General features: G+C 42.8%; 5 protein-coding genes across 8 annotated transcripts; 1 reads left to right on the top strand and 4 right to left on the bottom strand.

Moving 5' to 3' along the window:
- Positions 1-2,412: 2,412 nt before the first annotated feature.
- micall2b (mical-like 2b) lies at positions 2,413-13,521 on the bottom strand. Of its 3 annotated transcripts, none has more exons than XM_084465765.1 (16): positions 13,110-13,521; positions 11,510-11,558; positions 11,023-11,164; positions 10,694-10,881; positions 10,233-10,366; positions 8,845-10,038; positions 8,031-8,245; positions 7,426-7,486; positions 6,468-6,550; positions 6,296-6,360; positions 5,947-6,070; positions 5,719-5,821; positions 5,339-5,412; positions 5,080-5,194; positions 4,551-4,597; positions 2,413-3,616 (listed from the first exon to the last, which is right to left on the bottom strand). In XM_084465765.1, exons 1-16 carry the CDS (start codon positions 13,250-13,252, stop codon positions 3,537-3,539), a joined length of 2,817 nt encoding a protein of 938 aa, XP_084321891.1. In that variant the 5' UTR covers positions 13,253-13,521; the 3' UTR covers positions 2,413-3,536. The 3 variants fall into 3 exon arrangements, with proteins under 3 accessions (XP_084321891.1, XP_084321890.1, XP_084321889.1); XM_084465764.1 differs by having other exon boundaries at positions 5,947-6,067; positions 10,233-10,369; positions 13,110-13,520; XM_084465763.1 differs by having other exon boundaries at positions 10,233-10,369; positions 13,110-13,519.
- A 2,027-nt stretch (positions 13,522-15,548) lies between these two features.
- gaa2 (alpha glucosidase 2) lies at positions 15,549-27,063 on the bottom strand. Of its 2 annotated transcripts, none has more exons than XM_084465761.1 (21): positions 26,985-27,063; positions 26,351-26,473; positions 25,630-26,223; positions 25,139-25,284; positions 24,864-25,029; positions 24,302-24,398; positions 23,464-23,583; positions 23,128-23,246; positions 22,862-22,993; positions 22,665-22,775; positions 22,256-22,369; positions 22,019-22,103; positions 21,788-21,905; positions 21,511-21,644; positions 21,091-21,242; positions 20,228-20,376; positions 19,657-19,798; positions 19,155-19,253; positions 18,221-18,385; positions 17,109-17,255; positions 15,549-16,711 (listed from the first exon to the last, which is right to left on the bottom strand). In XM_084465761.1, the coding sequence occupies exons 2-21, from the start codon at positions 26,441-26,443 to the stop codon at positions 16,646-16,648; spliced, it is 2,949 nt and encodes a 982-aa protein (XP_084321887.1). In that variant the 5' UTR covers positions 26,444-26,473; positions 26,985-27,063; the 3' UTR covers positions 15,549-16,645. The 2 variants fall into 2 exon arrangements, with proteins under 2 accessions (XP_084321887.1, XP_084321888.1); XM_084465762.1 differs by having other exon boundaries at positions 15,549-16,708.
- Positions 27,064-27,870: 807 nt separating this feature from the next.
- LOC311340868 (uncharacterized protein) lies at positions 27,871-36,171 on the bottom strand. The gene is made up of 6 exons (XM_084465768.1): positions 36,013-36,171; positions 34,646-34,779; positions 32,785-33,719; positions 32,464-32,635; positions 32,043-32,168; positions 27,871-29,634 (listed from the first exon to the last, which is right to left on the bottom strand). Exons 2-6 carry the CDS (start codon positions 34,758-34,760, stop codon positions 28,943-28,945), a joined length of 2,040 nt encoding a protein of 679 aa, XP_084321894.1. The 5' UTR covers positions 34,761-34,779; positions 36,013-36,171; the 3' UTR covers positions 27,871-28,942.
- A 909-nt stretch (positions 36,172-37,080) lies between these two features.
- Positions 37,081-39,998, bottom strand: LOC311341073 (uncharacterized protein; the record flags this gene model as incomplete). The annotated part of the gene is made up of 2 exons (XM_084465984.1): positions 37,081-39,238; positions 39,928-39,998. 2 exons carry the CDS (start codon positions 39,996-39,998, stop codon positions 37,081-37,083), a joined length of 2,229 nt encoding a protein of 742 aa, XP_084322110.1.
- A 7,763-nt stretch (positions 39,999-47,761) lies between these two features.
- On the top strand, positions 47,762-50,810 carry LOC311341072 (uncharacterized protein; the record flags this gene model as incomplete). Its single annotated transcript, XM_084465983.1, has 10 exons — positions 47,762-47,837; positions 48,729-48,829; positions 48,934-49,206; positions 49,316-49,409; positions 49,503-49,570; positions 49,695-49,943; positions 50,059-50,118; positions 50,239-50,385; positions 50,494-50,559; positions 50,712-50,810. Exons 3-10 carry the CDS (start codon positions 49,021-49,023, stop codon positions 50,808-50,810), a joined length of 969 nt encoding a protein of 322 aa, XP_084322109.1. The 5' UTR covers positions 47,762-47,837; positions 48,729-48,829; positions 48,934-49,020.
- Between the last annotated feature and the right edge of the window lie 12,263 nt (positions 50,811-63,073).

Raw genomic sequence — 63,073 nt, 5'->3', positions numbered from 1 at the left:
GTGTGTGTGTGGTTTCCATGGGCGACGTACAGGGGCAGCTCGAGTCCCAGGACTGTAGTGTTTTTTTCCAGTCCACATATTTACAGACAAGGGATTTAAACTAAAGGGATCCTTTGACGGATGAAAATAAAACCTCACAGAACAGTGCAAGGCAAAGTTGGGAGTCACAAATTCTCCCGTTACGAAAAAACCCTCCACAAAACCGCATTTCTAACTATTTATTACAGTGTTATCTGTGTTGTGAATAAAACATTCACGTGTGTATATGGATGCCAAGGGAATAACTTGCGCACAAAACAACAAAATCATTTCAAATGACCCACCCTATGTGGTAAGTATCCTTCACACATTAAATTGTTGACAACTCACTTCCCTGGTAACTCAACCACTGTCAGATTCACACAGTCTTCCCTTGGGTGCCACCCACTGCTGTTTTTTCCACAGTCGCCGTACATACATTCACACAACTGTGTTTTAAACCCTCCGACAGCACCCGCAGTCTTTGAGAGGTAGCGAAGGTCCTGTTTTCATTAAACGTTCAAGTTATTTACAATACATTTGATTCAAATATGTAATGTACAGAACCTCATCATTTTCTCACATAGGATGTGTAAGCCCCTTGCCGCTAACATGAATGAACAGAATGTATGTAATTAACTAAAAAAGAATTTGAACACGTTTGAATGTGCGAAAAATGACTGAGGCAACGAAATTTGAATCAATGAATGAGTGAGTGAGGAGGCGCGTGAATGAGTGAGGAAAGAAGACAGAATCGGATGAACGAGGGTATAGAAAAGTAGAGAAAGGAAGGATGTACTGTGGGTTATTCTGAGCACAGCTCTTCAAAAAGGGAATTGAACAGGATTCTTAAACATGTCCGACCACAGCTGGAACAGTGTGAATGGCAACATTGAGATCACACGGTTTTATGCGGTTGGAAATAGTCCCCATGTAATAACCGGGCTTCAAGCTCATTACTAGAGTCACAAAATGCTCTTTAGAAGCTCGCCTCGCTAAAACTCCTTAAGCCAGGAGCGCCTGAATGTGTTCACTTTGTTATGCAAAGACCTCAGATGTATAATTAGGCCCAATTCAGAACTGAATGTGCACTTTCCAAACATCCTAAATGTAGGCAGTCCTCATTCAGGAACCATTTACCACAGGAATACGTGTGTTTTTGTTGTTGTTTCAGGTTGACCTGGCTGATTTTAACTGGTACGGACACGGTGTTGGAACAGTTATATCACGCCACAATGGAGATATTTAAAAACTGCTTGACTTGACTGCACCATGTGTCGCCTTTATTGAGTGAAATATTGCAGTATTGGCTTGAAGGAAATGAAGGTGTGCTTCCTCACTCTTCCTGGTATTACATTCATCTATTTCCGTTGTCTATTATATAGATTTGGCACACAGTGGGACTCGTTAAAGTAATATGTGTAAGTACACATGTGTAAGTATACAAGATTCTTGTTGTACGTCATGTGCTGTACGTTGTATGTGCTCTCAGTGGAGTGGAGGCTACTCTCTTCCTTCCTAAATGTACTGCAGGCATTGTGGTTCACAATTGATAACATTTAATAAAAGTAAGAGAAACGCATGTATATATTTTTGTATTACACACACACACACACACATATATATATATATATATATATATATATATACACACATATATATATATATACACACACATATATATATATATATATATATATATATAGAAACATAGGCCTGCATACATACATTTACGTTTATTTATATACATATAGATACAAATATAAATAAATGTATGCATTATATATATACACGTTTATTTCTACATAAATATTATGTATATATATATATAAATAAACGTATGTATTATATATATATGTAATATATATATATATATATATATAGTATATATACACCCACCCACACATATTTATATATGTACACACGTATACATGTATGACACATGTCATACATAGGCATATATAATATATATCGTGTTTTTTACTTTGGCTTTTTTACTTTCAACTGAGTGGAAAGGTATATGCTACCCTCTGTTGGTTGCTCTGCAGAACTGCATCCTATTCCGTACTGTCACGCTTATGAGTCCAAGGCCGTTTGGGAGGCTTGAGTCTATATACTAAATACTCCAATGTGAGTAAACACTAGATATTAGTTTCATAGCACTGGTGATTCATCCAACGTAGTTTAAATATTCACTTACTCTTGAAAACGTATATTAAATCATGTTGACTCGCTGAGAGAATGTGCTACATTTGACTTGAGTTGTATACAATACAAGCCACATGTGTGCGGAAGTCATAAAGATTATCGGTGGAAATTGTATTATATATTAATTTATATATTAAAATAAACAATACAGAAATACTAGTACAAAAAGTGAAACCAACGCAGAGACCGATTATAGAATCACATCACTTTAATGGTTAAGCAAAAGAGCCCATTTCGAACCACCTTTAGTGTATGACTTTGATCACATGACAGAGAAACACATTTCCCAAGTGTGTTCCATGGGCTTTACTTCTGAGGGCGTAAAGCATGATCATGAATCTGGTATTCTTAGCTGTGCAAGTACTATTAATAAGGAATAATGACCTTTTACCAAAAATATTCCCTTGTTTGTTTGTTTTTACCTCCCCATGCAATAAACGTCACGTCCTCCCACAATGATCCAGTCAGTTTAAACTGTACCTATTCACGATTTCATAGTGAAGTTGGTTTCTAAAATATGTTCAACATTAGTTCTCAGTCTTTGAAAAAGAAAACTCGAAAACGTCACCTTAAAAACACATGGATCCGAATATTCAGTAAAGACAATGGACAATTATTATTATTTTTTAACAAAAACAGACTGCATTCGAAACAAACATCATAAGGCCACTGGTTGCAGAGCCCTTTTATCAATATCAACAAAACAAAACACATACACATTTAACGTGGACAACGTGTAAAATGGTCCTGTTATAATGCCCCCAATTATGGCATGTTATATTATCAAGCGCTCCCCAAGTTAATGAAGAGAGATCGACAAAATGCTGTTTAGTAAGACAATGTTTAACGCTCAAAGTGAACCAGAGTGAATACCGGTCGGGGCTGGGGCCAAGTGGCAGAGTTGGCACAGAGTCGACGTAGAGTCAAAACGTCTTTCGCCCACTTGCCGTGATGTGGCGTTTTCTACCATTCGTAATACAGACGTTGTAACAAGCAATGGCAACTGGATGGGTAGGCGAGTGTAGTGTTAAATGGATTGGCAGGGATTTCAGCTAATCACGCGGCAGTAACTGAGTCAGGAAGCCCTCTGCAGTGTGCGTACACACACACACACACACACGCACGCACACGCACACACACACACACACACACACACACACCGAACGCATACACGCGCGCACACACTCACGCGTTACCGACAGTCAATTGAGCAGAGCCAGAGCGACAAAAATACAAATATAAAACACTAGCAGAAGATGGCCAGGTGCGGAGGTGCAGTGTGTCCCAACACAAAGCTCACCACAGCTTCACTAGCTCTTCTTGGTGCTGTTTCCCCGGCTGAACAGCTTGGAAATGGGCGACTTCTTCTTGTTCTTGTCTTTCTTAAGGTCTAAGAGAGGGGGCGGGGGGGGGGGGGGAGAGAAGGGACAAAGTTACCACCAAGGAGAATAAAAACCCAAATGAGCGCCATGTGAGATTAGACGTATTATACAACGACACAGATTCCAAGTGGGGCAACGACATGGGAAACTTTGTTTAAACTTCATGAATACATTAAACACCACAGCGGCTTTAGTGCTTTAGCCTGTTGCCACAGTTCAACGGCGGCGCAACATTAACAACCCTTTCGCTGAAGTTCAATAAATCACCTCAATTTTCAGCTCCGCATTGCGAGTCATGAATTGCAAATGAAGGCGACTCTGGCTCTGTTCTATCAGAGGGGTCAAATTAGCCAGACACATTATCCCATTCGGCTAATAGGAGCGCCACTAACACACACACACAGGGAGGGAGTGAGGTGCAGGGACGTTTTTTTTGTTTGATGCTTTTCCCATTAGCAGCCGCTATATTAAAACGAGATGGAAACGCTGTGGCGCCCACCGACCACACACACACACACACACACACACACACACACACACACACACACACACACACACACACACACACACACACACACACACACACACACACACACACACACACACACACACACACACACACACACACACAGAATTCCATCTCCCTTCAATTAGAGACCCTCCTTTTTAGGTCGGACAATGCCGGAATATTCTGAAATTTGCTGTACATCTGCTTGTCAGCTAGATTTTACCCAACCAATAGCAGGGCCCCGTGAACGAACGCACATCGCCCCACTCTGATCGGTTGTCGTTTGCTCATGGCTATGAATCATTAGGCAGTGAATATACAGTTTGTATATACAGGGCCGTTACGAGGCCTTCCAAAGCGTTAAATATGTTTGTAAATGACAAAATACGTCATCAAAAATCGTAACACGTGTTGGTGGAGCTGAAGAGACTCACCCAAGTTTATCATCATCTGCTCGAGCTGCACGTCCTCTTCCACCTCCCTGAGGGTTTAGGGTGACAAAAAAAAGACGACAAGGTGACACCCCAACTCGACGTAACGTAGGACTGTGGAATCACAGATTCCCGGCAAATCCGCGCCGACTCCAGCCTCCGATAGAGGCTCATTATCGGTAGGTTTGTCCCCTAGAGGGTAGGGGCCTTAAGCGGCATGAACCTGGATTCACTGTAAAGGCTTGGTTATGGTTCCACGTCGACGCAACGCAAGGGGCTTTACGGACCCGTCATGTCCTCGCGTCCACCTCAAGGGCCGGACGTGGGCCTCCCAAAAATTGCAACCTTCCGTCAAGGTGACGCAGTAGCAAGGGCTGTGAATGGTCGGCTAACTGAAACCCGACATTGCGTTGACGTTGACGTGGAGCCATAACTGAGCCTTACATCGCTTTGGATTTAAGGCGGCTGCTAGATGACTGAACACCCGACTGCTTTATCCGTGCCCTGCCCCCTGCCCCCCCCCCCCCCCCACCTGAGTCGGTCCTCATCCAGTCCGTCCACGATGGCGTTCCGGTCGTTGACGATCTCCACCAGTTTGTCCATGAGCTCCTTCTCCCTCTGCCGATCCCGATAAGTCTTTGCACTCTCTGCACATGGACAAACAACGGGGCCCGGGTTAGCTTAATCTCTCAGTGCTACGCGCGGGGTAGTCGTATTGTTTGACCACACAGACAGACAGACAGACAGACAGACAGACAGACAGACAGACAGACAGACAGACAGGTTGTGACCTGGTTTCTCCATAAGACTTCGGAGCTCCTGTTCGACACTAGGCTGCTGTTCCTCCAGGTCCTGCGTTTTTGCTCTACACAAAACACACGCACACAAATAGACACACACACACACACACACACACACACACAACAACAACAAAAAATCAACATTATCTTGGGGAAATGCCTGTGGGAGATAAGTAAATTCCTTCTCCCACAGAATGCTGTGTAATAGGTCTTCAGTCTTTAAACCTGTTATGTGGAGCTCAGGTCCCGTGCGACCACAGTCGCCACAAACACGTCTTAGTTTCCTCATCCAGAGCACGCGGCCCTGAGCGCCGCATTTTGCCGACACTAGTTGAGCTGTGTTTTTTTTTTAAATGTTTTTCAGGACTCACATATAGACCAGCTCTGACTCTCGGCGCATGGCCACCTGCTTCTCCCTGATGAGGTTGAACCAGTTGACCATCACTTCATCCATGGCAGCGTCCTCTTCTCCCTCTGAAACGGAACCACAGCCCGGTTACTCACAGCCCCGGGTACTGCCAATCTTTATGGGGACTGAGGGGTATAAGTGGGGGTGAGTGTGAGTGTGTGTGTGTGTGTGTGTGTGAGGTTGACCTTACCCTCCTCGCTGCGGCGCAGTCTCTTCTCCAGCTCCACTCCGCGTTTCTCCAGCGCGTTGAGGCCGTCTTCGATCGCCTGCAGCTCCTCCAAGATCTTCTCCTTGGGGATGTGGTCGGGCTTCTTCTGATCACACACACACAGTCACAGCTAATTAAATCATTGATGGGGTTTTTTCTCGCGTTTCATGAACCTCCAGTGCAAACACGAAGTCGCTGACGGATCGCGCCCCTCGGCCTTGAGCAAACACACGCATATTCATTTTTTATGTATTGATTTCCCGTCCTTTTGAAACAATCGTTCATTGAGTACCTGCTTCTATACCAATGCGTCATGGAAGACTTATCTCACCCTTGAGGGCTGTGGTTCTGGCCGGGTACCGTTGTCACTCGGAGCTCTGATTCCATTCTTAAACCCTGGTGTCAAAGCAAAACACAAAGTGAGGAGGGGCAAGGGAACGGTGTCGTAGGAGGCGTTGGTGATGGTGCACGTGGAACAAAGACTGGCAGGACTCGGGGCTCACCGATAGTGGCTGGTTTAGGAGCGGGCTGGGAAGACGGGCCCACGCACGACTCTGAGGCGGGAGACTTCCCTTCAGTGGATGGCCTGTTAGGATCGGAGGAAGGACAGAGAGAAATGGGGCGGGGGTGAGAAAAAATACAAAATGCGGTGGTGAACGATTATAAATAGAAAAGGAAACAGTAACACATAAAGAATTTAAATCTGCTGCACACTCCCTTCACTCTGCAAAGAAATGTTTTGATGCAAACCAGCTGCTGGGTATTGTCCCCGTCTAACCGGTATGACACAATAAGTAAGAACATCAGAGCCTCATCCAGGGACACAACGTCCTCATTGTTTTTATTGGACACTTCAGGAGAGTGAAGAGTTCACACTGCTGCCGGTTTTAGACACAGATAAAACCGCAACCCCCCAAAAAAAAAATCTAATCTTGCGTATGAAAATCGCACTGGCCTCATGAACTCGGCCTTAATGCCTCGGGCTCTCCCCCCCCCCCCCCCCACACTTCCTCCTCCTTATCGTATCTCAATGACACTTTTTTTCCATGCAGAAAAAAAAAAAAAAAGCCAGAGCGAGAGAAGGGGTCACGTTGGTGGAGGAGAAAGCAGTGACCATATGCCGCGCCGCGGAGCGCTTTACCCATGGTGCACCGCGGCCGAGGGGCTTAACAAGGCGGCCGTAGGGGAGGGCTTGAACCCGGACAACAGATCGTGGCGGGGACATGTGGGGGAGCAGCGGGCTGCGGGCCCTGCTGGGTGGACTCATGTCTGGCGAGGGGGGCTGGGGCCGCGAGTGGACGGTGGAAAATAATCATTACAAAAAAAAAAGGACGGGGACACACACACACACACACGTCCATGTGATGGATGATTATGCTGTCAGCTCACACTGTTGAGCACGCCCTCCCCCCCTTCCTCCCCTACGCTGCTAGAGAGACAAATGAGGCCGGGCTGGCTTACTTGGTGAATTGTTTGAGTTTAGACCTCCACTGGGCGGGACCTTCGCTGCTCTCTGGTCCTGCTGGGGGAGGGAAGGGAGGGGCTCATCAGCATTATGGTCACACAGTCTCTGAACATAGTCGGGACATTGTAGTTATTGAATATTGTAGAATTTGTTGTATAATCATAATGTCATAAGATAAGAGATATAAATATGAGATAGAGAAGATAATAAATATGTAGAATTGTTATACATTATAGAGGCATTTATTGTCATGCACATTAACAGAATGACAGAATGTCACTGTGATAGCAACCCGCTGCTTGGGTTCCCGACGTCCGCATCAGTAGAAACAAGAAACGGTGCAGCCCGAGAAGACAGAAGGAGGGATAAGACGTCAAAGATGAATAAAAGAAAAGTAAAAAGTAAAGTGTATTCATAGCCCTTTTCACACAAGACGTCCCAGTGTGGTTTACAACAGAAAAAGAGGACAGGATACAACATGGTTCAAGTGTCAAGACAATCTGTCACTTTGCCTTTTGGTGCCAGAGATTACTGAAGCAGCGAGGGCCAAAGAGGACAACCCCATAACGATGTCAAAGTGTCGGTTGTCGTCAGACGCTACCTTGATTGCCGGGGGAGGGGGCCGCGGGCTCCGCGGGCCCCCTCTGTGGGGCGGGGTCAAGCTGCCATGGCCTGCTGCTGGCAGAGCTGGTTCTGTCCGGTGAGTGGTCCACGATTGGAGTCTGCAGGTCAGCCAGGATAGAGCTGTTCACCTTCAGCTTCACCCTCCCTCTGCTGGGCCCGGCATCCTTCTTGGGTGTCTTTACCTCAGAGACCCTGATGGGAGATGTGGAGCATTACCTTCCATCACCAGAAGAGGGCAGCTCAAACACAAATTATGGCTGGGCTACTCTAATGTGCTAGGTAGAGTTTAGGTAGAGGACTAAACTAGGGACGATCAACATAGGTGTAGCCTCAAACCATGCGGTCGGTAGCCAGGGGGTTCATTTATGCGTGTCAAAGGTCAATGTAAATATTTGGTTTAGTTTACTAGCAGTGCCCTGGTACATACAAGTAGCAGACCCATTTTTAGTGTGATGAGAGACACCTGTGTCTGTCCTACGGTGCCTCTGTGAAAGGGGTAGTTCTAGTTAGAATAATATGGAGATGCTAAGGTTTCATGTTAGACTAAATGTAGACTACATTTTTCCCTTTATTACCTGTACCAGTGTGTACCTGCGTGTGTGTGTGTACACACACACACGTTTTAGAAGTCAATATCTTAAAAGGATGAGACCAATTATCAAAAATATTAAATTATTTATCATTGTCGCCAGTCATATCTATTTAAATGTCAATCAAAACACCATATACCCAAGATATATGCCAGTTTGATATCTAGCTCTTTAGTTAGAGTGTGCGTGTCCATCACTCACCGCTCGGTGCTCCAGGTTGGCTTGGTGTCCTTATTGTCGCTTTCCTTTGCCAGCTTCCTGGAGATAAGTGCTGCTGCTTGGTTCTTACTGCCATCAGGGTTCCCTCCACTGACGCCCAAACCCTTAGCGGCTCCACCCACGGCCTGGTCTGCCCGCGCATCACTTCCGTGACTGTTGAGCGTCAACCATCTGTTCCCAGGGGACTCCTTGGTGGCTGCCTTAATGTCATTCCCTGCCGTAATCGCCCCTTCAGGTTCCATCTGCAAGAACCTCTCCTTGGCCTGCTGGGTTCTCTGTGCAGCCAAGGAGGACCGGGGAGCTGCAGTAGGCCTGCTGGGGGTGGGGGTCGTGTCCATGGGGATGGTGTTGACGATGATCCTGATAGGGGTGGCGTTGATGGAAGTGTTGGTGGTCGGGGTGGTGGGGGTGGGGGTGGTGCTGATGGTTGGGGTGGGGTTGATCGTTTTACTGATAGAAGTGTGATAGGTGGTGGTGTTACCAAGTTGTCGAGCACTGGGCTTGTTGGCTCCAGCAGTGGTTGTGGTGATAAGTGCTGGCCCAGAAGTAGAGGGTGGGGCTGTACTGACTGGCTTTTTGGTTACCCAGGAGGGGGCAGGACTTGGAGAGCTGGACCGTTGTGTCTTATTGGGTGTCCAGGAGGGGGCAGGACTTGGAGAGCTGGACCGTTGTGTCTTATTGGGTGTCCAGGAGGGGGCAGGACTTGGAGAGCTGGACCGTTGTGTCTTATTGGATGTCCAGGAGGGGGCAGGACTTGGAGAGCTGGATGGTTGTGTCTTATTGGCTGTCCAGGAGGGGGCAGGACTTGGAGAGCTGGACCGTTGTGTCTTATTGGATGTCCAGGAGGGGGCAGGACTTGGAGAGCTGGATGGTTGTGTCTTATTGGCTGTCCAGGAGGGGGCAGGACTTAGAGAGTTGGATGGTTGCACCTTACTGGGGGACATGGAGGGGGCTAGACTTGGAAAGCTGGATTGTTGCTTCTTATTGTTTAACTGGGAGGAGAGCAGACCCGGAGAGCTGGATGGTTGTTTCTTTGTAGTTAACCAGGAGGAATCAGAGCTGAACGGAGCTGATGTGGGTTCACTGGCTTCAAGGGCCTCACAACGAGATTTCTGTTTGGATGACGAGCCTTGCTGTAGCAAGTCACGGAGAGGGGCGTTTTCTTTTAAAGTAGACCTGTAAGAAGATTGAACTCTTAGTTGATAGATCCATCGTTAAATACAACAAAGAACAGGGAACGTGCAAAATAATTGTGGTGTAAAGGGAATTGCTTTGAAATGTACATTTCAAAGCAGTTCCCTTTGCTTGGTGATAAACACAACCATAGATTTTTTTGGTCAACCAACTGAATTGTAGGGAAGGGTCCTTACTTTGCACAGCTCCTATGATAGAGCTTCCCATCCACCAGATGTCGCTGTACCAGGTGAACCAGCTTGTTGCAGGACACACACTTATTACTCAGGGTCCCTGTTTGACGGAGCGCTGGCTTCTCATGTGCCGCCTCCTTCTGACCAGGCAGAAAAGAGAAACAAAGACGGAGAGAGGACGGATCCAGTCATCAAAACAGGGCCGGTATGAACATTGCTCAAATAGAGTTTGAATGCTATTAAAAAGTTGTTATTGCAATACATAGCATATTTAAAGCCTTGTGCAGGTGTGTATTAAACAGCCAACTGTATTTAAATAATCAAACTATTGATACGATATTCAAACAGTGACGTATGACAGTGTAAAAATCGAGGGTGTGGAGAAACTATCGACAAACACATTTTGATCCATGGAAGCGCCTTCAAATTGGAGGTGTATGGTCTTCTGCATACGAGGGATTTACCTGGGCTGCTGGGGAGGGCCTCGCCGGCGAGGAGCCCCGGGCGCTGACGGAGGAGGGAGCAGGCGGCTGGTTCTCCACCCCGGGTTTGGAAGCGGGGAACGACTTAGCGACCACGGGCAGGTTCTTCTTCCCCGAGGGTTCGTTCCCAGAGACCTCTGCTGGTCGCTTGACACCAGCCAAACCGCCAACTGCACGCACACAAACGTGAATGCAGGCATTACTTTCCACTCACAGACCCCCCACCAGGTCTATATGTGTGCAATACATTTGTACCCATAGACACATACAGTATAGAAAAGATAATGGGGTTAAGAGAGAGGGAGACTCACTCGGGGATCGCCCATGAAAGTAGTTGTAGTACTGGGAGACGTAGGTGAGAATGCTGAGGCGGTCAGGAATCTTGAGAGCCACCATGTCTTCTGCATCCAGCAAGGCTGGGATTCCCAACTCCTCCTCTGCAACTCTGAATGCCTGGAGGGGAAGTGAATGGTGTTAAATGACAGTAATTATTGACCACGTTGTGGCTCTATTGCCTGTGTGTACAACAGCTTCCCCCTGCTCGACTGGTCCATCAAGCAGTGGGCTAATTGGGTTAACAGTAAACCTATCATTACCTATCAGTGGTTTCATGTGAACTTGGTTCACATTGAAGGTAGGTGGTACCTACCTATAGGTAATTGTTTCTATCCATAATCATTTCATATAAATAAAAAGAAAATCGTAGTAACCTAGTAATGGTAGTAGCAGGAGCAGCCTATTAGTAGTACTATTAGACTGAGTGATAGATTAGTATTGGAATGACTAATTAGACCTTACCAGTTTATTGTTTTCATAGACATCATCCTTCTTCAGGGAATCAAAATTTCTGCGAGATAAACACAGAAAATAAGAGTTTAACAACAAAAAAAATTGTAACCCTGATATGTGATATGTATAAGTGATTGGACCACACACTCTTCCCCGAGCCGTTTTCACTTCAATGTGTTTTTGCAAATTTCTCGATGTAATTTAGTTGAGACAACAATGATTTCATATTTGAAATATGTTTTTTTTTCAAGTTTAACACAGTTAACCAATATGATAAAAAAATGAAAGGCAACACAAAACATAAAATGTGTCCTTAGGCTTATCGCAAAGGACAACAACAGCCTAGAAACAAAATGTTATCATTTTAGGACTTCATTTAAAAAAATAATTAATTGCAAAAAAAATAATGGCATTATAAAACATGAAATAAGATCTAACAATATGATAAAAACAGGATGCATCTGTGTCCGTCTCATCCTGATGAGTTAGATCATCCAACCATTGACTCCTCAACTAATATCTGTATTCTCATTTCTGTTGTTTACTTCCATGTCAACACTAGATGGGGAGACACAAAAGAAAGAGAACAATTTGGTAATGGTAGCTTAAATCAATAGATATGTTGTAATATAGTTATTAATTGTGTGTATTATATGCCAATCAATCAAAAGAGATATTCACAGCCCCTACAGTCGTGTAAGCGAGCAAAATATTGTAAGCTGGCTAGATATGAAGGCGACTGACTTCATAACATGTCAAACAAAAGTAATGAATGTTCAATAAACGAATCCCTTACAAATGTATGCCCAAAATGTCAAAAGTAAATGAGAAACTCACATGTCAGGTGAGAGATTCTCTTGGTGAATCACACCACTGTTGACATTTCAAGTGCCCTCATCAGCAAACCCAACAGACCATAAACATGTAGAAACTAAAGAAACCCTTTAGAAGTACCAGAGAGAACGCAGTCATTATGATACTGAAACCAACGAGACACTGATAAAAAACAAGTGGATGAACGCCTGGAAGGTGAAAAGTCGGGAGTGTTATCATTGAAAAGATAAGGAAAATAAACAAACCCGCAGGATAGGCTATAAAAAAGCTTAAAAAGGAAAGAATGTTATATTGTCTTCCGTAATACCGAGCTCCAGTAATGCTAAAGTTATAGTCGTTATTTTGCGTTTTGTTTTAGACTAAGTTACACCATTTAGAGTTCGTACAACACGAAACTTAGAAGCAACTTTCGGCCACAATGACACTTCACTTTGACACAATGACACTTCACTTTGTATGTTATTTGTCTGTCAAAAACAATAGTTTTTAGTAGCAGTGGTAGTTAAATAAATCAAATAAATAAATGATAGGCTCTACGACGAGCTGCTGGTGGCTGATAGCGTTCTTCTGTCCCGACCCTGGCGATGGCTCAAGTGAGGCTTCACACAAAAGTTATATATACATCATATAGCCTATTTATATGAATATAAGTATTGGCTATGACGTTTACAACAACGCCGTTTTGTGGGAAAGTGAAGGAACCAAACACAGTGGTGGGTTTTACTCGGTTGACTTTGAAAAAGTTTGAATCGGCGGCTCGTCGTTTGGTACTCACATGAGCTCTGGTCTGTGTTTGTGTATCATGGCGCAGAACGCCAGTCCGTCCCTGAACGACGTGGTCATGTTAGTGATGGACACATCCCGGTATCCGTTACATTGGATTTTGCACCACTGCTGGAGTCCTTTAACAGCCGACATCTCGAACTTAAACTATACTCGTGTGAACTCAGTGAGAACCATGCAGCCATGTCCTCACCATGGACAGTATGGGGGAGGTTCCCGCGGACAGAACTGAAAGCGTTCCCGGCGTCCTAGATAGCGTCCCTAATAAGTCAACTGCGTCCGGAAACTAGAAAGATTGGTGTGAGAAATGAACATGGAGACGTCACCTGAAAAGGTCCCCGATGACGTTGTAGCATATGGGAGGAGTTTGGGAAGTACCGACCGATATTTCCATATGGATTTTGTTGACTCTTAGTTTGTTTATTCATTTCTCTGTAGTCTGTCTGTGTTTGTGTGTGTGTGTGTGTGTGTGTGTGTGTGTGTGTGTGTGTGTGTGTGTGTGTGTGTGTGTGTGTGTGTGTGTGTGTGTGTGTGTGTATGACACTTTTTTTTTTACAGAAATTGAATGCAAATGTTTTTTTTGTGTGTGTGTGTGTGTGTGTGTGTGTGTGTGTGTGTGTGTGTGAGAGAGAGAGAGAGAGAGAGAGAGAGAGAGAGAGAGAGAGAGAGAGAGAGAGAGAGAGAGAGAGAGAGAGAGAGAGAGAGAGAGAGAGAGAGAGAGAGAGAGAGGCCATGTGTGTGCATGTGTTAAGGGAAACTGGATCAGGTAGTTAAGGTGTGGCTGTTGTCCCAAAGGTAGCCGCCAGCATAACCTGCTCTGTCCTGTCAAGAGAATTGAAGAGATGATTCCAAGTGCTTGGAGCTAACCCAAATATGGCTCTTACCATATACGTAAGGAAATGACTCAAGGCCTTTAAATCATAACACTAAATGTAAAGTGCAGCGCTTATGCCTGCATTGAAATAGAAACAATTCTACGTCCATAAGCCTAGTTACTTCCACAATGCCTTATCAGGGGTTCAATTGAAAGGTATCGTGTTCTGTAAACCTTTGCACCACTTGGGATACTTGAATGCTTACTTGAGTCATTACTTCTTGAGAAGAACGTTCAACATTCTAAGCAATGTGTTTCCGTTGAATTTTTAGGCAGAGAGGAATGCTTTTTTTTCAACAGAATCTCTCTCTCTCTCTCTCTCTCTCTCTCTCTCTCATACACACACACACACACACACACACACACTTAATCCTTTCTAAATCCAGACAGGAAATGCTCCAGTCAGCAGGGCAGAATGCATCTGACAGAACCCTGCTGCTGTCCTTTATGGTGTCCAGCGAAGTCGGCCGTTAAATGATACATACGTCCTCCTGAGGCCTGCATCTGGAAACAGTTAGCCTGTGAACATTAGGTCCAAGCCAATAAAAACATGTCCATTGTGAGCTCAGATTATCAGTAGTGGGAGAAGCTCTGGCTCCAGGCCAGCCCTCTCAGGATACCAGGTCCAACAACGTTTTTTTTTGTTCACTTTCACTTTGGAAAGGTTCTACAAAGACAAGGGCGATTGCAAAATCCATTTGTGCTAGCAGACCATTTGAGGAACACAACTTAACATGTTGAGACACAATTTGTAACTGCCAGGCTCAGCCAAATCCTGGCTTATCAGTAGTGGTATCATGCAGAACCAAACCCTCTGCCACCCCCCACTGATGGGGGCAGGGCAGGTAAGCAGAAGAGTTAAGCAGACATAAGTACAAGTATTTTTTTGATGTTCAGTAACTATATTTATTATTGTCAGTTTTTTCCTTGCTACATTGAGCCTTCTTTCTGGTAAGACAATCTACAATTTGATCCAGCGATGTTTGTCCACTAAAGGGGACACACATTACTGATCAACCTTTGGGTGCCTAGCAATGAAGTCTATTACCGCCCTCTGGAATCCAACAACTGGCGTTCCCTCCAGACTATTGTCACGTGTGGTACCTCAGAGGTGGAATGAGTTTCCTGTAGTATATGAATCTATAATCAGCGAGATCCCTTCCCATCTGCAGACCAATCTCCTCGGGGATGAACTGATTTGTGTGCTTCTTTGCTATAGCACTTGTGTTAAAACATGTTTTACCTTACCTTCCGACTTCACTTGACTGATATGCATTACCAGTAATGTATACAAACCCTAAACCTGATACAGCTACTCTTATCAATTCAGCCATGGTTTTAGGAACATGGTCATTGATGTAGTTATTGTAGTTTCTCAAATGTTGGTTGTATGCTTTCATTGTTCCAGCCTGACCTGTAAATCACTTTGTGGAAAGATATACATTCCAATACATATCAATATTGAGGAAATCTGCATGTAGTTTGAATGCATGTATTGCAGTAAGTGTTGAGGTAAGAGATATGACAGTACCAGGAGAACGTTCAGTCAGAGTAATTAAGTCTTTATTAAAATAAACTCTTCTTTACAATTAAGCTGAACATCATGGGTTTGAATTCACTTAAAAGCACATTTATAATTTAAACATCACAAACGATACAGCACATTATAACACAGCGACAGCAATACTAGCAGAAGTTTGAAATCAGCCATTTGAACAAATGACATTCTGGCATGGCATTCTGAATGTAATGAATTGTATGAAGCATATTGTATTTCTAGTTTCACATTTAGATCCTTTGTTAAACTAGTACATACAAAGCCACTTTGCTAAAGCTAGGTCAGAACTTGGCAGCGGTCTTCCAGCTCTTCCAGCACTTAAACAAACGCCATCTCTTTGTGAGTGTCAATCAAATTGCAAGGCAGCTCTTCAAAATCAGCCGGACGTCAGAAAGCCTATACACCACTTCATCTTAAAAGATTCCTCATCTTGGGTGTCACTTTAAAGAACAGTGATTAAAAATTAATTAAAACTATTCCATTGCAGACTAACAGAGCATGAAAGAAAAACATGTCCTAGCCTCATTGTGTGTCATGTGTTGATGATACCTAAACTTTCCGTGACTCACCGTTCTCCATGACAAGCCACAAAGAACTCCCTCTTTTCATTGGGTACCATCGGCAGACAACTAAGAAAAGGTTAAGTGATCTCAACAATATCATAAAGGCATCTACATACTGCAATTTAAAATCAGTGCAAAACAGGCTCATCAAGAAAATGATGCAATCCCTTCGTCATTCTAAGAGCCACAGTGTGAAACTATTAATACGCTCTCTGCTCTGGTCCCATGGTAAGGCGGGGGCCGGTGAATATGACACATAGCTCATTCAAACAAACAAATCGAATCACACTAATCTTATAATTTATCGGACGGATATTTAGTTTGAACTCAACTCAATTTAGGTCTCTTTAATTTGATTTTAATTTAAAGATGTAGCCCCAAGTTATAGACAAAGACTGCAGTGTTGAAATGGTTTCACAGCAATTTACCCATTTGGTTTAAGCTCTGTAACACCGCAAATGACTCAAATGTATTGTGCAAATATACATTAAACACATTTTCTCTGCAGACGTAAAATGCGAACAACAGTGAGGTTACATCCAGCTGATGGTGAAGTTCTGACTGAGGTTCAGGCCGAGGTCAGATACCGTTAACACCTGCTGAGAAGAAAGCAAAAACACAAGAGAACCACAATCACTTCCCAGCTGCAGTAGAATCAATGAAGTCTGTGTGAACAGTTTCAGATCCTCCTAAAGTACGGCCACGTAACAATCACACTTATTCAACCTGAGAAGCACAACCACACACATGCTCCAGAGTATTATCATGTAATTCCGAAGAAGGTTTTATCCAAGCAACATTGGAATGACAACATTGAATAGATAGACACGCCATTAAAGGAGCAATTAGGGTTTGGCATCTTGCTCAAAGATGTGGACAGGGAGGCTGTGTGGACACTGGTGTGGAATTCAAATCCCTTTAAGCTGGGCAGCGCTACACATCCTAGCCACATACACAATGCAGGGGCCCCTCCCCTTGTTACCGACTCGGCCTCACCTGGTTGGCTCTGTAGGTGAAAGCTGCGTCCTGGGAGTTGACCAGCACCCTGCTGGGCTCTGCCTTCACCCCGTAGAAGGAGGCAGACTCCACCGTGATGTAGGTGGCCTCCAGGTGGTTGCGGAGCACCTGGGATGTCATCACGTTCTGGAAGAACAAACAAAAAAAGAGTCACGCCCTGGTATCAAGCCTTATCGTCAATGTATTGCTCCGACCTTTGGACGCCGAGGCACAGTACAGAGACTTCATAAAAAAAAAAAAGATTGGTGGTCAGCAATGCTTCATATTTACATGAATCATTTACTACTTTTTTCCATTTTTAACGTACAACTCACTGTTAAGTAAGGGATAATGTATAGAACTCCGGTCATTATCGGGAAATAAGCCCCTTCAGGGCGAAGCAAGACACCTCCGCTTCACGTTGGTGTCCTGTTCGACCTGTCGGGGCTTATCTCCCGATAATGACCGGCGACGTTCTATACATTATCCCTTACTTAACAGTACATTACACGGTACATTACACGCTTATTACACGGTTACTTGCCAAAACGAAAAAATAACTTCACACGCTGTGTCTTTCTACAATTACCATTGGTAGTGTTGATCAGCAGAGAAATAAGTTGAAATAAGTTGATAAGTTACCGGACTACTTGCGGAGTGATACGAAAGACGTGAAAAAAATCCACTTTCCTTGACAGCGGTCATTATATGCTTAGCAACGGTCATTATTGAAAAATAATTCACCACCGGAAGTCGGGAAGGCCCATGCAAGTGAACGGAGCGTTCCACAGCATTGAGAAGAGCCGTGTAATAATTAATAATAATTTAACATGCACTTTATCCACTTACAACAATGTACATTGTACTACAATACAATGTACAACCTATTTTTTAGACACATGTCATTATTGAGCAGGTAGAGGTTAGGACATTGTAGTCCGGGATGCCTACATGTAGACTGCACTGCATGCATTACGGATTGATGAAGGCCGACTCGTGGGGTTCGACTTCCATAGTGGAAATCGAACCCCACTGTAGCCCCTAGACGGTCCAGCCCCCTGGACTGGGGATGAGTACGAAACACGGAGGGCGGAGAGCAGCGCGGCGAGTACCTGGGTGACGTTGAAGACGATGTAAGCGTACTGGTTGGTCTCGTAGGTGTCCATGCTCTCCCCGTCGTCCCAGAAGAGATCGCCGCCGGCGGAGCCGTCTTCAGACAGGGCGGACACCAGGTGGAGAGGCTGACCACTGCTCACCCACAGCGTGGTGTTGGGCCTCTGCACACGCACACGCACACACACACACACACACACACACACTCCAGTGAGTGCCCAGGTCCCTGCCATGCAAGACCATGCCGACGTAGTTCTGTTCAAAAGATCTTTCTTCTTTTTGATTGTGCGCCTGGTTATTTAAATACAATCTGCTGAGTTTTAAATCCAACAATAAAAGAATATACATTACTTGTTTTTCCAAAACCCACATTCAAACTCAATATATTTACAGGACTGCAATACATTTGTATAACCTATCGTGAGGTCTCTGCTGAGAGCCGTCCCCTAATGAACTGACATGTTGGGTACTTGTAGACCATGTAAAACGGTTGTCCTGTTTTTCCCTGTTATGTGTGGTGGGATGACAATGCTGCACACATTAAGCACCATGTTGCTGCCACGTGGTGGTAGTTTTGACGAGAGGTTTGGTCAGAGATCTATATTTTCTCATCATTTGGCTGGGTAAGCCATTTGGTGTGTCTTTTAACATTGTGACCTTAATTACTCGCATCGATCACCGTGATCAATACAGGATAAGGTGATAAACATGCAGTTTTGCTTCCGCGTTGCGCTAGTCATGATGCTGTGCATGATTCTGAAGCGATTTCGGTCATTCAAATTTCGCTGTACTCATACTGCACCACACTCGCTTGGCGAGTCCTTTGCGAGAGGAAGTAGACTCATCAGTCCAATCCATCATGCTATTCTGTAGCAACTGACATGGACCCGATCATAGCACTAGAACAACACAGGATGCAGCCTGATCACTCACCTGTGTCGGTATGATGACCCCCTCCCTCAGGTGCAGGTTGATCTTGTCCAGTGGCGCTTGGAGTCGTAGCTCCTCCCCCTTGCTGAGCACAGAGTTGCCCTGGGAGAAGAGAGGCGGACGGAGCAGGAGGCGTGTGAGAGCTCATCGCGAGCAGGCGCGTACGAGCGAGGACATCACAAAGAACGGGATTCCCTTCATTAGTGAGCAGTGACGGACTGGACGGTCTGGCATTTGGGCAGATGCCAGAAGGGCCGCTTGGCTTCTCGTGGGCCGTTTGGGCCGGCCAATCACGGAGCGGGGCATGTTGGGATCGCGCGGCCCTGCATTATCTATTCCTCCCCCCGCCCGTCAACAATTGTGTCCGCGCGTGACCAACCTTGCGACCACAACCAACCCCCCCCCCCACCGTCAACAATTACACCCGCGGCCGGTTTGCCCGGGCCGTTTTTTGCTCCCAGTCCGTCACTGTTAGTGAGTGACGGTGAGAGTGAGGGAGTCTCACCGTGTAGTAGTCATACCACAGGCCTGCCGGGAAGTAGCCCACCACGTAGTCCACACCGGGATCCACTACCGGTGTGACCAGCAAACCCTTCCCCCACAGGAACTGCCTGTCGATGCCGTACGTTTTCACGTCCCCGGGGAACCTGAGAGCAAAAGTGTGGACAACATTTCACTTAAAATCGACAATCGATATCATACCACCCGGTGTGGGTGTGATGAGCCGTTACAAGCCGTGAAAATGAGCCTCTTCTGACACCACAAGTGGCCGTGCCGACCTAGATTTACGACGGATAGATGAGCAACGTTTGCTACGGCCCACTGGGTTAGGCTGGTAGACTGATCCATCCAGCACACCTCTAGGTAGACACGGCCACTTGACATTTTCAAAACGGCTTGTAACGGCTAATCACACCTGGTGGTACAATATGTCCCCTTTAAAAAGAAAGATAAATGATAATAGTGTTGCAAGCAGCGGAAGCAGTTTTCACTCAAACATAAGTGGCCGTGCGACGGTGCGCCTCATAGCCCACTCGTGTTTTGAGCGTGCACTAATGAGTGTGAGCAGTACTCACTCAAACATGAGCGGCCGCGCGACCGTGTGTCCCCGTACGTGTGCGTGGTGGAAGAGTGTGTAGAGGATAGGGAAGAGGGAGTATCTCAGCAGCAGAGCCTGCTTCATGGCCGTCCTGGCAAGGGGACTAAAGGCCGTCGGGTCCTGGGGCTGTGGGGGGCGCATGCACACACACACAAAAAAATCACAAAAATCTACATGTTGTTCATTTTATAACTTAGGCCTTGTTTTCTATATTCACGTATTGTCTTGCCATCCTGCCTTTCCCCAGAGTCGACTATTTATTGATCTTTGTGCTTGGTTCAGCCACCTCACCAAGGAGCGATGTCATCAAAATGTTAACCCATGTGCCCTGGTCAGCTGTCCCACCTTCCTCCTCAGAGTCAATCAATAATATAACCTTCGTACTTGGGTAAACCGCTCACAAAAGACATCCTCTTAGGCACTCTTCTCCTTGACAAGAACACAGGCAACTCTGTGTCTTGGGTAAACATTACTTCATTTGATTATTGACATCTGCAATGTGGGAAGGATCTGAAACGGTATAAATAACCCTGTCAAACTGTATTCTGGACTCACTCTGCTAGAGAGGAGTCTAATGTATGCATGCATTAAACCTAGGATAATTGTCTGCCAAGTATTGTGTGCTGTTTTGCATTGAGAAATCTCATCTGTCCTAGACGCAATATCTGTTAAAGGAAATTGCCACGACAACACACACACACAAACACACACAGCTGTTTATTGCAAGTTGTTGCCATGACTCAGCCCTCGTCCCCCATCTAAGACGTTTGCAAGATTGAAAAGATTTGCCGTCACACCTCACGGTGTGGATTTCCGGCTCTGCTTTGTCGGCCCACTTGCCTTCATGTCTATGCCGTTGTGGTTGCGTGTGAAGGGGTAAAACGCCCCGAGCTGGGTCCAGCGGACGCACATCTCCTCCTGCGGCTCCTCGCCAAAGCCGCAGATGTCTGCTCCCACCAGGGGGATTCCCAGAAGGTTAAAGGTCAGGATACCTGGATGAAGAGAAAGCAAAGAAAAACAAAGCAGGTCGAGAGAACAGTGAGAAATAACATGAGTCTAGGGCTTGTACGTGGGTGACATCGCATCACAACGACACGTCGCCGTTTTGCGAGCACTGGATGTGGCGGGGTAGCGACAACAACACATCCCGTGATGCATCGTGATGCATCGTGATGCATCGTGATGTACAAGCCCTAGAACGAGGTAAAGGGGAATTCGTGGGATACATTTAAATGACCAAAACACAAGAGAGATCCGGACCTGCTATCGAGGCGTAGAGGTCTTTCCACTGGCTCCGGTTGTCTCCCAGCCAGTGGCCGGAGTACAGTCCCTGGCTGGGGAACGAGGAGCGCGAGATCACAAAGGGCCTCTTGCCCACAATACGCTGCAGAGCACTGGGGAGCGGCAAGGAAGGAAATGGAGGAAAGTAAGTGTGGGTGAGATAACACAATGGACGGTTTGTTCCCACACACACACACAAACAAGATTTGCAAAAAACTATGAATTCATTTTGATGTGTGTTTGTCTGAGTGTGGACCTTGCAGAGGCCTTGGCCTCCATGAGTCCGTAGAGGCTGTGCACGTTGTAGTGCACAGAGATCTGCTGCTGCGCCGTCGCGCACAGAGTCTTGGCTCTCAGCAAGCCCCCAAGGATGCCTGAGACGGACCAAAAGAAAAGGACGTCGTTACACCAACGTGTTGCGTTACGGCAGGCGTTTAGGGCGTATGAACTTGCAGGACGGCCATGCCATGCGTTTGCTTCTGCTCACCCGGTGTGTACGGAGGATCTTCAAGACTGCTGGAAGGGCAGCCGTTGGTCGAGCCATCCACGAAGTTGGACGGCTCGTTCATGTCCTAGCAGAGGATGTGAGGATCGGTATATAAAAAAAAAAACACCTACGTTTGTTAAGGGAAGGCCCCATGACCGCCACATGCTCTCTTACAGCTGCTGCTTGGTGGCCATCAGGCCGTCAGCCAACTCTAATCTCCCGTGCCCAGTTACTCACGATCCACAGGCCGTCGAAGGGAACCTTCTCGTGGAACCTCTTGAGGTTGTCGTACCACCACTCGTGGGTCACGTCAGCGGAGAAGTCGGGATACGCCGTCAAACCGGGCCAAACCTGACCGAGCAACAGAGCAAAGCGACCCCCCGTGACCAACGTTGCAGTGCCGCTGCCCTCGAGGGAGGTATTAAGACCTGCAGTTGGCCCCTAGGAGCTGCAACGTGGCCACCGTCTGTGACTACTAGAGAGCGTGCCTGAGGGCAAATGTCCCCAAAATGGATATAATGTCAGACGGGTAATTAAACAACATCCCAGTAAAAATGTACAAATATCCTTGCCCTCCCTATCAAACGATAGACAAGCATCGGCTGAATGTAGGGATGAGAGATATCTCAAGAGGAGAGAGTCCCACCTTGCCAATGAGTGTGTTCCCATCAGAGTCATTGATAAAAACCCCTCTTTTCACCCCATCATCATAGGGCAAGTAGGAGCCTGCAGGCTCGGTACTGCTAATGCCCGGGTCCTGGAAGAAAAAAACACACATAAGTTATCATTGTGAAATAGGAGGAAAAGGTAGGGGCAAAGAGGCAGAGATGGGGGCTATTGTACCAGAATCATGACATAGCGCTGGCCGTGAAAGTGCAGATCTTTGACAAGTTCCGGCAACGTGGAAAACCTCAAAGGGTCATAGGTGAAGTCCAAGAATTGCCGCATGTAGTCAATGTCATTCCACTGGACGTCCTGCCAGCCCAAACACAAACAGGATAGGAATGACTCACGGATTGACTGATTTGACTTGTTTGATGGGTGATAAGGAGATCAAGACACACCAAATAAACAAATGCACCAATGCTGTCCTCGCTATTCGTTCATACCTGAGGTATGCCATAGTTTCTCATGCTCTTGACCACATCCCAGGTGGCGTTGCTGGAGTCGTAACCCCAGCGACAGAGATGGTAGCCTAAAGCCCAGTAGACGGGCATCGCTGGGCTGCCTGAGAAAGGAGATGAGTGTGGGGAAAGGAAGAGGTGTTGAGGATAAGGGAAGAGAAGGAGATTTCGTTTAGTGTCAGGACCTGTGTCACGTCCTCAAGAAATGTTTTAAACAATCGACTTATGTTGAGGTTATGCTATGAAGCCCCCATTTACTGAATTAAACTACCAAAATACCCACAGCATTGCTTATGCGCTGCAGTTCGTAAACAAACCTACCTATGACCTCCAGGTACTGTGTAACTACTGAACTAGGATCAGGTCCTAGGAAAACGTAGAAATCAAGGATTCCACCGATGGTGCGCCACGTGAGAGCGGGTGCAGGCTGGAGGGCCACATCTGACAAAGCATTGGCAAGAAAAAGTTAGATCTTTTTTATGGCAAGTGTGTGATTTCATGTTACATAAACACAGTGGTAACTAACAGCTAACAGAAACTTTACAAGCTGGGTTACTGTGAAACACTATTCATTTGAATGACTTCAATAGCGAACTGAAACAGAGAGGCAAATGGGAACTGAACTGCGGCGTGACTTGTAACCGGAAGGTTGCTAGTCCAATCCCTGGCTCCACCTAGCGGAGTGTTGAGGTGTCCCTGAGCAAGACACCTGACCTTAACTGCTCCCGAGGAGCTGGCTGTCGCCTTGCATGGTTGACTATGCCGTCGGATGTAAGTTACTTTGGATAAGATCTAAGTCTATGGCAACTGGACTGCATTTTGAATAGTTCTTTTCTAACCAGTGGCCACTCAAAGCGCTTTACAATATTGCCTCGTCGGGAGCAGTTAGGGCTAGGTGTCTTTCTCAGGGACACCACGACACTCAGGAGGAGCCGGGGATTGAACTCCGTCCTGCTCTACCCCCTGATGCTTGACCCCTCCTCTAGAGTCTCAGAATAACTTCTGTGAAAAAAAGCAGTTATTCCAACAAAAAAAAAGCAGTTCAAAGTCAACTTTAAACTTTTAAACTTCTGCTTTTATCATGTGATTCATATTTTTTGATTTTTTTCACAGTGTGCGCGAGTCATTTGTCATGAGTCTTTATAAAAAGCATGATCACCCATGGCGTTGCTGTTCAGAAGGAAGAAACCATGAGCATCTCCGCCCTCCTCCATGGCCAGGTAGAAGGGATGCGCCCCGTACAGATTTGTCATTTCCTTTACGGGAGTCAAGAAGACAAGACAATGACAAGAACATGTATGGTCAATGCCAAAGCCACCATGGGGTGAAAAGTTGGAAACACTGAGGGAAAATTCTGAATTGATATTCCCTTATTGTCTGGTCAGTCACTGTTACTGACAAACAAGACGCAAGGTTATCCATCAGATTATTATTTCATGATTGAAGTTATTCAAATGATCCATCCATACTCTGAGTGCAATGTATTCATGTATAGATCTCAATAAAATAAAAATACATTTGAAGCGAAAAGAAGAATCGCCCTGCTTGGATTGCTCCACAATGGCAGCAAGGTAACTACACATATTTATAATGAAAATGCACACCTTGATATCCCCAGATGATTATCTACATCTCGGAAAGCAATTCAATTGTAGATTGGAGATTGTTTGTCGTTTTATTTGGCAGGACATGACATGCGTACGTGCGTGCTCGGTCATTACCACGGGAGGCACGTCTCTGGCCCACATGGTCAGGGTGGTCCAATGGATGTCGTGAAGGAAGGTGGAGCGGTGCTCCCCTAGGCCGTAGATGAAGCTGCTGGGCAGGGCGCTGGAGAACTGGATGAACTGATCCGCGTAGAAGAGTGGCGCCACTGTGGTGTTAAGACTGAAAGAAAATGGAAACGTGGATTTATTATCTAAATATATATTAGAAATAAATATTATAATACACTATCCACACTTTCTCCAGATACTCCAGCGACGATCGTACTCACAGTACTGTTCCTGTAGAGAGCCGCTTCACAATGAGACCAAACGGCTCTTTGGACAGCTCCACAGAGTAGGCTGGACTAACTGCCTTCGTAGTGGCATTTGGCACCGTAATGGGCACCTCAAATCTTGAGTTTGAGGGGTCAGTTATCTAGATATGAAAGAAGCACATGTGAAACAATACATTCTGTTACTGAACAATCAGGAGCCAAATATTAAGAGATATTAACTAGATTACTCCTATTTCATGACCCTTTGCCCAAAGTGACACATGCAGTGTTACTTTACAGAGTTACATGTCTATGGGGAGCAGGCTGTGGTATGGGGACTTTATTTGGGATGCCTATAGGTGGGCTGTGGGCATTGAAGTTTGAACCCAGAACCTTTCAGCTGGGAAGCAAACACCCTAACCCCTGGCCTATCCCATCCTGTACCCCCCAAGGAGCAAAAAAGAAAGAACAAATATCGTCATGTTATAGTTTGCAGCTCCACGCACCCGAACCCGCAACCTTGTGTTTGTTTCATGTCGTATCTCCAGGTGAAGGGTCAGGATGTCTCCTGGGTAGTAGGTCTTGGTGTCCCTCACCAACCTGCCTTCTTCTCCGAGAGCTGTGTCGTTTACGGAAACCAGTGAATACGAACCAAACCCCTCGGGGTAGAAACACCAAGGGATGCCATTTCTGCCTGACGGGGATGAAGAGGAAGACGAGGAGGAGGAGAAGGAGGAAGACACCGGAATGAAGCAGCAGCCCCTGGCCTCACACATCTCTCTGGTCACGACCGCATGACTCTCAGGATAACAGTCGAACCTCCAGGACTCAGCGATTGCTGCACATGCCTGAGGATTCGGGACAGTCACTGAGGGAATCTGCTCCTTTGATCCTCGTGCGTCTGTCCTATTAGCAGAGCTGGGTGTCGGAGGCCTGTGCGGTTGATCGCTGGGGACATTGTGTAGCCAGAACATCGTGGCCAGGAGCCAGCCAGCACAGAGCACAAGCAGCAAAGAGCCCAGCACAAGGAGGCCGGTCGTAGCCGAGCATGACGGCCTCGGTGGGATCAGGGGACGCTCACACTCTTCAGGGTCCCTTACCTTTAGACACGATCAAAACAACACACAAACATGTCAAGTAAGTTACAATCAATCCTAGGCAAACGAGAAGTAGCCTAGGTTTCTAATTGATCCTACCAATAGTAAAATGATATTGTTGTTAACTCACCGCTTCGTTTTCCTGAGTGAGAGTAGATTCCCCCAACAAAGCTGCATTAGAAAACCGCACATTTTCAGGGTCCAGGCGCTTGTATGAGACCATTGTCAAAAGCTTCAACTGATTTGCTTCAGTCTAATTGTTGATCCATTTGGCGTTCCATAAAAAAGAGGAACATAAAATATGAACACAGTGCGAGTTTCACACAAAGACCCGATAACGGAGATCCTCTATCCTTGAATGAAGAGGTATTGGCTAACATGCATCAGTTCAGATAGTAACCGGGTGTTAGCTTTGAACGAATTGCTAAGAATACCTCTCTCTAATGCTCGAAAGTGTACTTTGACAATGTTGTTACGTTGTAAAAATGTGTTGTAAAAATCTACTGCCCAAGCAATGTCTCTATTATATAAACATTTGTTTTACATGCCGAGTTGTCAAATATATCTGCCTTTAGCTGGTGGCAGGTTAATTTTGGATCCTGATGGATTAAAAACAACTGTCTTGAGGTTAGCGTCAATGACAGTAGCAATAGCTGTGTTGTTGTTAGCTAACGCTATCAACACGGTTGTCAAGATTACCTAACAGTGTGATCGCAGTTGTTTTACATATTCAACATGCAGGTCAACATACTGTCAGTTTTTACCGTATTTTAACCTGGAAACTTGAGTTTAATAGCTGGCCATTGCGCTGTCGGTTTCACACGCCGTCGTGTGTTTACTTTTCCGGCGCGTTCAAGAACACTCGTATTTTTGAATGACGAACTTGACCAAGATGCTCAAGTTCCTCATTCAACCAAACTAAAATAAAATAACGTAATTTTGTTGTTTGACCTGAAATAGTGGGTCACATAGTCGTATAGATTTAACCTGGTCCAAATCTTAAATTAAATTTAAAAAAAAAGTTTTTAAAACGTAATGTAAATATGGACTCAAATGCCCCCCTATAGGTTAAAAACCTGCTATTGCATCTTTTATTGTTAATGCCAGTTGTGGGATACCAGTGACCTTGGATTACCAAGTAACATCAACCAAAGGTTCTGGCTATGATGTATTTAAAATAACATGTTGACAATGTATAAATCCAGGAATCTTGTTAATTGTCATTGAATTGAAAGCGTTTGAATTCGGAAACAAGTCCATTTTAAAAGTGAGTTTTGCTTTAACGTTGAATTGTGATCGCACAAATCTCAAACTGAATAATCTAATCATCGCAGTCGAGTAGGCCTACTTTGTTATTTGTGGCTAATAGATGTTAACATCCAAGGTAGGAGCATAATGTGTCAAGGTAGAAGACCTTCCCTGCATAGCTCTCATCCACCGTGCACCAAATAATACATCTTCCATACTCGATTTTGAATTCAGCTTGATTTGAAAATAGTCTGTTTGTGGAAAAATAATAATAAAAAGTAATTTGTTCAACCACAAATAATCTTTTAATGAGAGTCATGTTACAATACAACTAACCAATAAATAGATCAACAAGTTATAACAGTACCTTTACTCTTATTTGTAGTATTTCAGTTTCAAAGGTTTTAGGGAAATGGTGTCCATTGCCATTTGCGTGCTTAGACTGGTCCAATTGTTGTGAGGCTGTATGCTTAAATGACATACCAGTAGTCAGAGTAGTAGATAAGCAAAGTAGAACATTTTTCTTCAGGATGTTATATTATCGACCCTACATTTGTATATATTCTTCAGCCTGCTAGAATACAAATATGAATGTGTTTGGGGAAAATTGTATCACAGAATAACAGACTGCATTTGCATTGAAATGTGTTATCCAAATTTATGGTAAATCTCTGGGAACCATTATTTTTATATTTTATATTAATATCCTTCTGTTTATATCCCATATTCAATAATATAGATACAAATTCACATTGGTCAGTGGATAATTATGAACATCTCATAGGGAAATTGTACTCCTCAGGCAAACCAGTGTTTTATGGTGTCAGCTTTTCACAGAGGCTGATTTGTTAATAATCTCCCTTTCAATAGCTTTGTCCATAATACATAATTAATGCACAGCTGTCTGCCTTACAACATAGATGTAGTTCATGAGACTTGGTGACTCGACTTGAAATACTGTTCCTTCAGATTACCATTGTTATGCCAATGATAGGTGTGTTCATGTGTCAAATACCTTGATAGGGAATTGTTTCAGAATTACCATAATTAATATTATTTCACCAGTGCTTAACCATTTCCACTCTCATGGCCTGCGAGACAACGTGACATTTACAAAACTGATTCAATGGGAATAAAGTTAATAAAGCAAATTTGGATCAACACAGGGCGTAACATAAAGGAAGTGATTCAGTTGATCAACAGAACATATACAGGTACAGAACAGGCACAGATCAGACACACAGGCAAACTATAACTTTGCCATATAACGTTTACAGTATGTCCCGTTAAGGTGGTTGCCACAGTTCTTAGTCAAGTCCCTAGAAGTCCCATGTTTTAAAAACACTGTGAGGCAGAAGATTGCATCAATTATGGATCATGAAGGTTCAATGCCTAAAATCTTAGAAACTGTATGACCTTTTCAAACAACAATCACCTTAGTTCTATTGTTTATATAAATGTCTCTGCGTTCGTCTCAGTAATGATGTTCTGTTATACTCATATCTAGCGGCGAGGCGGTGTCACTCTGGGAGGAGTCGTCTTCGTTCTTCCCGCTGGACGCCGCCTCCTCCTCGGCGTGAGCCTGTCCGTGTTTGCGTCTATGGAGTCTGAGGCTCTGCGAGCGGCTGAAGCCCTTGCCGCACAGGTCGCAGCGGTAAGGCCGCTCCCCGGTGTGCAGCCGGAAGTGGTTCTTGAGACTCGACGCCCGGGTGAAACTCTTGTCGCACTCGGGACAGTCAAACTTCTCCCCAAAGTGGATCTTCTCGTGTTCCCTCAAGCGGCCCGACTGGTTAAAGCTCCGCTCGCACAGGGAGCAGCGGTAGGGCTTCTCCCCGGTGTGCGTCAGCCGGTGGCGGTTCATCGCTCCCGAGTGTGCAAAGCTCTTCCCGCAGTCCGGGCACGTGAAGGGCCGTTCTCCCGTGTGGACTTTTTGGTGACCCTTGAGCTGACCTTTCTGGGTGAACTGCTTCCCGCAGAGAGAGCACTGGTACGGTTTCTCCCCCGAATGGATGCGCATGTGTATCTGCAGGGCCGAGAGCTTGTGGCAGTCCCGGCCGCACAGCCCGCAGCAGTAGGTGGTTTTGGTTTTGAAAGGGCACTGTAGGGGTGATGTGGGACCGCTCTCCTCAACGAACACCACGTGACCCGAGTCCTCTTCGGTGGAGTCTGTGGGGACAGAAACGGGTTGAAGACATTGTTATCATTTATGAGCTATTCTTTGATGTGCGTGTGGACTCTGTCCCTGTCGAATGCCATCACCCGGTCGATGCGATCCGTCCCATGCAGGATCTTATGGAACGCGTCAAGGACTCATTCGTTCACTGTGTTTTTACACACATTTTCTGTACGTAAAAGTGTAATCGCTGTATATACTGTAAGCAATACAGCCACAGTCAACAGAAAATATAAAAACAGATTACATTTACATGACATACATTTGGCAGACCTGTAGAACATGGATGGGATCCATTACCCTCTGTGAAACGTGTTGTTAACCAAGTTGAAATACAGACATACTCAGGTGGCCATTAATGGAATAGAACGGGTGCTCCAGTTCTTTGCTCGACAGAGAATGACAATGCATTGGTTTGGTTATGTTCAAAGTTCACAAACTAAACTGGTTTCGTTCTCCTCGTCCTATAAAAGTACATTGTGGTTTCTGTTTTTCACGTTTTCTGAGCATGGGCTGTCTGCTTGATGTGTTACAGCATCTGGACCATCGAGTCCAACGTTACAACACACATTGTTGACCAATTCAAACATGGCTCAGCAGTGTACATGATGGTATCTTCAACCTTTTCAAACTTCAGATTTCAGAGGACAAATTATCAGTGGACTATTTTGCCGTCAATACCATTGTCTACACCAGTGGTTCCCAAACTGTGTGCCGCGGCACACTGGTGTGCCGTGAGGCAAGTCCAAGTGTGCCGTGGGATTTTGTGACAACCATAGCCTACTGCAATATAGTATACAACTAGACAAAAATAATTATTTTAATTTACTATATACTACTTTGAATGCACTCATTCCATAATACAGAGGCAAACTCTTTATCTAAAAACTATTTTAAAAATCCTCAAAGAGGATCCCACATTTCGCTGTTCGCGCAGTTGCGCAGGTGGGAATTTTAGACTGACACATCAAAGGCAGTAGGTCAACACAACATTAAAACATAAACAAGAGGGAAAATGGAGCGCTTTCTCGTGCAGAGCAAACCACCAACCACCAGTGCAGAGACTGCCGAGTCCGACAACCCACCGAAAGAAAAGCTTCGGGAAGAGCTTTTGGAATTTTCACGTGAACACGCTGTCCCACATAAGGACAGGCTCGCGGATGAGAGGTGGTGCGCCAGGCTGGCTTACCTTGCAGACATATTTGGGCATCTCAACGAGTTAAACGCCAAGCTTCAGGGCAGGAATGAAAACATTTTATCATCCACAGACAAGATTAGGGGGTTTATGGGCAAACTGACCCTGTGGCGCGAGGCTTTGGAACAGGGCTCCATGAACATGTTCCCACTGGCATCAGCTGCGCCACAGGCAGCCAGTGAGCGCGCTGTATATGCCGAACACCTTCAGACCTTAAAAGAGAGGTTTGAGCGCTATTTTCCACGTGTGGCCGACATCGAGGACAATGACTGGATCCGAGACCCATTCAACCAGGAGTCCGAGTCCTCAACCGAGAAGCTCACTATGAAGGAGAGAGAGGAGAGCGCAGAGCTCCGTGCGGACCGCACGCTGAAACTGAAATTTAGTGAGCTCACACTCGATCAGTTTTGGTTGGTTTGTGCATCAGAATATCCAACCATCTCCCACCACGCTATCGACCAACTTCTTCATTTCCCCACCACCTACCTGTGTGAGTTGGCGTTCTCCACTCTTGTTTACATGAAGAACAAGACCAGGTCACGGCTCTCTGTTGAGCAGGACTTGCGAGTGGCCCTCTCCTCAGTGCCACCAAGGATTAAAAAAATCTGTGCGCCCCGACAGGCACATGTGTCCCACTGATTTGTTAGTAGGCAGAATATTTACAAAAAAAGCCTGATTCTAAATGTTACAGTTATAATTTGTGGGTCAGATTCAGGGCCATGGACAGTGCAGCTTTCTCATGGACAGTTCTCTGCTGAATTTCTGTTTCCTTTGCCTCACCTGTCTGGTTGAAATGGGTGTGTTTGATGAAGCCCAATTTGATAAAGTTGAAATATTTTTGTGAAGTATTTTGTTAATAAATATTTCATGAGTAGAATAGTTGTCTTTGTCACATCTTATTTGGCATTAGTAAATAATTATAAACCTAACAGATAAACAGATGATATTAGTGATAACACGTGTTATAAGGCTATTTTGCACAATAGGTGTGCCTTGAAATTTTTATTTGTCCTTTGGTGTGCCTTGGGCACAAAAAGTTTGGGAACCACTGGTCTACACACACGTGCGGACAGGCATGCGTGAGTGCGTGCGCGTGTGCCTTTGTGTGTGTGTGTGTGAACCTGTACTGGGTGGGTCTGTGATGTTGTGCTTGTTTTTAATTAAAAAAAACATTCACACTCATTGTATGAAGTTTTACAAGCTTACTATTGGCCTGTTCGTCCTGTTCGTCCTGTTCATCCTGTTCATCCTTAACTGTGATTTGGATTTCTGGGCTGAGCTCTGGGAGTGGACATTCTTCACAGCTGGAGACATCAGGGTCAAGGCCCTCTACTGAGGAAAACACAGAGAAACACATCAACATTAGCCAAGGCAACCACATTGGTAAACTATAATGGTAGTAAATAGTTAATAATGATAATAACAACAACGGGAGCAGGATAGTCAAGGGTAGTTAGGGTGATTGACTCTGGGTTCAAACCCCAATGTCCTTGAGCAAGAGGCCTAAAATCTACCCACTCCTTAAATACTAAATACTTAAACACTAAGAAAGAAATAAGAAACACAAAAACACACACACTAAGTCGCTTTGGATAAAACTATCAATAGTAAGGCATTTATTAAATACCACATAGGGGTTCCTCTTGCTCCTCTTCTTTCACTATTACATTCACTAGTGGGCTGGAGGCGACGTCTTCCAGCCGGTCCTCAATGACTTCCACCTCACACCGAGACCCCACGTCTGAGTGAAGATCCTCGGAAGAGGGGTCTTCGCTTGCCGTACTCTGGCTGTGCAAAACCTATTGAAATTGATTGGTGGGTCGTCAGAGATGGTTAGTGCATGGCCCTGCATTGGACTGGATGTGCATAGCACTTTCTCAAAGCATTGCGTCAAATAAATGTCCCCTGATAAAAATAATAAAGTAATCACACGTTAATATTGCGTTACCTCTGGAGAGCTGGAGCTCCCCAGCTCTGGTTGATCGGCGCTAGCAGTATCCAAGGCGACACCGGGGCTGGGCGTGCTTTTGGCCTGAGTGCACGAGCGCTTGTGGTTCCTAAGAGTTCCCGCTAAGGAGAAATGCCTCCCGCAGTGGCCGCAGGCGTAGGGCTTCTCCCCTGTGTGTATCCTGGTGTGCCTCCTCAGCTCGCCCGGCGCGATGAATGACTTGTCGCACTGGGTGCAGCTGTACGGCTTCTCGCCCGTGTGGGTGCGCATGTGCGTGGTCAGCGTCCACTGCTGGGCGAAGGTCTTGCCGCAGTCCGAGCAGCGGTACGGCGTGATGCCCGTGTGGAGCCGCTCGTGCCGCACCAGCGTGCCCGACAGGGCGAAGCGCTTGTCGCAGTAGGAGCACTGGTAGGGCCGCTCCCCGGTGTGCGTCCGCCGGTGGTCGCGCAGCTCTGCCGCCGAGTTGCAGCTCTTCTCGCACTCGGCGCACGGGAACTTCTTCCTGGTGAAGCCGGCCACCACCTCCGAGTGCATGGCGTCCAGGTGCGTCTTCAGGTGCCAGTGGCGGGAGAAGCTCTTGAGGCAGATGGTGCAGTGGTACGGCCGCTCGCCGGTGTGGGTGCGCTTGTGCAGCCGCAGCTCGCCCTGGCTGGCGAAGCGCTTCTCGCAGAAGGGGCAGGGGAAGGGCTTCTCGCCCGTGTGCACCCGCTCGTGGATCATCAGCAGGCCCTTCTCGGGGAACCTCTTCTCGCACACGGAGCAGGGGAAAGGCCGCTCGCCCGAGTGGGTCCGGAGGTGGCGCTGGAGCTTGGAGGCGTAGGGGAAGTCTTTCCCGCACACCGAGCAGGTGTGCGTGGTGGACTGGAACTTCTCATTTTCGCATGGATCGAATGCACTTGACTCCTCGTCTACGAAGCTGCTGCTGACCCGCTCGCCTGTATTAATGATGTGCAGACAATTCAATTGGCTGCCACTGAAATGTGGGCCCATACTGTCCCCTGCTAACCAATAGCCAGTAAATCAGCCTTGTGTTTCTATTGGAATAGCCCTTTATGTTGGAAGGAATATGACACTCATATGTCACATAGATATTCTGATGGATAGTAGCCAAGGTATATGGGATGAGGTTTGTTTAGCATGAGCATGTGTTTTATTTTAAAGAATGCACTGCTTTTTTTGAACATATTACACCAATTCTTAAATCGTTACATTGATTATTCTCTATATTCTCTATATTCTCTATATGTCAGAGAATTGATTTTAAAATCATGTTGCTAACCTATAAATCCCTACATGGTTTAGGGCCAAAATATTTAACTGATATGCTTCCACTACATAAGCCTTCTAGGCCACTAAGATCCTCTGAGACCAATCTGTTAATTATCCCCAGAGTCAACACGAAACATGGGGAAGCAGGATTTAGTTACTATGCAACAAATAGCTGGAATAAACTCCCTGAGGATTTAAGACTTGCCCCAACTCTGACAGCTTTTAAAACAAGACTGAAGACTTTTATGTTTGCTTTAGCTTTCTGCTAAATCTTAAATCTACAATGCTTCTATCAATTTTTTATTTTATTACTAACTTTGCCTTTATTTTCTCACTTTCTAATTTTTTTTTTTTTTTTTACTTTGCCTTTCTAAAATGTTTAGTTTGAGTCTGCCTTGTGTATGAAAAGTGCTATATAAATAAAGTTGCCTTGCTTATTTATGCTTTATCGTTTATAAGTGTGAAATTTCATTCATTCGTTTGTTTAGCTCAGGAGAGATTTGACTCTGATTCTATGAATCTAAACTGCATCTTAAGATGATATATACCTGTGCACACTGGTTTAGCATTAAATCAAATGCTTTCTACTTACTTATCTGTGAAAAGTCCACCTCTTCCCCGTCTGAGTTGATCAGTCCTCCTATCTCTTGCTGATCTTCAACCAGCAGCAGGACAGGGCTCAAGTCCTCTGGGTTCTCCGAGCCCATCGTTCAAACGGTGAATCACCTTGTAAAGCACAGCCAGGGGTGAATAAATAACAGTCAGTCAGTGAAACTCAGCATTACTGTAAAAGACAATGTGAAGCACAGAAAAGAAGCTTCGCAAGATGGATCAGGTGGTGAGTTTAAATGCACACTGTGTGAATCAATATAAGCTGTTGATTCACTGCTAAACGAACTAAGATGTGCACATTAACGTTCTGTATGGAACCATTTGGATAATTAGACCTAATTCTCACACTCTAGGCCTACATGTGGTAAATAATTAAACTCCTTTGAAAGATGATGTTGCAATTTAAATCTGACAAATATATTAATAATTGTTATGCTACACAAACAACAATTTGACCTGACCATCATTAAACCCATCCTCTCATAAAAGTTGAAAAGGTCAACAAACCTTCATAGTATTAGATTAGTGCTGGAGACCTTTCATGGTAGCTAATACAGCAAAGATCCGTGCTGCAATGTCTATCCATTGTGTACAAGTGTTGACAACCTCAGACAATGCCAACAATGTGTATCCCTTTTGTGTATATGCAAATGTTCTTTCTTATGTAAGATCAATTCATGTTACTCCACAATAATTAAATACAAAGACATATATACGATAATAAGGTTAATGATCACACAATGTTGTGTTATATACTCTTAGAATAAACAACATGTTAATGTAATGAACTCATGGACGGATGAGCTTCATAAAAATATTATATTGCGCCGCACGAATGTAAACATATCCCCATTCCCCGGAACCAATCATTAGTCACGATTACAACCTCCATCTGACATCTGCAATAGTGTTGTTTGGATTGTTGGATAGATCAGTTTAAGTACACATTATAGCCTGATCTTAATCAGTTATGTCTTTAGACCCTGACTAATCATTTGACATCGACACATCACCATTTAATTTAGTATAGGCATGCGTTGTACCCTTTGCCATCACACCCTGTAACCTTATTATTATTAGTAGTAGTGGTAGTTGTATTATTACAACCTAAATATCTCATTCATAATTTGGACCAGCAGTTACTGCCCACTGTCTTGTGAAAAAAAAATTGGTTTCATGTATTCGTATTTTGTGTCGTCAGTACACTGTCATCATTAGCACTTCATTGGAAAAGGGACTGGCCATAGAAACGACAACATCAGAATAACTTAGGATGCTGTTCCATGAAGCTGACATATAAAAACAAACGCTAAAACTAGCTAACAAGACAATAGAGCTTTGACCAACCTCAACATTGATATTCCTTGGACGGAAAGTACCCGACTGACATGCGTTCACTCATAAATAATTGGAAATATCCTCGTGTCTTTTCATTTTTATTTGTTATGATTACACCATATTTTGGTTCTTTTAGAGCTATCCAACATGTTATCTGCAAAGCGTTGAATGGTAGACAACATAGCTGTAGCTTACGTTAGCATAACAACTTCCGGTTCACCTTCTAAATAAAAGCCTTGGCGTTTCCCTGCTGTTCCACCACATACTGTTGCGAATATCTGGGTCATTCCTACTATTCGGTGCCATTTCAGTCTGGTAACTTTCTATCAAAAACTTTAAAATGTTCCATGATTTTATCTTATCATCTGAAGGAGGGCATGTTAAATTATAAGAAAAATGTATTGGTCCAGCTCAGGATATTATATTTTAATAATTTTGACCAAATTCTTCACACCTAACATAGGCCAAATGTCCACCCTGTTACGGGACATTCTCATTTCTATTAAAAAATGATTTGAATTCGCAGCTGTTATAACATTTACATTTTCTTAGAGATATAATGTCCCTTATTTAACCCTGCAACTGTATTTTAACAAAAACTCATAAACAAGCATTATCTTGAGAAAAGACATGTGTTATTTTAGGACACAATGTAATTTCAACACATTTCTTTTAGTATAAAAAGGAATTTTAATGGGATCTGGCCCATTTTTTTAGTAATTTAATTTAGTCAATTTACTCCCTTTAAGGAACCACAAAGATATACATATTGTTTGATGATTTCATTTAATTATTATCAATAAACACACAGGTAACAGGGTGGACAGAAGAGTAACAGGGTGTACAGGATGTAACAGGGTGGACATCACAATATATATTTCATGAAAGAAAGGCAGTTCATTTACCTTAGAACATTCACATAAACATTGATAATGTAAAAATGATCTTCACTAAAAACCCATTAATGAGGATAACTGCCCCAAACCTATATAGCAAATCAGCAACAGCAAAATAACACGGCCCCCCCCCACACACACACACACACACACACACACACACGCACTTGGCAACAGCAAACTATTTATCAGACCAGCAACCCAGGTTTTCTAGGAACTTCCACACTTCCTTCTCTAGCTGGACAGACCTCTTATTCAAAGGTTGTGGCTCTTTCATCAGGCACACAATCTGGTCATCTCTGTACCAGCTAATGTCCTCTCTTGGACCTGGCCAGTAGAACTTGTTGATCCCATTCTTATGCATGCATTTTACTCTTACGTCTTCTTCAACTTCCAGGATGATTCCTGGGTAGGGTTCACCATCATATTTGACAATGCACCACTGCCCAATGTTTTCTTTCATGATGGCCTCAGGCCGTGAAGGCTCTTCAGTGCACTGCAGGCTTGCCTCTTCTCCCAGGCTCACCTCCTTTATCCCATAGCAGGCACAATCCAGTACACCTTTGTCTGCCTGACAAAGGCAAGTTATGTCCCGGTATTTAATTGTCCCTGGAGAGAAACTGATGACTTGGTGGATTTTCATTGTTCCTTTGACAGGAACAAGTGGGGGCGCTTCCATCATTTCCTGCACTTTCCTCTCAACATCTCCTTCTCCCACAAAAAAAAGTTCCACCGAAGTACCCACGCTCCTCAACTGGTGGAGCATAGCCTCTGCGTTGGGGATATCTCCTCCATGGCGGACGATTTGGTCAGCTGATCTTTTAAGGGTACCCCCGACACCATCTGGAGCTCCCTTTCCATGGCTGGCCTCAAAAAAGTTCCAGCTGATATCTTTAAAGCCTTTCTTGAAAGGCTCTTTTGAGATTAGGTAAAAGTTTCCCTTCTGTTTGTATTGTGTAGCTGGGCCGTCACTGAAGACATGAAGGCGATTAATCAGAGGGTATCTCTCCCTCACCATGTCTAACACAGGGTCGAGGTGGGCCCAGATAGCTGGGGGATCGTGACGCCTAGAAGGCGAGATGGAGCAGAACGTCACTGGGGACTGCTCAGCTGCAGTGTACAGCACTCCTGTATGTAGGGTTGCTTGCTGATGTGACCCTCCAAAATGGACCGATTGAATTTCTTGAGAATACTTACAGGAGTAGTTCTCACTGAGATCTACATGTAGTAGGCATTCGTTGTTCCTCAAGTTTTCTCTGAGCTGTCTGTAGGCCCCGTACTGCCACCTGATATTAAAGATGTGTCGCCTAAATCTAAACAGCCTGTCATGAAATTCACTTACAAGTTCATCCTCTGTTGTCATCACATTTTTCTTCACAGTGATTGTTGACCTTTTCCCAGACTCCTCTCCATCGTTCACTTTGGTGTTGTCTTCCAGAGACCATTGGGTTAGGGCTATCTCTGTGTTTTCTGGAGCTCTAAGCATTGTATGGGTTGAGTAGACACAGTCTTTACACTCACCATATGCGCAGAGTTTGGATTTGGGATCGCACATTGTTGCATCTACCATCTCCTCAAGGTTCTTTGTTGCTGACAGACCTTGGCTGTACAGGGTGTTGGCCATGAACTGTAAGTTCTCGTGAGTTTTACACTGACAGGTTTCACGATCAGCCTCTGTTGGCACCACAACCCAAAATGGTCTTAAGGTGCAGAAACAAGAGTAAGAGACCTGATGTTCATTTTCTGAAAGGAACTTCTGGTGCAGATTCTTCATTGTGTCAGTAAGCAAACGTTTCTGTTTTTTCTTCTTCTTTTGAGTGACAGTTTGCTTTCGTCCTGTTGTCATCCGGCTGACGTCATCTCTTAAATAGAAAGCCTTTACTTTCTGTTTGCATTCAGCCGGTAATCTGTTGCTCTTTTTTCTTTCATAGGTCATGAGCCTTGCATCTGGTCTGTGACATCGCTTCTTTGAAAAGCCCAGAATCGCCTGTGCAGCCCTCTGCAGCCTGTATTTCTTTATAATTTTTCCAGTTGTTGCTTTTGCAATAATTTGCTTCTCCCGCTCCTTCTTAGTGTTTCTGTATTTATTTCTGATGTCCTCAATTATTGATTCCTGCAACAACAATCTTTTCCTAATGGTGTTGTTAACTCTTTGATTGCGCAGCAATGCATCCACTGTAGAACGTGGCGATATTTTTCCCCCTGCCAAGCGCTGGCACCTCTTCTTGTATTTTTCTTTTTTTCTCTTTTCCCTCTCCAACAAGGCCTTTAGTTCTTCAATATTGTTCTGGAGCCTCCTTCTGCCTTGCCTAGCATTCCTCCTTCCAACAACATTTTGCCTAAAACACAAAGCATATTGGCACATTTAAAATACAAGATACTAGAATAGAAGGCCATTATTCACATTGGTGAGTTGTGCTACTTATTGTAAAACCATCTGTGACGAATGAATAGCAGCACATATAACAGGCTGTAATATCCACACATAGCCACTAGGGGACAGGAACAAACATATAAGTTGTACTAAACGCACCTGGCCACCAGATGGCAGCACACATAATACACTAGGAGGCGGGCACCCAACACTAGCCAATCAAAACATATTATGCGTCATAGAGGCCATGCCTGCCCAGGTACTACTAAACCACACAAGCGGGGGGAGGGCAGAAACTCTACAGGCAGCGAATCTATTTAGATATTGAGCTAAGAGTCGCTCCACACGTGAATTATATAATTCCCCTCCATTTGCTTCATAGATAATAGACCTGAACCTAAAACAAATAGTGAGTTAAAAGCGATCCTGTGTCGGCGGCCTTCTTCCTCAATGAACACCACAACACATCTCCTTTGTTACCATCCCTTCCTCAGGCTACACACTGTTATTATATTTAATATTTGTTGTGTTTCTAGCTTACCAGCAACAAACACACACACAGATATACACACACAGTAAGGGCAAAAACATATAAGATAATTCAAATCATTCTACCTAATCAACAAAGCTTTCAACTATCAACTTTTTTCTGACCTTGAGGGCCCTGGTTGTGGGGCATTTTCTGGCTCTGGAGGAGTGTCTGGACTTGTAGGAGGAGTGGTCATTGACTGAAAGGTCGTCCTGGCTCTGTCATTTTTCCTCAGCTTTCTCTTTCTTTCTCGCCATTTCTTTCTTACTGCTCTCTTCTCTCTTTCGCTTAGGTCTGACACTTTCTTTTTTCTCCCTTCATCAATGTCCTTTCTCCACCTCTCCTTCTCTTTATTGAGGTATTGCTGCCGTCTTTCATGGTCTACATCCCGACGAGCCCTGTAGCGCCGTTGCTTTTCTGCGGCAGACAACGGCGCCATTCCCTGATAATTACATGCAAACCATTTTTTTTTAATCTTATGGAATCTTATGGAAGTATGGAACAAAAAAGGCATAATAATGTATAAAAAATCCAATACAAACTGGAAACACTTATTCATCTAGCCCTCTTACATCCACCCTGTTACTATGTGTCCCCCCTGTTACTGTGTAAAACAGTAACAGGGGGGACAGTAACAGGGGGGACATTTTATGCTAAATTTAGCTATTACTACTCATGTGATGCAGAAGAAGCTAGCTAATGTTGACCACTGAGGAGGATTTTTAACATGTTTTTTAACCATATTTTCAAAATTACAAAAAAGGATCAGTTTCCACTATTTATAAGCATAACAGGGTGTACATGTTATGCTTTACCGCATTAGTCAAGCTTTCTAAAACATTGAAAAAAAGGTTGATTAAAGAGTGATACTTACTCTGCTTCTTGTAGATGATTTCCCTCCAAAAAGTAATGTTACTTGTTGAGTCATGTGACTAGAGGGATAGTCGGAGGGGGGTGTTCAGGGGGACTTGCATCAGAGTAACAGGGGGGACAGTCGATTCAGGGACACAACATATTTTAAATACTTAAAGTCTTAAAAATGTTTTAATCACAAAAAATAACATTTGGTAAGGAATATTATAAACAAAGCTATACAACAATAATGACAAATGTAGAATTTCTTTGATTTTTATTACTTATATTTGTAACTGAAGTTGAGCAAACACGATTGGGGACATGGCAGTTTAGTTGTTTGTGCTAAAGTTGGAGGAATTATTTTAAATGCAATTAATCCTGGGGACATACTGTTGTGTTCTATGGTAGAGGGGGGTTAACTATATAAGATGAGCTTTTAAAAATAAGTATTGGCCAATTTTTACAAAAAATATACCATATTAGGCTATGGGGACTCAAATGGCACCGAATACTAGGAATGACCCACCTCTCATGTGCATTATGCACGAAGTTCTCATGTAGGGAATGCAACAGTATACAATGCACATGTATTACACAGTAAGTATTTTCCTGTAGACTTTACTTGAGATAATTATCTTGTTTAGAGTAATATACATCTTGCCAATTATACAAAGCATAAATCGCATCTGTTCAACATAAGCAGAACCCGTTGGATAATAGGTAAAAACAACAACAAGCACACCTAAAACGAGCTAATGTTTAAGTGTTTTCATCACAGGTTGTATATTTAAACATGTTTGTAGTGTACTTTTCATTCAGTGCTGCAACATGTCGTTGACTCGAAATAAAAACCTTGCATAAGTAGTGCATTTCTAATGCAAGCATCATTGATCATTAAATATTAATTATTTTGTGAATATAAAAAAAAATTGATGAGCATGGACGTATTTTAATGCAAACTGCGATTCATGTTGGATATGCCATTTAGCTGTGACTACACTATAATCATTTAGAATTAGAATCTAGTTAGAAGTTAGAATCTTCTATTTGCACTTTATTTTTATTATTTTTATTATTTGAAGCACTAAGGAAGCACTTTAAAAACTTTAACTTTAAAACTACTACTTGTGTTGAATGATGAGGTGCGGTGTGTGCTGTGTGATTGTGCAGTGTGTCTGTGAATTGTGTATGTTGGTTGATTGTGCAGTATATCTGCTGCTTATGTTTATGCGTGCTGCTTATGTTTGCTGATTGTGTCCTGAAGCTATACTGTAATGCGCCCTTTTAAATTGCCCCTTGGGGACAAATAAAGTGCTTTGAAGTTGGAATTCAGATTGTGGTTGGAAAACAGTGTAGTTTTGTTGAACTTTGAATACTAGTCCATTCGATGTTTCATTGTCACTGTTTAGAAAGTCCACATTTCTAAATCTACTTCTGCTATTCGGGTCACATTACTTAAATATGTCTGCCATTGTTGCTGCCAAAAGTGCTGTCATTGTTTTGTTTAAGAATACAAAAGTATTTGAATTAAATGTCACTTGGAAAAAATAATATTATCTGTGATGTAGCACATGAAATGAATGTCCAAAACAGTTTTTTATTTGTCATCTGAAATAAATCTGGTATATATAAATAAATTAAAACTGCGCGCAGTGATGAACGGGACCTCGTAACATGTGCGCTTTTTTAAAACTGCGCGCAGTGATGAACGGGAGCTCGTAACATGTGCGCTGCCACGAGGTCCCGTTCATCACTGCGCGCAGTTTTAATTTTAATTTTTAGCGAACTTATGTAATTTTAACTTTTTGCGAACTTATGTAATCTGTAGAAGCAGATGAGATTGATTCCCTAGGAGGAGTTTGTTGAAATACAAGGCGAAAAAGTGAAAAAATTCCATGAAAAATGGCCAACTTTGAAGGCACGCCACGGACACACCCTTCAACGTACAGTCACAAATAACACGGCGTTGGTTGAGCCCCATCTTTTTACTGTACTGACCAATTGTGAAGAAGATCCGATAAATTCCGTAGGAGGAGTTCGTTCAAATACAAGGCGAAAAAAGCGAAAATAAGAGCACGGAATTCAAAACGGCCAACTTTGAAGGCACGCCACGGACACGCCCTTCAACGTACAGTCAGAAATAACACGGCGTTGGTTGAGCCCCATTTTTTGACTGTACTGACCAATCGTGAAGCAGATCCGATAAATTCCCTAGGAGGAGTTCGTTGAAATACAAGGCGAAAAAGTGAAATTTGCCGCCGAGAGTGCAAATGAAAAAAAGAAAATTTCCGACTTCCGGTAGGGTTTGGGGCATGGTTCCAAGAGGCTTTTCTGTAGGTATTGGCATGTTGTACGTGCATACCGAGTTTCATACATATTGGTGAAACGTGGCGCAGGGGCTGCTTTTTAAAGATCCTGTAGGGGGCGCTACAAACATGACAACCACGATTTTTGGTATGTGAGGTACAGGCAACAGTCTACACGTGTCCTGTGAATTTCATATTCATAACTATTACGGTCTCCGCAGAGTGATTTTGAGCCTCTGGCGGCCATGTTGTTTTTCCAATCGACTTAATTTTACTTGAGCAGTTAGAACTTTGGTCCCCAAAGGCCACTGAGTTGGTCCCGCTCAAATCAAACATAGCGTCTATGAACTGTGGCTATTTTAGTAACAGGCCACGCCCATTTTGAAGCCACGCCCCATAATTTTTTTTTTTTACTCTATCTTGTTCAGAATTTGATTCTGAACAACTTTAGTAGAGAGGTCCAACATCATAGGAGTCCAATTCATGTAGATATGTGCAATTTACCAATTTTTTGGTAAAAAACACACCTCTTTTCGAACTCAATGGCTCATGGGTACTTGCTACTTTAGTGTACAGACTAATCCTTATGTCAAATTGAAGATAATAGGCTATAGATCATATGTGGCAAAGGATTTTTGTGAAAGTCGAAAAACTTGGGATCCTTGGGGAATTTACTGTTTTTAACTAAATTCAAAATGGCGGGAAATGTGGCTACCGGAAGTGCTAAGTTAGTATCTGCAAATTTGTTCATCATGAGGTTTTGCATGTGTGGCAAAAGTTTCATGTGTGTAGGTCAAACTGGTGACGACATATGCTTGTGTAAAGGTCGAAATTTTTGCATAGTTGGTATAGCGCCACCTTGGGGCCAATCTGAATTTGACGGCTAGAATATCTAAGTTACAGCAGTCCCACCAAATGTGGCAAATAAAAATGAGTTTTCGTATATGTTCAGGGGGGGGAAAATGCAGTCAAAGTTCCTGGAAAAGAAGAAGAATTAAAAATGTGCTTTTTTTAAAAGTGTGCTTCTTTAAAAGTGTGCTTCTTTAAAAATGTGCTTCTTTAAAAGTGTGCTTCTTTAAAAGTGTGCTTGTTTAAAAGTGTGCTTCTTTAAAAGTGTGCTTCTTTAAAACTACAATTCTTTAAAGCTGTGCTTCATTAAAACTGCACGCAGTGATGAACGGGACCTCGTACCGGCTTGCGGCCGCGTCACATGCCGTCGTAACATGTGCACACTTGTCAGCGCACATGTTACAACGGCACGTGACGCGGCCGCAAGCCGGTGCGAGGTCCCGTTCATCACTGCCCGCTGTTTTAATTTTAATGTTTCGCGAACTTATGTAATTTTAATTTTTTGTGAACTTATGTAATCTGTAGAAGCATATGAGATAAATTTCCTAGGAGGAGTTTGTTGAAATGTGAAAGGTGAAAAAGTGACAAAATTCCATTGAAAACGGGTAAATTTGACGGCACGCCACGGATACGCCCTTCAACGTACAGTCACAAATAACACAGCGTTGGTTGAGCACCATTTTTTGACTGTACTGACCAATTGTGAAGCAGATCCGATAAATTCCCTAGGAGGATTTTGTTTAAATACAAGGTGAAAAAAGCGAAAATAAGCCACCAAATTCTAAACGGCCAGTCACAAATAACACAGCGTTGGTTGAGCACCATTTTTTGACTGTACTGACCAATTGTGAAGCAGATCCGATAAATTCCCTAGGAGGAGTTTGTTCAAATACAAGGTGAAAAAAGCGAAAATAAGCCAACAAATTTTAAACGGCCAGTCACAAATAACACGGCGTTGGTTGAGCACCATTTTTTGACTGTACTGACTAATTGTGAAGCAGATTCGATATATTCCCTAGGAGGAGTTTGTTGAAATACAAGGCGCAAAAGTGAACTTTGCCGCCCAAAGTGAAAAATACAAATGCAATTAGCCGACTTCCGGTGGGTTTTGGGGCATGGGCTTTTCTGTAGGTATTGCCACGTTATACCTGCCCACCGATTTCCATACATATTGGTGAAACGTGGCGCAGGGGCTGCTTTTTAAAGTTCCTGTAGGGGCCGCTACAAACATGACAAATACGAATTTTGGTATGTGAGCTAAAGGCACCAGTTTACACGTGTCCTGTGAATTTCATATTCATAACTATTACGGTCTTTGCTGAGTGATTTTGAGCCTCTGGCTGCGCACAGTGATGAACGGGACCTCGCACCGGCTTGCGGCCGCGTCACGTGCCGTTGTAACATGTGCGCTGACAAGTGTGCACATGTTACGACGGCATGTGACGCGGCCGCAAGCCGGTACGAGGTCCCGTTCATCACTGCGTGCAGTTTTAATGAAGCACAGCTTTAAAGAATTGTAGTTTTAAAGAAGCACACTTTTAAAGAAGCACACTTTTAAACAAGCACACTTTTAAAGAAGCACACTTTTAAAGAAGCACATTTTTAAAGAAGCACACTTTTAAAGAAGCACACTTTTAAAAAAAGCACATTTTTAAAAATTTTCGCGAATTGATGTAATTCCAGTTTTGCCTCAGTCCCTAACAAGATGTCGGAGTACGAGGTCCCGTTCATCACTGCGCGCAGTTTTAATGAAGCACAGCTTTAAAGAATTGCAGTTTTAAAGAAGCACACTTTTAAAGAAGCGCATTTTTAAAAATTTTCGCGAATTGATGTAATTCCAGTTTTGCCTCAGTCCCTAACAAGATGTCGGAGCACTGTGCAGCTGTGTATTGTGTGTATGTATTGTGTATCAGTGGCGTTACTATGCTGTTTGAAAACAATTCAACTTTCCGACGGTCCTTGAACGTCCCCCGTTTACCGCACGACAACAGAGCAACAGGTGAGTCGACGATTCACCATGACGTCACACTATGTTCTTCGTTTTTTGACTATGTGTCTATGTTTACAGCCGGCTGGATGGCTTCAGGTCAGTGGTAGCCACTCGCGTTCTGCCACCCGAAAGTGTCGGTACGGCTATTGTTTACTAATTCAACTTTCCGACGGTCTTTGAACGCCCCCCGTTCACCGCACGACAGCAACAAGCAACACGTGAGTCAGTACACTTCAGCTGTCGGACTCAGTGTGACAACCGGACTTGCTTGTGTGTGTGTTTTACAAGTTATATTTATATTATATATAATATATAATATATATATATATATATTGTGGCAACCCCGCGCTGTCTGGCGTGGACGAACAGCGCCAGCACCCCGAGCGGCTCAGGTAGTCCGCGAGAGATAGGCTACGTGCCATGGAGGGCTCATCCAGCAAACCAGGGCAATCGGGGACATTGGGATCACCTGGGGGAGCAAGACGGCAGAGGGGTTTTAAGGACCGGGCACGTTGGAGACGAGGAGTAAGTCGAGTGGAAGACAGTCGGGGTAAGGCACCGATATCCACATAGCGCACTGACGCTGGAACTTTTCTCCCACAGCGCTGAGCGGGGGGAAGCCGGGAGCGAGAGCCACGCCACCCTCCCGGACGGACCCGATTCGGAGACGCTTTCCCTTGTTGTTTGGCCCGCTGGGGAATAACCTGTGTTGCTTTATGATTCTCCTTTTTTTGTGAGTTGCATGAAATAAAAACGGTTGCACTGCAACCCTGTTTGTGCGTGTGATTTGAGAACCCCCCCGCCGACTATCGGAGTTGCCAGAATATATATATTATGTAGGCTATGTGTGTATTTATATATAGCCTAATCATATGTTAATTGTTTCTTCAACATATTAAAATAGCTGATTTTACTCGCCCTGTTTCTGCTTCTCTATCATATTTATAGTGTGTGATTTGCTAAACAGCTATCATAGACATTCTAAAGAGTAGACGTCGCATTGGCTCATATATGTATACTGACTAGATATCATAGATAGACGTCGATGGGACAGAAGACCGACATTCATTCATTCAGGTGGGTGGTTAGGCCGCCCCAAGATGGAGGTGGCATTGACGTATTATGTTCCACTGACGCTAGAGTTTAGTTTAGTATTTTTTATTATTATTGTGTCATGCATCAGCATGCCCAGCCCACAAGGGCTAACAAGACACCATTATAAAACAGACAGACCAAAAACCAAAATTAGATGCTAAACAATACTAAGATTAACGATATAAACCATCCTGACTACAAATGCGGCCACCGTCTCAGAGCGGAAGTACTACGAGTCGCGGAGCAGCATACACAAGATGGTGGACAGCGCGAAATCGAGAGCTTGTTGACAGTTTTGTGATTGGCTTATTTGAATCCCTGTGTCGTGATTGGCTGATGTTGTGCTGCGATTGGCTGTTGTGATTCAAATGTGTGTGACGCCAGGTAGGCTATAAAAGGATTGTCCGAACGGCAGTTGTCGCCTTCTTTGAGACTCAGAGCTTCGGAGCTGTGTTTTATTGCAAGGTTTAGAGCGATTGTGCGAAATATTTCTACACAGAGATATTTCAATCGAGAGAGTGTGCTTGATAGTTTAATACCTTTTCAGGTATACTATCACTACTATTAGTACTACTAGTAGTATTCTATCTATCTATTCTATCTATCTATTCTATCCATCTATCTATCTATTCTCTATCTATCTATCCGTCGATCTATCTATCGATTTACTTGGACGCTTGATCCTCCTTGGAACGACGGTGAGTTTATTTCTCATACTTCATTTATCATTCCATTTAAACGTGTGGTAGTTAAGATGCAAGTATGTTTCATTACAGGTTTCATTCGCTTTTTCTAATCGTATTATCGCATATTCTGTTTATATGTCTTTAGATGCCTCGCGGCAAGTCGTACCGTCTCTCTCAGGCGGCCAAGAGGAGAGAGGCAGCCCTACGTCCCGTCGACGTGGAACTGTCGTTTGACCGTCCCGAGTTTGTTGCACGTAAGTAGGGAGTTGGGTTTTTTCCATTGTCATCAAGTTCTATGTGCACAGTGAAGCTTTTGAAATTGTAAATGAGGTCAATATTTGTGTAATCTAGATGAGTAATATTATTACTAATATAGTATATACTATATTTAAGCAATAGATCACGCCAGGCTGTGGTATACGGTCATTATACCACAGTTAAGGGGCGTTGTCCATCCCGCCGCGCAGCGGAGGGACGGCGACCCCCTTCACTCTGGTGATTTTGCTACCTAGTGGTTCTGCGTATGCGCATGACGACGCTATTGATCCGCGGTGTAGTATTGGTGTAAAATATACATACTGTACCCCTTAACTCTCCAATAAAGACGTTATAATACAGTATCAGAATCTATAGAATCATGCTACCCTATCAAAAAGTGCTACCTTATGTGTTTGGTAGCGTATTTAATCTGTTGACCGACTGCCTCTATCAAGCGATGCTCCCACTACAGAAACATGTTATTTTACACCACTACTCACTCCATGTACACCGTAAGAATACTGGGAGCCTATTTTGATACTGTATTATAACGTCTTTATTGGAGATTTCAGGGGTACAGTATGTGTATTTTACACCAAATACTCTATACTATCGAGCAGTTCACTCACCGTGTGCCTATTGCTTTACAACATTTCCAGCCTATCCAGCAATCAACATGTTTTTAGGCTTCAGTGAACTATTCTATTGCTTTTATATATAAATAAAAAACAGTTCAAGTTAGGCGCGGAGTGATACTGAACTCTGTAAACCAAACGGGCGTCATAGCTGTGTGTATATGCTCAATATACAACAGTTGGGAACCAATCAGATTGCTTGATTTAAGCCATCCGTTTTATAAATACTAATATACTTCTTTCTGTGAATAGGCCGTGGTACAGGGACACGCCGTCGTGTGACCCAGTACCCGGTGTCTGTGTCAGGCAAGACACACAAGCTCTTCGTTCCTGCGCATTCGGCTGATAAGAAGGTAATTGATTGTTTAAGAATGTGTTAATAATTTTTAACAATTTTTTTTTTTTTTTTTTTTAAATTGAAAAACATGATTTCTAAATAGGTTTTTCTATGTTTCAGTTTGTTCTTATCATAGGGGATTCCCATCTGCGCCCCTTTGCCGATGGAACGGTCGGGATTTCCAAGGGAAGGCTTTCCTTTGGGATCATGACGACCCCTGGGGCCAGCGCGTCTCATCTTAGGACGGAGCTGGTCCACGCTACGCTACCCCGGACACCTGATGCAGTCTGCATCCTGGCCCCCGGTAACAACCTGACCACCAGCACTACTCATGAATTGGCTGGTCAAGAGTTTGGGAAGCTCTTGATTAGTGCAAGTCAGCGTTGGCAGAATGTAAGTAATTTAGTTGATTGTGTGTATTTTGTTCAGTTCTTAAAATGCGTTAATGACGTGTTGCAGTACAGCGTACATGTGTTTAAATGGAATGTCATTGTCTTTCAAGGTTTTTGTCGTGGATTTCGTTCCACGCCTGAGTGTCGCTCCAGAGCTGCAGGAGCACATGAGCCGGGAGTTTCGTTCTGTGGCCAAGTCCATGGGTATGTTTCAAACAGATGTTTATGTTACATGCTTACTTTATTTGTCGATATATGAAGTATATGAATGATTTATATATATTTATCATTTCTTAGGTATGGCGTACTACTCGACGTTCGAACACTTCCCCTTCAGCGACCTGAATCTCTGGGTCAGGGATAGTGTAAGTAGCATATACTGTGTGCAAAGAAGGTTGATGATTTACACTCATTTGTAGTTGAATTGATAGTATTATTTATTGAAAGTTGATGTTATTGTTAGTGAGTGTATTATTCTATCCTTTTCAGGTTCACTTGAGCGACGAGGCTGGCATGGGCATTTTTGCCGAGTTGCTGTGGCATGCTGCCTACACGCAACTGGACGTGCCAGTGCCGGCGCCAGCACCAAAGGCGCCGGATGTTCCCGTGCCTGTGCCAGCACCGGCACAGGCGCGACCAGCATCGCCGGGTCCAATCACCCCTCCAAGGGTGATTGTGAGGGATTCTCCCTCTTCTCCCCCCTGCGATGTCTGGATGGAAGTGGTGAACGGCAAGAAGGTAATATTGGCATACAGTACTTCCCACTCATATTTGCAAAATAGTTGATGGTTGAAATTCAAAAATGTTCACCATGCATTCATTTTAATCAAATAATTGTTATTTGTCATTGCAGAGGATCCAATCTGCGGATCAGCTCTTCAGGCCCTCAAAGAGACGTGTGGTTCGGCATCAGGTTTGTAGTATATATTGTAACGTTAATTGTTAACATATGTATATCGATTGTATATCTGTGCACATTGATTTACTCAATAGCAATTGTGACTAATATTCTGTTTCTGTGTTTATTTCACAGGAGGACGGACGTGCCATCGTGCTGAAGGATTGTTTCATCCCACTCAATCCTGTCCACTTCAGCACCGCCATGTTGGCTGCGATGGACGCCGTGGTTCCAGCTCATCTTTCGAGCCCTGACTGCCCAGCCGTTCCACAACACACAAAGGTAAGTTGAAAATGTGACGTTTTGATTGAGGTCTTTTAAAACTGTATTGTCTCCCTTAAAACACTCCTTTTATATGTTCTAAAAGTGTGTTTGATTTTCTTTAATCAGACACGGTGTGTGGTGGAGCGACGTCCGAAACGTGTGGCCTGCAAGAGGAGACCTGCATTGTGCCAGGTTTGTCTTTATTTCATTAATGTAATCACTGAATTGCGCAGTACAAATGGTAGGCACCGATAATGCAATAGTTTCTTTGCTTTACTTGTTTAGTACTTTGGCAAGTATTGAAAACAATTAATAAAATACATGGTTTTGTTTCGTGTAAACAGGTCAAGGCGGCACCCAGCGTTGGGGTGTCTCCCAGGCTGACACGTGGCATCGTTGTGGACGTGGTTGCAGAGGAGGAGGTTAGTACGCTTTATCCTTAATCAGTTTAATTCTATGTGCATGTACATATTGTGTAATACACATAGCAAATTATTGCTATGACTAGCAAGTTCTCTCAAATGCAATAATGACACTTTTGTTCATGTATTTTCTTTAGGGGGATTCGACTGCTAGTGCTGTGGCTGCGGCCGTGTGGGAGGAGCCATCACCTACCACTGCTGCGGAGGAGGTTGGTACACTATATTCTAAATCAGATCAAACAAATTGTTCCAAATTATTGTATATGATTAGCAAGTTCTCTCAAATGCGATAATGACACTTTTGTTAATGTATTTTCTTAATTATTTTTAGGGGGACGCGACTCCGAGTGCTGTGACGGTGCCGGAGGGGGAGGAGGTCAGCAGAAGATTCATCCAAAGTAAGGTTGACGCTAACCCTCCCTCTTGCAGGTGTGGCGAGCGAAAGCCACAGGCTGTTGTGTCTGGTAGTGTAGTTAGAGGTGGTGGTAGTGGGAAAGTGTCGGCGACAACGACTGACGTGTCAATTGCGTGCAGTGTTGTCGCCGCACTTAAACATGTCATTGCCCCTGTTTGTACATGGGGTGCGCGAGATGTCGATAGTGTTTGTTTAGAAGGTGAGAAGTTGGCTAGTTCTGTAGGTACATCAAGTAGGGATAGTGGCTTTGATAGTGATCTGTGCGAGTTCTTGAAACAGCACAGTGTTTTTGGCAGAAAGTGGAAAGTAGCCATTGGTCCATCAGTCTACAGAGGTTTCGGCTCAGACGACTCTGTGTTCTTCGAAAAGCTACAGGAACCTTTGTTGACTGATGGATTGTGTCTCTTGAACCTGCACGGTGCGGTGAGTGTTGTCATTGAGCACAATGGTTACTTTGTTGTAGTTGATTGTAGTAGTTGTGACGTATCTGGTTTTCCATGTGGTATTGGTAGGTCTGTAGCGGTTTTTAACACGTGCCTGGCCGACCTGATGTTACATATTCAAAGTCTTAAGAAGTCTTTGGGTGCAGAGTGGTATGCCATTAGCAGCCTGTCTGTGGGGGTAGATTCAGACATTGACAGTGCGACATTGCTTGTAGATGTTGATGTCACAACCGTAGTTGAGGGTGGCAGTTCACCGAGTAAATCGAGTTCTGTCAGGGGATCTTTCCATCAGGGAGATTGTCGGTTTCGCCACGCTGGCGTTCAGTGTATGGCTATCAGTTTGGTAGCCATAGCAAAACACTCCATTGATGGCGTGTTTTCGTGGCAGACAGACAATCTCGACAAGGTGGTTTTTTTGGGGGATCAACTTTACAATCGGTTGAGGGACAGCAATGTCACCAGCGATGATTCGCCACTGCTTAGTGTTCCTGATTTGCCCCTACACTCTGTTATCGATGGACGCGCTTTCGACTTTGAATATGGGGAACATGTTTGTGGCCATGTTGATGTGGTGGCAGGTGAGCTGATTGATTGTGGTTTTGTCATCAGTCTCAGATCTGGTTTGTTAAAGATGTTGGTAAAGTATCAGACGTGTTTTCTTACATTAGGTGGTAGTACATGTGCAGTCATAAGTCAAGGTGGACGTTTTGCTATTGTAGATTCGCATGCGCGCAGTGCAGATGGGATGGTGGACGGGGAAGGGAAGAGTGTTGTAATGTATTTCAGGTGCCTAGATGATGTTTTTGAGCACATCTGCAAGTTAGCGACAGGATTAAAACCACCCAAACCGTTTGAGATAGCTAGTGTTAGTGTTGTCCAGAGATCCAGTTTAAAAGTAGAACCAACGGTTAGCTCGAGTGTAAAGCGTAAAGCTTCACCGAGTGGGTGTTCATCAAAGAAGTTTAGGAAGGGTGATGATGATTCGGATGTTGTTTTTGTAGGTGATGTTTTGAGTAAAGGCCTCCAGTTTAAGCCGCTTTCTGGGGAAGTTGTAGAAACTCTGTGCAATCAGTTAAATGTTGACTCAGAGGAGGCAGATCTAGTTTCTACACAAGTTGGTCCATTGGGTGCTCCTTGTAATAATGGGAAAATAGTCGGGGATGGTAATTGTTTCTTTAGAGCAGTTAGTCAGTCTGTGTGTGGTACACAAAAGAATCATAGGAAAATTAGACTAGCTGTAGTTAGGCATTTGAAAGCTAATGGTGGTGTTTTGAGAAGTGAGTATAGTTCGATGGAGGAATATCTCACAGTTTCAAAAATGGCGTATGTTGGTAGTTGGGCCACTGAAGTGGAGATTCAAGCAGCAGCAGATATGTTGGGAGTTAGTATTTTTACTTACTGTGGTGGTCGCTGGCTTGAATATAGTTGTAAGTTGGAGTCGTTGTCAGATCAGGGAATTTATTTAGAGAATTGTAACGGTAATCATTATGAGAATGTTGTTTGTGTTCATAAGCCAAACATGCAGTGTTGCTATGGGTATTGCAAAGGGGGTGGGTCTAGTTACAATCTCAGAAAACATAGGGCTTGTGCAGACAATTTAACTTCGGTCGCATCCTCAATTTTAGAAACTAAAGTAGACATTATTGAACAAAATGTAAAATCGGTAAAATCCAAATCCATAAGTAGGTCTAACCATTTGGTAAATCTAAATAAATTAAGAATAAGAATGAAATATCAGGAAAACAGGCAAAAATTTCTAGAAAAGAAGAAAATTAAATATCAGGAAAAAAGTTGGTACAAGGCAAAATTTAGAGAAATTAGTAAAAGTAAATATCGGAAAAATAAGACTCATAGGGACACAAAAAAGGAAATGAGTAAAACTAAATATCGGAAAAATAAATCTCACAGGGACACAGTAAAGGAAATTAGCAAAACTAAATATTGGAAAAATAAGTCTCATAGGCAGAATGTGATATCCAAGAGTAGTAATAAATATCATGGTAATTGTCTGCATAGGCAGCGTGTTATTGCAGATGTTAAATTGAAGAGGCAACATATAAAAGACACATTGAAGGATTTTGATTTAGTTATGCAGCACTTTTTGGCTAAAGTAAGTGATGGCCCGGATTTCGTCTGCTGTGTGTGTTTTAGAAAGTTGTTTAGGAATCAAGTTTCACCTTGTAGCATCAAGGATTATAGTAAAAGTAAAGAAATAACTGAAATTGCAGGAAAATGTATTAGTGAAGCATATTTGCATAAATGTTGTACAGATTGTGTGTTGCCTTGTCAGTGGTTAGATACAGCTAGGGCAAAGTTGTGGATTTGTTCTAGCTGTCACCATAAAATTACTACAGGTAAAATGCCACCAGAGTGTGCTGTAAATAATTTGGAGACGTGTCACATTCCCCCAGAATTGGCATGCCTGAATAATTTAGAGCAACATTTAATCGCACTGCATATTCCGTTTATGAAGATACTAGCATTGCCTAAAGGTGGGCAAAATGGCGTCCATGGGCCTGTGACGTGTGTTCCTGCTAATATTGTGCAGACGAGCAATTTGCTACCACGTTCTGACATGGCTGGGTCTTTGTTACCCGTTAAATTGAAGCGAAAGCTCACATACAAAGGGCATTATGAGTACCAGTATGTTGATAGTATGCGCATCAAGCAGGCTTTGCAGTATCTTAAACGGAATAATGCACATTATAAGGATATAGAATTCAATGAAGTGTGGATAAATGACTTTTGTAGACAACAAGAGAGTGTGGCAGTAGATGACATAGCAGTACATGGTAATGGAAACAATGCCGAGGAAGATGAGCTTCTGCATGACAGACAACAGCATTGTATGTTTCAAGACACTTGTCTTATGCCTGTTGACATTGGTCAAGAAGCACTTGATCAATATTTAGATAACATATTAAATTTGGCTCCAGCAGAGGGAAACAGTCCTGTCAAGTTGTTGTCTGATCATTCAAATGAAGCAAAATGTTTCCCGGTGTTGTTTCCGACAGGATCTGCGACATACCACGACGGCAGACCTGACCGCCTAACTTTGTGCCGTTATTTTAATAATCGTATTTTACATGCTGATGGTAGGTTTGCACAAAATTTAGATTACATATTTTTTGCTCAGTATATGTCTGAGGTTCAGCAAGTAGTGTCAAATGTCTCCATAGCATTGCGGAAGGGGAAAGGAGGGCAATTTAGAAAGATTAGCACTAGTGTATTGAACGATGAGGAACAGTTGAAGCAGTTGTTACATTTTGACGATGGGTATCGTTTCCTTAAACCTATTAGAGGTACCCCATCATTTTGGCAGGGCGTGCAGCGTGATTTGTTAGCTTGTGTCCGTCAGCTGGGTATCCCGACGTGGTTTTGTTCGTTTTCTTCTGCCGACATGCGGTGGAAGAATCTTTTGACTAGTATTTTGAAGCAGGAAGGTAGGACGGAGACGGCCGAAGAGCTGGAGTGGGCAGATAGGTGTGAGCTTTTGAGGCGTAATCCGGTTACTGCGGCGAGGATGTTTGATTTTAGGTGGCATTGTTTTCTGAAAGAGGTTTTGATGTCTCCGTCTAACCCTATTGGGAAAATTAAGGATTACTTCTATAGGGTTGAATTCCAGCAGCGTGGTTCACCACATGTTCACTGCCTGTTTTGGATCGAAAACGCGCCAATCATTGATAGAAATACAGATGAAGAGGTAATTCAATTTATAGATAATTACATAACATGTGAATTACCCGCACAGGATGAGACACTATTGGACATAGTTTCATCTGTGCAAAAGCATTCCAAACGGCATTCAAAAACATGTAAGAAAAATGGAACTGTTTGTCGTTTTAATTTCCCTAAGCCTCCGTCTGCGAGAACTTTTATATCTCGCCCGCCTATTGAGGAGGAGGAGGACAAAACATGCACATGTCAAGAAGACGGGGCACTGACATTGTCAGAATGTGCATGTCAAATTAGGAAACAGACTAAATTGGAACAAAAAAAAATGGCAGTGCGCACTATAACCAAAATAAAAGAGGCCCTTTCAGATGACAATCTCAGTTTTGACAGTGTAGAGCAGTTGTTTGATCATTTACAGGTAGACCAAAGGGTGTTTGAGTTGGCGTATGGTATTTGTGCTAGGAAGACGAGTGTTGTTTTGAGCAGGGAAACTAGTGAGGTTTGGATCAATCAATATAGCAAACCGGTCTTAAAATGTTGGAATGCGAATATTGATATCCAGTTTGTGGTAGACGCGTATGCGTGTGTAGTGTACATTATTTCTTATATTTCCAAGGCGGAGCGTGAGATAGGATTGTTGTTAGGGAATGCGCAGAGGGAATCTGCTAAGGATAGGAATAGTAGTGCTAAGGATGCCCTTAAAAAGTTAGGAAGTGTGTATTTGCATAATAGAGATGTGTGTGCCCAAGAGTCTGTGTACAGGTTGACAGGAATGCATTTGAGGGAGTGTTCGAGGAAGGTTGTATTTGTTCCAGTTGGGGAGAGTAGTGTTAGAATGAGTTTGCCTTTATCAGTGTTAAAACGGAAGGCATCATCCAATGACCTTAGCACAGAGGACATGTGGATGACTAGTCTTGTGGATAGGTATAGGAATAGGCCAAGAGGTAGTGTGTTTGAGGACATGTGTATGGCTTTGTTTGCCTCGGAGTACCGCATATTGAGTAAATCGGAGCGGTCTCCCAACAGGATAGAACTGGAAAACAATTGTGGATTCATTCTGAAAAGAACGCATTCCGAACCTGCAGTTATTCGTTATGCGCGCTTTTCAGAAACAAAGAATCCAGAATTGTTTTACCAGAGTGTTATGCAGTTGTTTTTACCCTTTCGTTTAGATGTGCACCTGAGGCCAGCAGGTTTTGAAACATTTGAAGAGTTTCATAGTCGTGGTCATGTTAGATTGAGTGATGGATTGTTGTATTCAGTGAAGTCGATAGTGGATTTGAATCGCAGGGGGTTTGAAATGAATGCTGAGGAGTTAGATGACATACGGAATTCGGTAGATAGTGATGTGGTGTTAGAGGACGCCTGGGGTGAGCTCTGCCCGGAGCAAGAGCAGGAGCGTTTAGAGTGTTTGGAAGAGCGTAGGGAGACTGAAGAAGCTTCAGATGGGCCTGTAGAATATATTCCGGATTTAGCGGTTAATAGCAGACAAGTTGGTGATTTGGAGAAGAGACAGAATGTACTGTGCAGGAGTGATGGCTTGGCGTTGATTAGATCTCTTAATGAGACCCAGCTCTCTGTCTTTTACCGGATTAGGCAGTGGTGTTTGAGTAAGGTGAATGGAGATAAGGTAGCAGCGTTGCAGGTTTTTGTCACAGGTGGTGCAGGGACCGGTAAAAGCCACTTAATAAGAGCTGTGCAGTACGAGGCAATGAGGTTGTTGTCACGAGGTTGTCGCAATCCGGACGATGTTTGCGTTTTGCTAACCGCTCCTACGGGGATAGCTGCACACAATTTACACGCAGGTACTATTCACAGTTCATTTAGCATTGGTAAAGATGTGCGGTTGCCTTACATTCCACTGGGTGAGGCGAAGCTCAATTCTTTGCGTGCTAAATATAGTAGCTTGCAGATTTTGATAATCGACGAAATTTCCATGGTTGATCATAACCTATTGGCCTACGTCCATGGACGTTTAAGACAAATTAAACAGTCTGGTGACTATTCCCCGTTTGGAAACGTTAGCATAATTGCAGTTGGGGATTTTTATCAATTGCCTCCAGTGAAAGGGAAAGCGTTGTATTCAGAGGATGTTAGTGTCGGTTTGTGGACTCATTTTCAGGTAGTGGAACTGAAAACTGTTGTCCGTCAAAAAGATGGTGTTTTTGCAGATTTGTTGAACAGGGTTAGATGTCGTGTGAAAGGGACCCCCATGCTGTCTTCGGACATTAAATTATTAAGGCGTTGCGAAACTGGTGAAGTGAGCTCAGCTTTACACATTTTCCCAACGAACCGGCAAGTAAATGAGCATAACATTCAACAGTTATTCAAGAGTTGTCCCGCATATGTTACGATTGAAGCAAAAGATTTTGTAACTAGCAAGAAAACAGGCAAGCTTGAGCTGAGGGAAGGACATCATACCCTATCATACAGTACATGTCTGCAAGAGACCCTGCTTTTGGGAGTGGGTGCTCGTGTCATGCTGCTGAAAAATCTGGATTGCGATGACGGTTTAGTGAATGGTGTGTGTGGAATAGTCACACACATCGTTTATCCACCTAATGATGATAGGTTCCCAAAGACCATTTACGTAAAGTTTGATGATCATGAAATTGGAACCAAAAGGAGGAATTGCTCTTCATTTTCCTCTGCTGTTGAAATGCTCTCCACAGGCATTGAAGCAGAAGAGGAAAGAGTTACCAAACACGGTGGATCGCGCCGGCAATTTCCAATAAGGCTTGCCTGGGCTTGTACAGTCCATAAAGTACAAGGACTTACTGTAGATAAAGCGGTAGTTTCGCTAAAGAAAATCTTTGCAGCTGGTCAAGCATATGTGGCTCTAAGTCGCGTTAGAGATTATTCGGGTTTAGTTATTCAGGACTTTAACGAGAAAGCAATATATTGCAAAGACACAATTCAGGATGCAATTGCAACCATGCCTCCCTTCTTGGTCACTAATATTCCAGGTAGTAATTTCACTACACCACCATTTAATGTGTTTTTGATGAATGTGCAAAGTTTGACTCGACATGTGACAGATTTGGCTTTGTGTACACAGCATCTGCAGCTTAACTGTATTGCTGTTACTGAAACATGGTTGCCGGCAGCTTCCTCATTGGAAACTGTACGACTGGATGGTTATGCTTTTCACAACCATCCAAGGAGTCTGTCGTACGATAGCAGCAACTCCTTATTCAAAGAAATTCAAGACCAACAACATGGTGGAGTTGGCATGTATAGTGCAGACAATTTGGCGTACAGTATTATCCAGGTACCAACTGTAAATTTAGAATGTTTGGTTTACCACTGCACTACACAGGATATATTAATGGCAGTTATTTATCGCCCACCATCATATACCATGACATTGTTCAAAGAAAACCTTGACAAAGTACTTGATTGGCTAAATCACCAAAGTACCACAATTGCTGTCATGGGAGATTTCAATGACGACATTTTGAAATCATCAACTGTCTGCAAATTCATGATCGATAAAGGATTCATCCAAATAGTCAAACAAGCTACAACTGAAAAAGGCACATTAATTGATCATGTGTATGTGAAAACATCACATTATGATGTACAGGCTGTTGTCGTGCCGACATATTTCAGTGACCATGAAGGGATTCTATGTTCATTTACATCTAGGCGTTTAGAGCAGGGACTACTTGAATAACTGTTAATGTGAATGAAATAAGGATTTATTTATTTATTTGTATGAATTTATTTATTTGTATGAATTTATTTATTTGTATGAATTTATTTATTTGTATGAATGTATTTATTTGTATGAATGTATTTATTTGTATGAATGTATTTATTTGTATGAATGTATTTATTTGTATGAATGTATTTATTTGTATGAATGTATTTATTTATTTGTATGAATTTATTTATTTATTTGTATGAATTTATTTATTTATTTATATGAATTTATTTATTATGAAATGCGAATAAAATAATGAAATTATGAATTACATAAATGCGAATAAAAAACTGAAATTATGGCTTATGAATTATGTAAATGCGAATAAAATGAAATTATGGCTTATGAATTACGTTAATGCAAATAAAATACGGAAATTATGGCTTATGAATTACGTTAATGTAAATAAAATACGGAAATTATTACTTATGAATTACGTTAATGCGAATAAAATACGGAAATTATGGCTTATGAATTATGTAAATGGGAATAAAAAACGGAAATTATTGCTTATTAATTACGTAAATGCGAATAAAATACGGAAATTATGGCTTATGAATTACGTTAATGTGAATAAAATACGGAAATTATTGCTTATTAATTACTTTAATGTGAATAAAATAATGAAATTATGGCTTATGAATTACGTTAATGCGAATAAAATACGGAAATTATGGCTTATGAATTACTTAAATGCGAATAAATAAATGAAATTATGGCTTATGAATTACGTTAATGCGAATAAAATAATGAAATCATTGCTTATGAATTACGTTAATGCGAATAAAATAATGAAATCATGGCTTATTAATGTTAATGCGAATAAAATACGGAAATTATGGCTTATGAATTATGTAAATGGGAATAAAAAACGGAAATTATTGCTTATTAATTACGTAAATGCGAATAAAATACGGAAATTATGGCTTATGAATTACGTTAATGTGAATAAAATACGGAAATTATTGCTTATTAATTACTTTAATGTGAATAAAATAATGAAATTATGGCTTATGAATTACGTTAATGCGAATAAAATACGGAAATTATGGCTTATGAATTACTTAAATGCGAATAAATTAATGAAATTATGGCTTATGAATTACGTTAATGCGAATAAAATACGGAAATTATGGCTTATGAATTACTTAAATGCGAATAAATAAATGAAATTATGGCTTATGAATTACGTTAATGCGAATAAAATACGGAAATTATGGCTTATGAATTACTTAAATGCGAATAAATAAATGAAATTATGGCTTATGAATTACGTTAATGCGAATAAAATAATGAAATCATTGCTTATGAATTATGTTAATGTGAATAAAAAACGGAAATTATGGCTTATGAATTACGTTAATGCAAATAAAATATGGAAATTATGGCTTATGAATTACTTTAATGCGATTAAATTAATGAAATTATGGTTTAATTACTTTAATGCAAATTAATTAATGAAATTATGGCTTATGAATTACATTAATGTGAATAAAATACGGAAATTATGGCTCATGAATTACGTTAATGTGAATAAAATACGGAAATTATGGCTTATGAATTACATTAATGGGAATAAAATATGAAAATTATGGTTTATGAATGACTTTAATGCGAATGAAATTATGGCTTATGAATTACGTTAATGCGAATAAATGAATGAAATTATGGCTTATGAATTACATTAATGGGAATAAAATTATGGCTAATGAATTACGTTACTGCGAATAAAATACAGAAATTATGGCTTATGAATTACGTTAACGGGAATAAAATACGAAAATTATGGCTTGTGAATTACGTTAATATGAATTTAAAAAAAGAAATTATGGCTTATGAATTATCTTAATGAAAATAAAATAATGAAATCATGCTTTATGAATTATTGTAATGTAAAATCATGAAACTATGAATTATCTTAATGTGAATCAAATCATAAAATAATAATGTCTGTAATAAGCCCTATGTTTTCTGAGATAGTGGGGAGATGGATGGAGAAGAATGAGTGTAGGTGGTGTAAGGTCGGTGGAGGTGCTGAGGTGAGGCATTGATCCAAGGGTATGGTGGATGTTGTTGATGAGGAGGTTGTATAGAGGTGAGGGGAGAGAGTCCTGGGGTTTGGTGGTATTGTGGAGTAGGGAGAAAAGTGACTTGGAGTTGTATTGATTGGAGTTGTATTGATTGGCAGTGATTAAGCTGGAGTAGTGGTGTTTTTTGGTGCAGGAAATTTAGTCGTTATAGTGTAAGATGTGGTTATTGTACATTCCTTTGTGTATAGTGAGAGCATTTTTTCTATAGAGTTGTTGAAGTTGTGGCAAGGCGTGGCGAGGCGTGGTGTTTTAGAGATGGAGTGTGTGGAATAGTGTCATGTTGCTGTCATCCATTGTTTTATGAATGTTTATATATTATGTATATATCATGTTTTATGAATTATATATGTTATTGTATTGCATGTTAAATATCAAAGGGTTTCGTTTCTGCATTGGCTACAGCATTTGTAACTTAAAAAAATTATTGATAATTATTGATATTATACAACAGTTATTAATAACTGCAGACATTAAAGTAATCTATATTAAATATCCCAAAAGAAATGCAACTATGGCATATTTAGAATTGTAAACACTTAAATGCTATTGCCGATGCAGTTTTTGCTTTACCTTTCATGTATTATCAAAAAGCAAAAAGACACTAGTAATGGTACTCCTGGTTTACTGGGATGGGGTTCGATTCCCTGTGGTGTCCTGCTGATTGTTTTTACATAACCATGTATGACCATGAAGGGATTCCATGTTCATTTACATGTAAGAGTTTAGAACAGGGACATTGATAATGTGCATGTCATATGTGTTTTATGAATTATGTTAATGTGAATAAAATTATGAAACTAATACAAGTTCTTGCATGCTGTTTGCTGTTGGTCATGCTGGTTTGGCTTCTTTCTATCATGATAACATTAAATGTTATAATATGCATGTTTTTTATAGGTTCTTCTACTGCACATTAAATATCATCAAAGGGTTTTGTTTCTGCATTGGCAACAGCATTTCATTTGAAACCAAAAAAAGTATTGATAATAATTTATATTATACAACAGTTTTAATAACTAATAACAGTTTTTTTTTAATAACGATTAATAACTGCAGACATTAAAGTAATCTATATTAAATATCCCAAAAGAAATGCAACTATGGCATATTTAGAATTGTAAACACTTAAATGCTATTGCTGATGCAGTTTTTGCTTTACCTTTCATGTATTATCAAAAAGCAAAAAGACACTAGTAATGGTACTCCTGGTTTACTGGGATGGGGTTCGATTCCCTGTGGTGTCCTGCTAATTGTTTTGACATTAACATGTAAGACCAGATTTAACAGAATTACATGTAACAACTTTAATTAACATTATTAACCGTACATCAACTTCAACAATTCCATACATGAAGCCATATCATCACACTCAGTAAAAGCAAAGGAATGAAAAATGGCCAACTTTGACGGCACGCCATGGACATGCCCTTCAATGTACAGTCACAAATAACACGGCGTTGGTTCAACTCCATTTTCTGACTGTACTGACCAATTGTGAAGCAGATCCGATTAATTCCCTAGGAGGAGTTTGTTGAAATACAAGGCGAAAAAAGCGAAAATAAGACGACGGAATTCAAAACGGCCAACTTTGACGGCACGCCACGGACACGCCCTTCAATGTACAGTCACAAATAACACGGCGTTGGTTCAACTCCATTTTCTGACTGTACTGACCAATTGTGAAGCAGATCTGATAAATTCCATAGGAGTAGTTCGTTCAAATACAAGGCGAAAAAAGCGAAAATAAGACCACCGAATTCAAAACGGGCAACTTTGACGGCATGCCATGGACACGCCCTTCAACGTACAGTCACAAATAACACGGCGTTGGTTGAGCACCATTTTTTGACTTTACATAAAAATTGTGAAGCAGATCCGATAAATTCCCTAGGAGGAGTTCGTTCAAATACAAGGCGAAAAAGTGAAATTTGCCGCCTAGAGTGAAAATGAAAAAA

This window comes from Micromesistius poutassou (genome assembly GCF_964030765.1).
Source record: "Micromesistius poutassou genome assembly, chromosome: 3".
Lineage (NCBI taxonomy): Eukaryota > Metazoa > Chordata > Actinopteri > Gadiformes > Gadidae > Micromesistius > Micromesistius poutassou.
Note: the sequence above shows the minus strand (reverse complement) of the source record. Positions and strands in the feature narration are given on the sequence as shown.

Excerpts from the sequence above, each read along its gene's own strand:
- gaa2 (XM_084465761.1), bottom strand. The coding sequence starts at position 26,443 with ATGGTCTCATACAAGCGCCTGGACCCTGAAAATGTGCGGTTTTCTAAT. Across the intron at positions 21,906-22,018 it reads AGATCCTCCGTACACACCGG|GCATCCTTGGGGGCTTGCTG; the intron begins GTGAGCAGAAGC and ends GGTCCGTCTCAG. Across the intron at positions 17,256-18,220 it reads TCGTCTTCAACGTCACCCAG|AACGTGATGACATCCCAGGT; the intron begins GTACTCGCCGCG and ends TTGTTCTTCCAG.
- LOC311340868 (XM_084465768.1), bottom strand. The coding sequence starts at position 34,760 with ATGGGCTCGGAGAACCCAGAGGACTTGAGCCCTGTCCTGCTGCTGGTT. Across the intron at positions 32,636-32,784 it reads GGAGCTCCAGCTCTCCAGAG|GTTTTGCACAGCCAGAGTAC; the intron begins GTAACGCAATAT and ends CAATTTCAATAG. Across the intron at positions 32,169-32,463 it reads GCAAGAGGAACCCCTATGTG|TAGAGGGCCTTGACCCTGAT; the intron begins GTATTTAATAAA and ends TGTTTTCCTCAG.
- micall2b (XM_084465763.1), bottom strand. The coding sequence starts at position 13,252 with ATGTCGGCTGTTAAAGGACTCCAGCAGTGGTGCAAAATCCAATGTAAC. Across the intron at positions 6,551-7,425 it reads AAACTCAAACAATTCACCAA|GCCATCCACTGAAGGGAAGT; the intron begins GTAAGCCAGCCC and ends CGATCCTAACAG. Across the intron at positions 5,822-5,946 it reads ACTGCGCCGCAGCGAGGAGG|AGGGAGAAGAGGACGCTGCC; the intron begins GTAAGGTCAACC and ends GTTCCGTTTCAG.